At 56.3% G+C, this 62,997-nt stretch overlaps 3 protein-coding genes, 1 long non-coding RNA gene and 1 pseudogene across 10 annotated transcripts; 2 read left to right on the forward strand and 3 right to left on the reverse strand.

Annotated features, from left to right (window-relative positions):
- The first annotated feature begins 379 nt into the window (after window positions 1–379).
- Window positions 380–5,205, forward strand: SNRPD2 (small nuclear ribonucleoprotein D2 polypeptide). 2 transcript variants are annotated; one of them, XM_067556807.1, is made up of 3 exons: window positions 380–489; window positions 1,472–1,651; window positions 2,173–5,205. In XM_067556807.1, exons 2-3 carry the CDS (start codon window positions 1,500–1,502, stop codon window positions 2,345–2,347), a joined length of 327 nt encoding a protein of 108 aa, XP_067412908.1. In that variant the 5' UTR covers window positions 380–489; window positions 1,472–1,499; the 3' UTR covers window positions 2,348–5,205. The 2 variants fall into 2 exon arrangements, with proteins under 2 accessions (XP_067412908.1, XP_067412907.1); XM_067556806.1 differs by having other exon boundaries at window positions 402–519.
- Window positions 5,206–8,872: 3,667 nt separating this feature from the next.
- Window positions 8,873–10,483, reverse strand: LOC137159075 (adenosine receptor A1 pseudogene; annotated as a pseudogene).
- A 6,811-nt stretch (window positions 10,484–17,294) lies between these two features.
- Window positions 17,295–21,255, reverse strand: LOC137159131 (uncharacterized). Of its 2 annotated transcripts, none has more exons than XR_010921539.1 (4): window positions 21,036–21,255; window positions 19,694–19,760; window positions 18,955–19,186; window positions 17,295–17,463 (listed from the first exon to the last, which is right to left on the reverse strand). It is a non-coding gene; the product is annotated as an uncharacterized lncRNA (long non-coding RNA). The 2 variants fall into 2 exon arrangements; XR_010921540.1 differs by lacking the exon at window positions 17,295–17,463 and adding an exon at window positions 18,252–18,542.
- Window positions 21,256–23,343: 2,088 nt separating this feature from the next.
- On the forward strand, window positions 23,344–46,197 carry MEIOSIN (meiosis initiator). Of its 5 annotated transcripts, none has more exons than XM_067556808.1 (14): window positions 23,344–23,921; window positions 24,511–24,593; window positions 29,603–29,693; window positions 30,841–30,940; window positions 32,459–32,611; window positions 34,838–35,077; window positions 35,446–35,569; window positions 36,413–36,522; window positions 37,249–37,401; window positions 39,354–39,430; window positions 40,347–40,520; window positions 40,920–41,155; window positions 42,573–42,662; window positions 44,638–46,197. In XM_067556808.1, the coding sequence occupies exons 1-14, from the start codon at window positions 23,610–23,612 to the stop codon at window positions 44,891–44,893; spliced, it is 2,199 nt and encodes a 732-aa protein (XP_067412909.1). In that variant the 5' UTR covers window positions 23,344–23,609; the 3' UTR covers window positions 44,894–46,197. The 5 variants fall into 5 exon arrangements, with proteins under 5 accessions (XP_067412909.1, XP_067412913.1, XP_067412911.1 ...); XM_067556812.1 differs by having other exon boundaries at window positions 23,344–23,498; XM_067556811.1 differs by having other exon boundaries at window positions 23,382–23,440.
- Window positions 46,198–52,094: 5,897 nt separating this feature from the next.
- On the reverse strand, window positions 52,095–60,884 carry SIX5 (SIX homeobox 5). Its single transcript, XM_067557259.1, has 3 exons — window positions 60,115–60,884; window positions 56,464–57,734; window positions 52,095–55,674 (listed from the first exon to the last, which is right to left on the reverse strand). Exons 1-3 carry the CDS (start codon window positions 60,882–60,884, stop codon window positions 55,088–55,090), a joined length of 2,628 nt encoding a protein of 875 aa, XP_067413360.1. The 3' UTR covers window positions 52,095–55,087.
- Between the last annotated feature and the right edge of the window lie 2,113 nt (window positions 60,885–62,997).

A 62,997-nucleotide genomic window follows, 5' to 3' on the forward strand; every position in this document is an offset into this window, starting at 1 on the left:
GCATGGGATGAACCTGCCAATCGGCACATGTTGCATGCCGAGAAACTGCTGCAAACCTTAGCACTGAATGCTGACCAGAAATCATCAAATCTACGGCTCCTTCCCCGGACTCTCCCCTTAAACTGTCTTCTTTCTTAAAGGATCTGGTGGCCACGAAGATGACACACACACACACTCTCTCTCTCTCTCTCTCCCTCTCGTGTGTGTGTGTGTGTGTGTGTCCCCTTCAGCCGGCGCCACTCGCCCTCAGCAGCGATCAGCTGCAAACTCCTCCCCTTCGCTGGCTGAGCCCCGCCCCCTGGTCTCCGGCCCCGCCCTACAGGCCCTGGCCCTGCCTCGGCCCCTTCGCGCTCCGCGCTTTCTAGTCCCTCCGGCGGCCCCGTAGCGGGAGGCGGCGGAAGCCCGGGTCTGCGCACGCGCGCTGGTCTCCTCCCAGTGACCCGGAAGCGGAAAGTCCCTCGGCGGCGTGAGGGTTTTTGCGACGTGTGTGTGAGTCGAGAGCGGGAGCGACGGTGCCATGTGAGGAGGGGGCAGGGGCGAGGGGGGCATGGCCTGGGGGCGTCTCTGTTGTCCCCCCCCCCCCCCACAGCTAGCCAGTCCAGCCCCGAGGGGCGAGCGAGTTGGGGCCGGGCCGGGCCGCTGAGCCCCAACCCTCCCCTCCCGATGAGGGGGCTGCTCCCTCCACCCTGTGCTGAGGGTCGGGGGGGGGGCAGGGAAGGTTCTTGGCCCGAGGCCCGGTCCTGGGTGGGAGGCAGGAGGCAGAAGGGCCGGGCCCGGGGTGGGAGGCGGGAGGCAGAAGGGCCGGCCTAGGCCCGGGCCAGCCGCTCAAGCCAGGTTCTGCGGGGATCCCGGCCCGACTGAACTGCCGACCTGTCCAGTGAAAGGAATCGAGGTGTTTTATTAGGACTTCGGCTGTTCTTTTTTATCCTTCTGTAAGGCAGGTTCTGCCCCCTGCTCCGCTCCGGTGGAAGTAGAGCCGTGGGGTGTCTCTGATTGAAACTCTTTTGCAAATTTTGCTCTCACTGAAATGGACACATTCCCGCCGGGCAGCTTTGCAGAATAGAGAGAGCCTGAGCCTATGTCTGCACTGCAGCTGGGAGGAGGTGTGATTCCCAGCTCTGCTCGAAATGGGGTGGGGGCCTAGCTGCCCCAAGAGTGAGCCAGTCAGAGACGTAGGCACATACTGAGACAGCTAGCCCCATCCACCTCAGATACACTCGCTCAAGCAGACACTAGCACATGTACGTCTCGGCAAGCTAGGAATCATCCCATCCAGGTGTGTGTAGATGTACCTAGAGGAGAGGAAGCAAGGACTGACCAACCCAGCTGATAGTGCTGTGGGGTGTCAGGGGCAAGGCAGCCTGAGAATTGGGCCCTTTGCTCTGCTGGGACACCCCAGATGGGGTAGCAGGAGGAAGAGGGAAGGGCAGAGGCTCCATGAATGATGTTTCTTTCCCCTCTGCACCTGCAGGAGCCTCTTAAACAAGCCTAAGAGCGAGATGACCCCAGAGGAGCTGCAGAAGCGGGAGGAGGAGGAGTTCAACACGGGACCCCTGTCCGTCCTCACCCAGTCTGTTAAGAACAACACACAGGTGCTGATCAACTGTCGCAACAACAAGAAGCTGCTGGGACGCGTCAAGGCCTTTGACAGGTGGAGTTTCACCCCCAGGTGGCCTCTCTCCCTGCATGCACTTAAAATACCATTGAGGCTCTTCCCTCCCAGTCTGACCCCAGGGTGCTGCCATTTGTGCCTGCCCCTTTTCCTAGCAGCAGGAGCAAAACAGCCCCCTCCAAATGATTTTGCAGTATGAAGCAGGTGGGATGTTGTCCAGTGGTTAGGGCTGGGAGCCAGGATTCCTAGGTTCCATTCCTTGCTGTGGATTAGGGGTTAGTGGTTTGGTGGGAGCACTGGGTGGCAAGACTGCTGGGGTATCTTTCCAGGTCTGGGAGGGAGTGTGGAAGGACCTCCAGAGTTTCCACCACCTCCTTGGTAGACCCCAACGGCTGCACTAAGTGAGCTCAGAGCCCCAGGCTCAGATGCGGTAGGCCTAGCAGAGGGGATGCCAGGTCAGAGACTGGAATGAACAGCTTCTTCTCCAGCCTGTCAGTCATTCCCCCCAGCTCCGGTGCTGTGTCCCCGAGTCACTGATTCCCCCCGCTCTCTCCATCCAGACACTGTAACATGGTGCTGGAGAACGTCAAGGAGATGTGGACGGAGGTGCCCAAGAGCGGCAAGGGCAAGAAGAAATCGAAGCCCGTCAACAAGGATCGCTACATCTCCAAGATGTTTCTGCGGGGGGACTCGGTCATTGTGGTCCTGAGGAACCCCCTCATTGCTGGCAAATGAAGGACTGTCCCAAGGCCCAGCCTCGCCCTGGCATGACCCAGCCGCGGGGGTGGAGTCTGGGAGCCAGGCTGAGTGGGGAACCTGCCTCCAGCCCCTTGGGTTGAATCCTGCTGTCTGCATCATTTCTGGTCTCCTGGAAGCTGTCCTGTTCAGAAACAACTCCGCTGAGCTCTCCCCGTGTGGCTGTGCCGCCCTTATTAGCCCTTAGAGCGCTGAGTACAGCTCCCCCCCCCCCCACTGCACCAGTCTGCTGCTCTCCCTGTTGCTGCCTCCAGTTCCCACCTCCCGTGGAGTTGGAAGGGGGTTTCTGGGAGCACAACGGGTTAGGAGACCCCGGCTGCTGGAAGCCCATCCCAGATGGTGTCCCCTATGCCCTTCACCCTCTTGCCCAAAGCTGAAAGGAGTCAGTGTCCATGTGCCGCTTCTTTGGATTTATACAGAATTTCTGCCCACGGAGCCCATCTGCTCATAGTCTTGCCACTGGGTGCTGCAGACTCCGCTGGCCCTCAGGGAGGTTACGTAGAGCTGAGAGGCTCTGTAGCTCTGAGGGCTCCCGATGGGTTTGCTCTGAGGCAGAGTTGTTAGGAATGGGAAGTACTGAGGGTCCTAAGGGAGCTAGGTACAAAGAGAAGCACTGGGAATCAGCCTAACAGAAGGGGGGAGTCTCTCGGCAGATTTGTCTCTGAACATCTCTTTCAGTTGAAGTAGTTATCTGATTTGAGTGGGGGCCGATTGCCCTGGGGATTTCCACACCACATAGCTACCCTACTGCAAGCTCCCCACAGAGAGGCTCTGGGCACTTCAGGCTTGGACCAGGTTCTGCTGACACCATTTGAGCCTCCTGTTTCGCAGAGCCAGCCAAACCAGCATTAGCTGTGCATGAGTTCACGTCCCGTTTCCAGCTGAGTGATGCATGGGGGTGGCTGAGCGAGTGATTTGCAACACCGCTCGGCTCCTAGTGTAAATAGCTTCACGTTTATGTTAGGCTTGGCCTGCTTCCAGTGTAACAAGCTGCAGAGATTCAGCTGTGTCCGCACTGGGAGCGAAGGGTTGTTCCTTTCTGCTCTGCTCAGTCATAAGTGGGACAGGGTCCAGGTAGCCCCTCCCCTCACTTTGAATTGCCATACACTGCGTGAGCTGAGGGTAGGTGGGGCTTGGTGCAGAAATCCCTGGTGTGGACAGCTCCCCTGGCCCTGATCCTCCAGCTGCATCTGTGCCAGTAAATCCTGGTGTCCTGGGTTTTCTGCATCCATGGGGCAGTTTCCGGAGTGGGGCCTTAGCTTGTATGTTCTAGCCCCAGCCTCTAGGGCAGCAGCGCCTCTCCTTGCAGAAAGGGATGACACCAGAGTCTTTTGTAATAAACCCACTTGATTTTTCCAGCTCTCTTGCCTGATTTGGGGTGGGGAGGTAGTGTGGCTGGTGACATGGGGTTTGATCTTGCTGGCACTTGATGGGGGTGGGGGCAGATTGCTGGCAGGCACTGTGAACCAGGCTGGGGCGAGGGAGGAGAGGTAGGACCACTTCTTGCTGTGAATAGAGCCTGGGAGGCCAAAGGACCGTGCCAGGGTTAGACCCCCACTCCTCTGCTGGATGTGTAGGGTTGGGACCCATCTGCTTTAAACTTGGGTACACATCTTTCCCCCAGGAGTAACAGGCTCTGTGGCTTCTTCCATGGGCCAAATTCTTCCCGTGGCTCTGGCTCTTCCCATCCCTGAAGTGGGGGGGACCCAGATGCCACAAGGATGGGCAGGGCAGGCTGCATGGGACTGCAGAGTCCTAACAGAGCTGCGCTCCGGCTGGATGCACTGCAGGGCAGGGCAGGGGCCAGATGCTGCCTCTGCAGCCTGATGGCCTCCGCCTGTCAACCAAGCAGCAGCAGGCTGGGCCGATTCGCCCTGTACTGTCAACATCCCCGGCTAGGGATGGGAACAGCTGTGCCTCTAAGGGGGCAGGGAGACCTCCCAACTCGGGGGGCGGGCACCGTGTGGCAGCTGGGGGAACAGCTGATGGGCCCTGCTGGCCTGGGGAGCTTTGAATGGGAGAATAGAAAAGACCCCATTTTCTGCACCCGCCCCTCCCCCCCCCGAGCCAGCCAGACCTCCAATCCCAGGGCCAGATCAGAATCAGCACTCTTAGGAAAGGCTTCGTGTCCCATCCTCCACTCTGGGGCTTGTTCAGAGCTGGCATCCCCGTGAGCCATGGTTCTCAACTAGGGTCTGTGGCCCACTGGGGGACCACCAAAATAAACTGGGCTTCACCGCGACCTTCCCCCGCCTCACCTCAGCAGCCAGCACCCTGTGAGTCGGCACCAAGCTTCACACACACTAATATATTCCGGGTTTGAGTTTTGTACCTATCTCCTTGTCTTTCATAGGTTGATGGCATGTGTCCCTGTGTAGCTAGCCGTTCTGTACAGCTTTTCACCGGCTGCATGCCTAGAAATCCAGTTGTTGAGGCACAGGTGGGATGGGGAATTTTTATAGGAGGAGGAGGAGGAGGGGGCTCAGAAAGAAAAAGGTTGAGACCCCTGGGCTAGAGGGGAGAGGCCCCCGGTTCCCATTCCCCGCCCCCGAGCCGGCCAGCCCCATACTATTCCTTTGTGCATGTAGCCCCGTAGGTCGGTGTTGGCAGTGCTGCCGGGTCTGCGGGCATCTCTGCTTGGGCACTGCCTGCATGAGCTCAGTCCTGGGCCCAGCTGCTCCTCCGCCAGTGAAAGTCGAGCCCCCGCTGGCCCTCTGGGCCCCCTCCCCCCATGCTGCGCTCTCAAAGTGACTTTGTGCTGCTCTCCCAGAGCAGCCCCTTTCCTGCCATGTAGTCGCTGGGCCGGGCTGGATCGGTTACTGCTGGGGGCCAGAGGGGACGAGGCCCCGCGGCGGCAGGGCGATGAATTATTGATCAGGGAACAGATGGGCTGTTTGCCAGGACATCTGCTCAGCCAGGGAAGGGGGCTGAGCCCCACTGGGCAGCGCTTGGGGAGGAGAGATGGCACCATAGGGATGGGGCGATAAGGGCTGGGGGGAACAGCTGTCTCCAGGAGACCTGCCATGCCCTACCCGATGCTGGCTCTGCCGTGGTCTGACCCTGCCAGAGCAGCTCTGGCCCGAGAAGGTCAAGGGAGCAGTGAGAGTCTGAGGTGGGGATGGGAAACAGCCAGGCCCACTCTTCTGCCAGCAGCCGCAGGGTTTGTCCGGCACTAGCTGGGCACCAGCACCTTCCTGGGAGCAGGGCTGGAGCCGGAGCTTCTAGCAGGAGCTGTAGGGAGGGCACTTCCCAGCCTGCTGAAAGATCCTGGGCTCAATTAGCTCCTTGCCCCCCGGCCTGCCTCTCCCTGGATCCTGGGTCCACTGGCAGCTGGGGGGAATCCAGAGCAGGGAAGGGGTGTGGAGCTGCAGCGGCAAGACTGGTGGAGGGGGGTCACTGGCCCCTGTTGCAGGGTCATCGGGCTCTGGCTGCATCTCCACATGGCCAGGGTCCCAGCTGCTGAGGGATCGATCCCCCGAGCTCCTGCCTGGCTTGGGTGTCAGGTTCACGTTGCGATAAGGCCGTGTTGGCTCAGCCGCCCTGGCCCTTCGCTGCCACGGCCTCCTCCCCACCAAATCACCAGCCACCCACCGCCGCCAGGCGAGGTGAAGGAAAAGCACCTGACAGGGCGAAATCCAAGCTGTGGCCTGCACCAAACCTGAGCTGCCACATCGACCCGGTTCTTCTTGCCTGGGCGTGTGGTGGAGACGCTCAAGCAGAGCAAGGTCCTAGGAACCGCAGCACTGACAGGATTGTCCCAGATGTGCTGAGATGCAGCCACCTTGGGGGGGGGTGGGGTTCAGAGCTGTTTATACAGGAGTCCCTCACCCAAGCAGGGCTGATGAGGAGATGAAAGGGGGGGCTTATTGTCCTGGCCTCCCTGACTGGGGGGGGGGGGCTCCCAAAATGCCAGTAACTGGGGTGACATGGGGTGAAATGGGAGGAGGTGGGGTTCCAACAAACATGATTGACCAGGGCCCTAAATTTCTCTTGATGGACCTGAACCCAGCGCCACAATGCAGCCATCTCTACGGTGGGGTGTGGCAGTTATTGACACAGGAACACCGCAGCTAGCACTGACCCGCAGCCATCCACAGGAGCTGTATATATAGGGCTCCCTCACCCAGCACTGACATGCTCTGGAGCAGGGGTGTGGCAGTGATTTATTATTTTTTAATATTTCCATCGTAGGACTGCTATGGGTCCCATGTGCCAGGTGCTGTACAAACATAGGGATGCCTCGCCTAGTGGTGAAATGCTGCCATTCAAGGGCAGGATGGCTCAGCCAGGCTGCACAACTGCATGGCACGTTGGGGTGGGGAATCAAGCTGCTGCCTGCTCCAGGAGCTGCTGGGACAGTGGGGATGAGCCAAGATGGGATGGGGCCAGAAGAACGCAGCAGCCTGATACATCCTCGGGCATTGCCCGTAACCCCGTTTGTCACAGCCTCAGCAGTGAGAGAAGCCACTTGCGCCACGCTAGGGCATTGGGGCCAGAACTGACTGTCCAGGGAGAGCGGTCCCCCCACAGCCCTCCGCTTCCTGCAGCACAGCCCCCCTGCACGGCACTGGGGTCAGGCCTGACTGCTGGGCGAGAGCGCCCCCTGCTGATCTGCATATGGTGATGCCCAACCTGCACCAGCATGGCTTTGCTCACAGGCACCAACTTGCTGGTCACTGCCTATGGCATAGCCAGGGGTGGGGCTCTGCGAGGGCTTCCAAGAGAGAGGGCCAGGTGTTCCAGTCACCCTGCTGTCTGCCAGCTGGGCTGAGTCCTGTTAAACTCATTACCCAGACCGCTCCCTCACCCAGTGCAATCCCGGAATTCGAGCTGCATGGTTTGTCTGAGGGGCTGGGTTCCCTGCTGCCCCCCGCCCCCCCCCCCCCCCCACACATGCAGTGAGCTGCACACCTGGCTGGGGGTGTGCTATGCCCCGTGGGTGCCCTTTGCCCAGCCCCGTTGGGAGCCGAGGAGACTGGCTGAGCGGGCAGCCCTGGATGTGATCTGAGCACCATCTCCTGCCTGGTGCTGGCGCCCAACAGCCCCTCTGACCTGGGCCTCTGCATGACCCAGGAAACACCCTATCATGGTGCACAGCATGGGGGTGGGTGAATGTGCCCCCACCCCCAACTGCAACTCTACTCCCGTCTTGTTTCCCCTCGCCCCCCCCCACTTCCCCATCTCTTCCTCCCCCCAGCCCCATTTCCTCCCCCCGCCCGTTTATCTCAGTCCATTCCCCCATAATCCAGCCCCTCCCACCGCCACAGGAGGGGGCTGGGATACCTCATGAAGCCCCCTCGCCAGGGGAGGGTGCAGAGCAGGGCCTGGCATGGGTGGATGCAGGGACCCTATGCATGTCTGCAGGCCTCCAGGCTTCCCCGCAGGATCCAGCCCAGAGCCTTGGGGGATCCCACCACAGAGGGGCTGGTGGCACGGCGCTGGCACGGATGGGCGGGGGCTGCTGATGGGCCATCGGGGCGCACGGTTCATCAGAGACATCAGGCCAGGCTCGCTCCATCCCCTTCCTGGGCACCCAGAACCAGGGCACGAGGCGACTGGGTCCCCACAGCCTGGCCCCCTGGAGCTGTGGGACTGGGAGTCTCTGTACCCACGGGGCTTTGGCTAGAGCCAAGGGTCTCTGCAGATGGGTCGGCAGTGCCTAATACAGCTGTGGTGTTGCAGCACCCCCTGGTGGGAGACAGCAGCATTGCAGGTATGCCACGGGCAGGGGGTTCCCTTGTGCCCAGCCTGGCACTGCCCCTTCATGCGGGCGCACTGCCTACACACATTCACACACACACTGCTCTGATCTGGTCCCCGCGTGCCCGCCTATCCCAGTACCAGTACCCCCCGAAGGACAGAGCAACACTGAATTCAGCAGGGAGGCGCCTTTAATGAGACGATCCGGGAACGGCTGGGCTTGGAGATGGCCCCAACCCCCTGGCCGAGGGTCCCGTGGGGCTGATTTAAAGGAGAGCTGCGAGTCTGAACCAATATAGCCACAGATGGCTGCTTGCCGGAGCCCTGAGAGGAGAAATTCCACCCCCGGCACCTGGGCCTCGCCTGCATCACCCATAAACCCAGCGGGTCTCTTGCTGCTGCTTCCCTCACTGCTTTTCTCCCGCCCAGGACACAGGCTGGGCTAGTTCCCTCTCAGGTTCTCCTGTACCGGCCCCAGGGTGTGGCGGGGGGGTGGCCAGTGCCTGGAGATGGCTTTTCAACCCAGCCCCTCCCAACCCAGAGTGAAAGAAGCCTGTGGAGACATCGCTGCTGGATGTGAGCTTTGCAAAACGTACGTGACTGTCTCTGGGAGAGTGGCTCAGTGGTTAGAGCAGAGAGGCTGGGAGCCAGGACTCCTGGGTTCTATTCCCAACTCTACCAGTGAGTGACTTTCACCGGTGAAGCCATGTGTTCTCCCATCTGCCCAGTCCCTAGACTGCAGGCGGGAGGGGGGGGATCATACTCCCTCCAGGCAGCAGGATAGTCTTGTTAGCTGTAGCCAGCTCAGAGGCAGCCTTCTAGGTATGAAAGAAACTGCGTCACTTCCCGGGCAGGGAGCTGTTCCTGCTGGCCAGCTCCAGCCTGTTGGACGGTGTGAGGCCAGAAGCAGAGAACCTGCCCGGGGTGGAGGCAGGCAACGGGTGCCAGGCGCAGGAGAAGGCGGCCATGAAGGCCTGGCGGAAGGAGCGCAGGCGGAAGACATACACCACGGGGTTGATGACAGAGTTGGCATGGGAGAGGATGATGGTGGCCAGCAGCAGTGGGCTGGGGATGGGGCAGGTGGGGCAGAAGAGCTTGAGGCAGTTGATGACATGGAGGGGCAGCCAGCAGAGGGCAAAGCCAAAGAGGACGATGAAAAGCGAGGTGGCGAGCCGCAGCTCCTTGTGCATGACGAGGCGGCGCCGGGCCTGCCGGCTCACGTCCACCTCCCGCTCGGCCACCTTGCGGATCTGCCGCTTGGCCTCCAGGAAGATGCGGCTATAGAGGACCAGCATGGTGGCCAGTGGCAGCAGCATGCAGGCCAGGAAGTTGAAGTAGACCAGGTAGGTGTCGTCGATGACGGCGTCGAAGCTGCATGTGCCATCGGCTGGGAAGGGTTTGTGCCAGCCCATGAGGGGCAGCAGCCCGGTGATGGTGGCCAACGCCCAGCTGCTCACGATGACCAGGACCGAGTTCTGGGGGCTCATGAGGGACAGGTACTGGAAGGGCTTGAGGATGGAGATGTACCGCTCCACCGCAATGGCCAACAAGCCGAAGACCGAGGCCTGCGTGAATATCAGCAGGGTGCAGAGCATCAGCAGGCACAGGCTCGGCCGGCCCCGCGGCAGCCCCACATCCGTCATCTGCGCGCAGGGGATGGCCACGGCCCCCACCAAGACGTCGGCCACGGCCAGCGAGAGCAGGAAGTAGTTGGTAACCACAGCTCGCAGCTTCCTGTCACGCAGGATGATGGTGCAGATGAAGAGGTTGCCCAGGATGGACAGCAAGGCTGTGGTGCTCTCCATCAGGAAGTAGGGCACGTCCAGGCCGGATGAGCTACCGTTTGATGCCCGCAGGCAGGGCTGGGGGAGGGCAGGAGGGAAGGAGGAGTTGGGGAAGGCATCCATGATGGGTGGGACTCTGGCGACGTTAGTCCAGGCTTCTCACTGGGCCGTCAGTGCCCCGGCGTCTCCATGCTCTCTCTGTGCAGCTGCATGAAGGAAAAGTGGAGCTCAGCATACAGCCAACCCGCTCCCACCCCAGCGCGCTTGAGAGCGAAGCGTTCGCAGAGCCGCATGACAGTGTGGTCTCCGGAGGGCTGGGATGCTGGGGTCGAATTCTGTTCAGTGGGGGGGACGTGGCCGGAGGGGGAGGGGGTGTCAGTGGCCTGCGATCTGCAGTCAGACCAGAGGACCTGGTGGGCTCCTATGTTCTGGGGGAGAGATGCCAAGAATGCCCCGTTCTCCTGCTCCTGATGGCTGCGACACTGGGACGTGGCCCTGCTCTGCCGGAATCAGAGGGACGTGGGAGGAACCCCTGTGTTCAGTGACGATCGAAGGGCCGCGTGCGCACATTAGGTCTCTCCATGTTCAGGAGAGGGGCCAGGGTCACAGCTGGTAAGGCCACTGTGTCCATCGCCACAGATGGGAATTAATGCTGGAGCAACCCCTGAGGGCTGGGGTGGATTCGCTGTCTCTGGCAGTTTTCTGAAACTAGATGGGCTGTTTCTCTGCTCTAGCTCAACCGGAAATTAATCTGGAGCCACCCTATGGCCTGGGGGTGAGTCTAGATGGTCACAATGGCCTCCCCTGGCCTTGGAATCTCTGACCCAGGTGAGATGTTGGACCCAGGTGAAACCTGGTGGCAGTCTGGGGGTGGGGGTGGGGGTAAGTTAGCAGGATCAAACCGCTGCCCAGCTCATTGCAGTGGGGTAACCACTTTGACGCCAGAAGGCCCAGTCCTGGGTTCCTCAGCTGTTCACTGGGGCCAGCCCGCCAGGCAGCACATGGATGTTGCACCAGAGGGGTTGTTGATGTGCAATGAGCTGGGCGAGTTTGTGTTACCCTGTGACGCTGGCAGGCTCTGGGTGACCGTGGCTAAGTCTCATCCCTTCTCTGTGCCTCAGTTTCCCTATCTGCAGGAGGGGGGTAGCAATGCCCACCAAAGCACTTTGAAACTGACAGATGCTGACAGCTAGAAAAGAAGGAAACGTGGCAGGCCTGAACCTAGCGGAATTAGCAAGAAGAGACCTAGGCCCCCTCCTGTCCAACCAGCTCTTCTAGCCAATAGTATTTCAATGGGTCTGAGAAGCTGCTTCTCCCCCCACGTCCCTCTTCGCAGCCTCCCGCTGGCGGCAGGCTCGGAATGAGAATGGAGCCGGGGGAGGACACAATTGCAACTAAGCAGAGCAAGGACTGGCACTGCTTTGGTGGGGAAGGCGGGCCCAGTGGGCAGCTGTGTTATCGTGGATGTGGGAATCCTGGGTTCTAATTCCCAGCTTTACCACAGGCTCCGGTTCACCTTGGCCAGAGAGGAACTCACTCTGCTCCACTTCCCCCCTGTATAATGGGGCAGCCAGCACTGCCCTGCCCCCCAGGGGGGTCGTGACAATTAATAGCTACATAGGTTCAGGTGCTCAGATACCACGGCAATGGACAAACAGAGAAAGGCCATAAAAACATCCACACTGGGTCAGACCAATGGTCCATCCAGCCCAGTGTCCTGTCCCTGGCAGTGGCCGATGCCATGTGCTTCAAACGGAATGAACAGAACGGGGCAATTATTGAGTGGTCCCTCTGTCACCCATCCCAGCTTCTGGCAGGCGGAGGTTTAGTGACACCCAGAGCATGGGGCTGTGTCCCCAACCATCTTGGCTAACAGCTCTTGATGAACCTAACCTCTAGGAACCTATCAAATTCTTTTTTGAACCCTATTATACTTTTGGCCTTTGCAACATCCTCTGGCAAGGAGTTCCACAGGTTGACTGTGCGTTGGGTGAAAAAGTACTTTCTTGTGTTGTAAATTTGCTGCCTATTAATTTCATTGGGTGACCCCTAGTTCTTGTGTTACGAGGAGTAAATAACACTTCCTTATTCACTTTCTCCACACCAGTCATGATTTTATAGACCTCTATCACGTTCCCACTTAGCCATCTCTTTTCCAAGCTGAAAACTCCCAGTCTTATTAATCTCTCCTCATAGTAAGCTGTTCCATCCCCCTAATCATTTTTGTTGCCCTTCTGTGCACCTTTTCCAATTCTAATGTATCTTTTTTGAGATGGGCGACCAGAACTGCACATAGTATTCAAGGTGTGGGTGTACCATGGATTTATGTAATGGCATTATGATATTTACTGTCTTATTATCTATCCCTTTCTTAATGGTTCCTAACAGTCTGTTAGCTTTTTTGACTGCTGCTGCACATTGAGCAAATGTTCTGAACGTACTTCCACAATGACTCTAAGATCTCTTTCTGGAGTGGTAACAGCTAATTCAGACCCCATCTTTTATATGTTTGGTTGGGATTATGTTTTCTAATGTGCATTACTTTGCATTTATCAACACTGAATTTGCCATTTTGCTGCCCAATCACCGAGTTTTGTGAGATCCCTTTATAACTCTTCGCAGTCTGCTCTGGACTTAACTATCTTGGGTAGTTTTGTATCTGCAAATTTTGTCGCCTCACTGTTTACCCCTTTCTCCAGATCATTTATGAATGTGTTGAACAGCACTGGGCCCGGTATAGATCCCTGGAGGACCCTGCTATTTCCCTCTCTCCAATGTGAAAACTGACCATTTATTCCTGCCCTTTGTTTCCTGTCTTTTAACCAGTTACTGATCCATGAGAGGACCTTCCCTCTTATCCCAGGACAGCTTACTTTGCTTAAGAGGTTTTGGTGAGGAAACTTTCTGAAAGTCCAAGTACACTATATCTGCAGGATGTCCAAATGTTTGTTGACTCCATCAAAGAATTCTAATAGATTGGTGAGGCATGATTTCCCTTTACAAAATCTGTGTTGACTCTTCCCCAGCATATTGTGTTCATCTCCATGTCTTGTAATTCTGATCTTTACTATAGTTTCAACCTATTTGCCTGGTACTGAAGTTTGGTTTACCAGCCTGTCATTGCCAGGATTGCCTCTCGAGCCTTTTTTTGAAATTGACATCACATTAGCTATCCTCCAGTCATCTGATTCAGAGGTTGATTGAAGCCATAGGTTACATACCACAGTTAGTAGTTCTGCAAGTTCATATTTCAGTCTCTTCTGAACTCTTGGGTGGATACTGTCTGGATCTGGGGACTTACATTTGCGCACTCCCCCCAGGCCTCACGCCCCGCCCTGCACAGGGCAGAAGGGGTCCAGGCGCTGCCCCCCAGCTGCCCCAGGGAGAGAGGGTCTGTACCTGTGTGGGGTGGGGGTGCAAATGCAGACTTGGCTCTCCTGCCCTTCCCCCCTGCACTTACCCGGCACGCGGCACCCGCCTCTCCCGCTGCAGCCCCGCAGCCCGGTGCTGGTTTAGATGGGGTGGCCTCCCCCTCTCCCGGCCCCAGGAGGGGGGCTGGGCTGGCCCTTCATGACACGCGGGGGCGAGGCGCTAAGGGGCACCCCACAGAGCCTTCTGCGCTCCCCACCCGTCACGAAGGACTGGCCCAGCACCTCACCCCCCCTGCACTTACCCGCTACTCTTGCTTCCACTCCTGCACCCCCCGCGCGTCATGAAGGACCGGCCTGGTGCCCCCTGCAGGCTGGTGCCCGGGGGCCTGGCTCCCCCGTCCCACCTCTCAGTATGCCACTGCATGTTCCCAGTCAACATGGGGGGTAGTTGAAATCCCCCGTTCTTATTGGGTTTTCTGACTTGGTATCCTCTCTAATGCCCCGGAGCATTTCACAGTCACCGTCCCCTCCTGCTCAGGGGGTCGGTAGGATATTCCCATGGCTGTACTCCTACTATGCAAGCACGGAATTTCTATCCAGTGGCACAGATTGATTCGTTTAAGATTTTTCCTCTACTTGACTATGCTCTTTCACAGACAGTGCCCCTCCCCCCCAGCGTGACCTACTCTGTCATCCCTATGTATTTTGTACCCCTGTTGACTATCCTCATTCCACCACGTTCCTATTCCATCGTTAGCCTCATTCAATGCCAGGGTCTCTAGTCCACCCATCCTTAGACTCCCTGTGTTTGCATACAGGCACTTGTACAGTTTGCCAAGATGCAGATGCTTGCTTTCGCGTGTTCTATTTAAATGGGGCTCTTCTTCTTTTGGCTGCTCCTCACTAACTCCTACCTATACTTTACCAGCTTCTACCCCCTCCTCTTTACTACAGAGTAGCCCTTTAATAAATCCTCCCCTAGTGGAAGTCTCTGTCCAAACTCCGTGCTCCTCCGCACCTGTCGGCCTTCCCCCAGCCCTCTCCTCTACAACATTTCTAGTTGTACACGCCAGCAATCTGGTTTAGGTAGAGCTCATCCTTCCTGAATAGACGCCTCCTTTCCCAAAAGGTTCCTCAGTTTCTAATAAATCTAAACCCCTCCTCCCTACTCCATTGTCTCAGCCATGCACTGAGACCCTGCAGTACTGCCTGTCTAACTGGCCCTGCATGTGGAACTGGAAGCATTTCAGAGAACGCTACCAGGGAGGTCCTGGACTTCAACCTCTTACCTAGCAGCCTAAATTTGGCCTCCAGGACCTCTCGCCTACCTTTCCCTATGTCACTGGTACCTACATGTACCATGACCTCCCCACATAACTACATATAAATTTGTCTAGATGTCTCCAAAGATCAGCAAACTTTACACCCAGCAGGCAAGTCACCATGTAGTTCTCCCGGTCATCGCAAACCCAGCTATCGATGTTTCTAATGTTCGAGTCCCCCATTACTATTACCTGGCTCTTCTTGATAACTGGGGTCCCAAGCTCCTTGCACCGAACACCCTCATGTGCCCCCTGCCCACACGGCAGGTAATCAGACCTGCTGCATTCAGTACAATCCCCACTCTGCTCTGGGCATCTGCCTGCAATGGTTTTGCATCTGTAGGGTTTTCTGGGGGGAGTCTTTTTGCAGGGAGAGAGGGAGCAAGCTATTGGCCTAAGTTTGAAGTATGTTTGTTAGGTGTATTTGCCTTTCAGACGCCTCTGTAAACTCCTCCGCCAAACTCCCTTGGTCGGAGCTCCTCTGGTCACTTAGGAGCTGGCCTGTTAGCCCCCCCTGTTCTCCCTGTGGCAGAATGTACCCCTGTGTCCACCCCCCTACAAACGCTTGTAATCGTCTTTGTACAAAGTACACCCTGTGGGGTATCATTTGAAAACTCATAATTTGCTGGTTATTATTGTCCGGATAAAATGTGTGTGGCAACATTGTGTGTGAAGTTGTAAGATTCTCCTGTGTGGCATTATTAACACATATTCCAAACTGAGGTTGGGAAACAGGCCTGTCTCAAAGAAAGGAATGTGTGCTCTGCTTAATTTGCATTTAAGCAGGAAACAGAGTCATCAAGCAAGAAGGGAAGGAAAGGATGCCCAAACAGTGAGGAAAAAGCAGCAGGGAACATCCTTCCTTATAGACTCTGTCTCCTGAATCTCAGCAGGAAATGTTTTTTAAGCAAGGGGATGGACTCTAAAAAAGGAGGTACAAACACCCCAAGACACCTCCTGCCCAACTGACTCTGCCCATCGCATTCATGGCACCTGAAGCGACAAGCCAAAGGAAGCATTCTTTGGATTCTGGGGAGAAGGGGTCCTGACCTAAGAAGTTTGGTCAGGAAAACTACTGAAAGCATGTGGTGAGAAACGTTTGCTTTGAACTGAACCTAGTTTGTTAAGTTAGGCATTATTTGCATTTTATTTTTATTTTTCTTGTAACCATTTCTGACCTTTATGGCTCATTATTTATTCTCACTTAAAATCTCTCCCTTTGTGGTTAATAAATGTGTTTTCCTGTTTTATCTGCTCCCATGTGTTTGAACGGGAGTATCTGGGCAGCTGCATTTGGGTGGCAAGTTGTGTGCATGTTATTTCTGTTAAAGCACTAACGGACTTTGAATAATTTGCATTGTCCAGGAGAGGGCTGGGCAGTATAGGGCACACGTTTCTGGAGGGAAAGCTAAGACTAGGGATGTGTTGGGGTCACCCTGCAGTAGAAGCCAGGCTGGTAGGAGCCCAGGGGTGGCTGGCTGGCTGGCTCCAGCACACACGCAGATGTGGCTGGGAGTGACTTGCCTGCTGCAGGCAGTTTGTGAGCTGTCCAGGTTGGAGGCTAAAGCAGCAAAGCATTATAAAGGGCACCCAAGTCCGGGGCCGGGAGACACAGCTACTCATTAGTCTGCATTGTACCCTGGTGTGTCACAGCCCCCTTGCCAAGGGACCCTGAAGGGGGATAAGGACGGCAGGCCAGAGCTTCAGTCAGCAGCTCTCCATCTAGCCTAGCAGGCCGCTTGACTCGGCCCCTACCCCCCCAAACAGAGCTAATCTTTCAGCAAGCAGCAAACAAGCAAGACCAGAACGTTTGTGTGCAAACAGGACCTTGGAATCTCCCCTCCAAGCTCTGTTCTGGCTCAGCCGCCAGCTCTGGGCAGGGCAGCATTTCTGGCCTAGGATATGCAGGGCCCTGCTGGCTTTAGAATCTAGCACCCAGGCCCAGATCCTCACAGCTAGTTAGACATCCAACCCTCCTTGAAATCCAGGCCCTCTGGGGTCTAGGCCTCTGTTCTGAACATGTCCCAGGGCCACACATGGCCCAAGGAGGCTGGGATTGTACTGGGCAGAGGCAAACACGTCTTTTACATTGGAGGGTGAATTTATGCCTGGTGAAGGGGACTGGCAGCCCCTCCAGTTTGCAACCCTCTAGTTATCAACAGCACAGGTACAGCGTGGAGCCCAAGGTGTCCCTCCCCATTGGGTAAATTTCAACACCACTATATGCTTTCCCCCTTTTAATTCATCTGTGTGATGAGGTTATCTAGGCCTAATGGAGAGAGCACTGGGCTGGGACTCAGGAGATGTGGGTTTTATTCCTGGCTCTGCTGCTGGCCTGCAGGGTGACCTTGGTCTTCCCTGCTCTGGGCCTCAGTTTCCCCATTTGTTAAGCACTTTGAGATTCAGTGGGGATAAGAGCTGGGGTTACTACTGCTATGAGCTGGGTGAAACCTCTTCATGGGTTAAGTGCAAACTGATATGTGAATGAGTCTTCCTTGTCAGAGGCATGTAAGGGGCCACACCCAAAACAAAGCCCCATAGAAACTAACCCCAGGTGTTCAGCCAGGTATCCTGACCAGGTGAGGGTGTGTGAGTGAAGTGAGATCACACAGAAATGAAGAACAGAGAGAGGAAAGGCAAGAAAGCCGAGCAGAAGACTAAGTGCAGTGTGGTCCTGGAAAAAGGTAGAGAGAGAGCTCTAGGGTCTGGACTTGGCTAAAAAGGCTTGGGGGGCGGCAGGATGGAGGGCCTGTAAGCGTAGAAACTGGTCCTTTTGGTCCTGGTTCTGTCTGTGTTCAGAGACACAGGATTTCGTACATTCCTGGTCAACGAACAAGGCTGCATCAAAGAACATACCAGACTCCATCAATGTCTGCTTCTCTCTGGAACGTCCCCAGGGCCCGACCTTTGATGAGCCGCTTGGGTCAAAAAGGGACAACGATGTTTATTAGGCACAGCAGGCCCAGTCCTCTGCTGTCTTGCCCTTTCTATGGTCACTGTCACCTGTGCAAAGCACTGCTAGGTCCTGTACAGAGGTGTAAACGACAACTCAAGGTGGGGGCCATCTGGTGGACAACCAGAGCCTTTGGCGGGAGGGAGGCGTTGTTTGGTTTTGAATCAGTAAGATAAAAGATCTAGAGAGAGCCAGATTCTGCTCCCAGTCTCGGTGTGAACCAGAGGGATTCCACTGACTGCGCTGCCGGCTGTGACAAAGTCAGCGCGAGTTTGGCAATATCAAAGGCTCATCTGAAAGCCCCGGCTGCTGGGACCCAGAGGCTGCCTGAGGATCTCAGCTTCAATCTTAAAAATACGGGCGGCTTCCAGCCACCCTGTTTGTGGAGTGAAGCCTGGAAATGTGACTCCAGCGGAGCCCAGAAGGGCCAGAAAAAGAAGCCCAAAAATGCATTGAAAAATAATAACCAGGATTTTTAAGACGACATCACGATTTTGAGGACCTGACTCATGTTTTTGTGCCACTTGAGGAGGCGGTGGTGTTGTTACTCCCTGGAAACCGCAATCAGAATACACCCCGGCAGCTCAGAGACTCATCTAATAACGTGGCAGCTCTTGGGGGATTTTTTTAGTGGCAGTTTGAATAGCTCTAGCATGGTATAAAATCCCTTTAAAAGAGGGGCTGGCACACTAGTGGTTAGGCACTGTGTGGAGACTCAGGCTGCCTGGGCTCTGCTCCTGATCTCCCGTGTGAACTCGGCCTGGCCCCTCCCTGCTCTGTAACTCCACTGGACACAGACTGTGGTGCCGGGGGCTCAGAATCTGGCTCTGCGGCTGGAGTGCTCCAGGGAAAAGACATGCAGCCCCAGGGAAGGGGCTGTTTCCAGGGTGGCATGGACAGGAAATTCACAAGCAGGTTATCGATCACAGCCAGGGAGGGGGAAGATTGTTTTGCTTTCTTCTGCAGCGTGGGGCATCTGGGCAGATCTCTCCTGGTCAATCCCCTCCCATGGCATCGGGGACACCGTGGTCTCCCACTCTCCGCCTGTGGTGCACAACGGTTTAGCAACCTGGAATGCTTCTGTCTAATCAGAGGTGGCCAAACTGTGGCTCGTGAGTTGCATGCGGCTGTTTTACAGTTAAAGTGCAGCTCGTTGAGCCCCTTGTGCCCCCCCGTTCTCCACCTACCAGACTGGGGTGGGGAGCTTGAACTTCTGCCCTGCGGCAGAGTCGGCAGAGTCGTGAGGCTAGAGGATGCTGTACAGAGGGGAGGGGTGTCTTGGGGTGTCAGTAAGTTTGGCCACCCTTTCTAGGGCTCAATACAGGGGTACCTGGGTGAATTAATGGCCTGGGATATACAGGAGATCAAGCTGGGTATGGGCTGGTCCCCTCTAGCTGCAAACTCTCTGAATCCATGTTACAGCAACGAGCCACTGTTGCAAAAGCGAAGGACTCACCCATCGAGGCTGCGTGACAATCTCTGCTCCTACAGGGGCTCGGCAAAGGGGGTCAGCTGGTGGCTGGCGTGTCCCAAACCTCCGTCTCGCCAGCAGCTAGCATCCCTGGCCCATCAGAGCCCCGCACAGCTCCGTCCGCAGCCTGCCAGCCCTGGCGTTTTGTGTTTGCCGGGGTTGGATCTGATAAGCTGCAGGGCCTAGAAAGGCAGGTGCCGTTCCCAGCAGGAGAGAACTGGGTGGACAAAGGGGGAGGGGATGTTTGTCTGGTGCACTGAAGGAGGGAGAGCCCCTGCAATAAAGGTGTGACGCACTGGAAGGTTGGGAGGCTGCTATAACAGCCCACCCAGCCATGAATGTTAGGGGCAGGGGCCACCATCGCTTCCTCCCCATCTCCCAGGGCCACTGTCCTCCATGAGGTGTGGGGCCTGGAGGAGAGCTGGCTGCAATTTGGGGAGAGAGCAGAACACTCCTCCGGGGGGGAGGAGGCTGTGCTTGCAGCTGAACTAGGACTCAGGAGCAGGGGCTCAATTCCCAGCCATGCCAGGACTGTTTTCATCAGCTAGATTCAAAAGTAGGTGTGGACGGATGCAAGAGAAGGAAAGTTTGGCTGGTAAATCTTGTGTAGACTGGGCCTGGTACTGAAATAAGGGCCCCTGCATTGCCTTGTGCTCTGGTTTAGCTATATCACACCTTAAATTATACCGGGACAATTTTCCTGCGTAGCCTCAGCCTCACTTACCAGGCAGAATGGATGAAAACCAGGTTAAAACCAGCGGAGCGCTTCCACACACAAAGGGTGTTTCCACCTAGGAGAAAAAGTAGGGATCTTACCGCAGAAGAAACTAACCTGGGGTTGTTTCCTAAGGCGATCCAGCACTTTGTGGGGTTTGTGACCATTCTGGCAATTTCCCAGGCATACCACATCGACCCAAGTGAAATCTCCTTGAGTTACGCATTTTATGGGCTCGTTGTATTAACAATGCAAACGTGTGCGGTTGGGATTGCACGGACCATCTTTAGGAGGAATGCCAGATTCCTGCAATCGCTGGGAAGTCTGGGGGAGCTTCAAGAGATGATGTGGCAGAGAGGGAGAATACGTGTGACATGGAAATCCTAGGCGGGAGGGGATTGGAAGCCCCCTCTAAGCACTCAGCCTTTGAAGCATCCCCCTGAGATGGGGGACACCTTTTGTCTGCTGATCCCGTTACATGAGGACAGTTCAAAGACCAACCGTGGAAAGGAGTCACTCACGAGGGGGCTTGTTTGTAGCTGTGATCACTCTTGCTGGAGTCAGGGGGTTGGAGGATCTCTGGTAAGTCTATTAGCATGTGGACAGTTCTATTGATTGGTTTGCACGTGCTTTCTCTGTAAAGCTTTTATCCTATGAATCAATGTGCTTGCTCAGAAAGACCTGGGCAGTAACATCACTGAGGAGAACAGCATGGCAGGCTGGGTTAGGCAGTCCTGGGGAAAACACAGTGTAGGGAGCTATGCAACTGGGAAATACCCTGGTCAGGAGGGAAAGGAACACGAGTCTCTACCCAGGAGAGGCGATAGCTGGGGAGCTTGGAGCTAGAGTGGGGGAATGCGCTTGCTGGACCATAGAGGGGGAGTACAGATGCAGTTGCCCTGAACTGTGACAGTTTACACACGTGTTAGCAGGGCAGGGTAAGGAGGAGAACGCACTTTATCTGGACCTGCTAACTCGTGTTAAAACTACAAGGTGCCTTGTCCACATTAGGGAATTACTTCATGTTAGCCACCATGCAGTCGCCAACATGTGGGGAGAACACACCTTTCTGATGAGCAAAGCCACGTGTTTAGCTAACCTGACGCAACCACTCATCGTTAGCTAAACTGGCCTAGCCAGAGCAGGAGGATGGTGGTGGTGGGGTGCTAGACTGGGCCTGGGAGCCAATTTCCTGTTCTGCCACAGATTTCTTGCATGAGTCACTTAGCCTGTCTGTACCTCAGTTTCCCCACTTGGGCCAGGGGATAATAGCATGGCCCTACCTCACAAGTGTATCGGTGAGGAGAAATACATCATAGATTGTGAGGTGCTAAGATATTCAGGCTCTTACCTGGTTCTTGTTACCAAAGGTATCCAGGCGGCTAGAGCTTCTGTCCCCTCAGCTGATATAAGAGTTTGCACCCGTTAACTAGCCTGGTTTTAAAATACCAGTTAAACTGGTGCCTATTCCTTGAGCGGAGAGGGTGGAGAAAGGAGGGCGTTAAAGGGCACGCATCCCCTGTTGATCCACAGAAAGGAAAACTCAGCAAATAGCTTTTTTTTTAAAGACAGAGCCAACTGTTTACCGTGCAGGCACAGCAGCCTATAGCCCTCTTATCTGGGTGCACGGCTGGTGAGCAATTTTCCAATCTCTCTGATCAAGGCCATTGTTAACAGCTTTTATCACAGAGATGCCTCATTAAACCTCATAAGCTCTAAAATGTTTAAGCGGAGTCAACTGAAAACTCCAGCCCTGATTACGCAGAGGCTAAATAAATGGCTTGGGAGCAGAACAGGAGTATAGCACGTGTCTGGGGGTGAACCGGAGATCCTCATGCTGCTTGTAGTGCCCCTGCCCCGCTTCAGTGGGGTTACTCCAGACTTTACACCAGCCTGGATGAGCTCAGCTTCAGGGCGGGTTGTTCCTTTTCTCCTGCCTCCTCTCCTCAGTTCTAAGAAATCTCCAATGATTAAGTTCTTAATGCGCCCAGCACTAAATAAATATGTACTAAATAAGTGATATTATACATGGGGGGGAGTTCCAAAAGGTGTTTAAATAGAACTGTTGCCATTTCAGTATTGCCCCTGGAGGCTTTGTATTGCGCTAGCCCCTTGGGGTGCTAGATTGGGGGTCAAGACCTCATTGAGCTAAGCCCTGCACAAACACATAATGAAAAGATGATCCAGTTTTGATGGACCAATGCTTGTTTACACCCACTGGGGATCTGGGCTCACTGAGGATCTGGCTTGTAATGTAACATGCCCAGAAAGGAGGTCTAGGACATTCCCAAATGCTGGTGGCTGTTCAGGCGATTGGCTGAAGTGCTCCATATCCCACTGTCAGGACCTATCCCTGCAAGTATTTTTCTCCCCATGAAAAACAATCGTAAGGTTGCAAACCAGATAAGCCGTGGCTCCCACAGCTGGGTGCTTTCCCACAACCCCATCTACAGAGATGAATAAAAGAAAGAATCTGCACTCTCTTCCCCCGCCTCCCTCTTTTAAATATATCCGTACTACAGAGGCAATGGTCCCAACTCCATAGTTCAGGTTGAGTTTTCAGAAGTTTGTAATTTCAGGAGCTTTAAACCTTTATTTTGTACTAATCGCACTGAAACAGTAAAAAAAACCAACCAAACACAGACTGCAAAAGGCAGAGAATCAGAGAAATGTCAGGCTGGAAGGGACCTCAATAGGTTATCTAATCCAGGCACCCACACTGAGCAGGACTAAGTTGAGTGCGGTTTGAATGTGCAAGGGGGGTTGATGAAAAACGAACTGATAGAGAAAGAATAATAAAGGTTTGTTTTGACCGTTTTGAAATGAAATGGAAACCTTTCTGTTTTGGAAGTGTTTCATTTAGAAATTTTAGCTAACTTACAAAAAACCACCCGAAATGAAAAACTGAAAACATTTGTTTCAAGTTGAACAAAAATAGGCTGTTTTGTTTGTTTCAGTGACAAAAATGGGGGGAGGGGAGGAATCAGTTTTAGGCAAAATGAACCGATTCCCCCCCCCCGATGTTTTGGTTTGGCCTTTACCTTACTCAGCCCCAAAACCAGGAGCCAGACACCAAAAATCACCAGATTTTTTTCAAACACTAGACAGTGGTGCTTCAGCCTGGTTTCCATTGTTGGCCCCTCTCCCCCCGCTGACAGTCAGTATGCGGACACCCCTAAATGCAATGGGTGATGCCATCCTGGCCCCATTGCAGGTGCTCCAGCAGCTGCCTGACAGCTGGCAGAGTCACACTCCCGCCCCAATTCCAATGAACAACTTTTGTGTTATCCACAGCCCACTTCTGCCCTGCCCTCAGCCCAGCCCAGCCCAGCCCAGCGATGAATGACATCCTCCCAAACCCGGCATCAGTTCTCCTCCCACCCCACACATCTGCTCTTCCAGGGGTCGGTCACCCGCAAGCCGCACCTGACATTGCAGGGAAGGAGCAGGGAGCAGAACTGCCCTGAGCAGCTGGACTCTTGTTGCTCCCCCCACCCCAAAACCCCTTGACTCCTAAGCAGGGGGGGAGGAGGAGGAGGAGGAGGAGGAGCTCTGCCTGCCTCATGCAGCAGCTCTGATTGGCTGCTCTGCCCCAGGAGCCATGGTTGCTGGGTGAGAGGTAGCCAGTGGGGCCAGATCCCAGCTGGCATCAATGGGGCTAGGCTGATTGACACCCGGGTGGCGTGTGGCCTGCTGGCTGGAATATCACGGGGTTCCCACCTCCCAGGGGATGCCAGAGAAGGGAGCGTCGCTGGGGTGAGAAGGGGCGAATCCTGAGCTCCCGCAACGCCACTGGTCTCTGTGGAGACTGGGGGTGAGGCCCCCACAAGTCAGGGCCACGGGCCCAGCCCCCACAGTCTGCACAGAGCCCGGCTCCCGCGCACACCCAGCTCTGGGCCGGTTCCAGGGCGCGGCAACACACGGGATGGGGCGTGCTGGGGGGCAGGACGCTGGGGCTGGGGTGGAGCCAGCGCGCACCCAGTGCGCTGCACAGGCGCCACCCGATCCGCAGGCCAGCAGAGCTCCTCCCGCCCCAGCTTGTTCTAAGCCTCTGCCCCGCCCCCCGACCCCCCCCCCCCCCGCCCCTGCACTAGCCCCGCCCCTGCTGTCTGTCCGCGCTTCTCGCCGGGCCGGGCCGGCCCCTCCCTCGCTGTGGAACTCGAGCCCGGCTTGTCCTCGCGCCCCCCCCCCGCCGCCCCCTCTGCCGGTCCCGGGAGCTCGCGGCCTGCTGGGCAAGGTGCTGGGGGGGGGCAGAGAGCCCATCCCTCCTCCCCACTGCTTCCCCCCCGGCTCCCCACCGACCCCCGCCCCTTCCCCCCACTGCCCCTAGGCTCCCCCTTCCCTTTCACCCTCCACCCTTCCCCCACTGCCCCTAGGCTCCCCCTTCCCTTTCACCCTCCACCCTTCCCCCACTGTCCCTAGACTCCCCCTCCCCTTTCACCCCCCCACCCCTCTCCCCACTGCCCCTAGGCTCCCCCTTCCCTTTCACCCCCCACCCTTCCCCCACTGCCCCTAGGCTCCCCCTTCCCTTTCACCCCCACCCTTCCCCCACTGTCCCTAGGCTCCCCCTCCCCTTTCACCCCCCACCCCTCTCCCCACTGCCCCTAGGCTCCCCCACCCTCACCCCTCTCCCCACTGCCCCTAGGCTCCCCCACCCTCACCCCTCTCCCCACTGCCCCTAGACTCCCCCTCCCCTTTCAGCCCCTCTCCACTGCCCCTAGGCTCCCCCTTCCCTTTCACCCCCCACTCTCCCCTGGGCTTCCCACTCCCCCACTGCAGGGAGCCATCGGATTGTCCCTTCTTTTTTCCTTTGTTCTCCATGACAGATGTGGGGCCAGGTCGGCTGTGCTGGCCCTTGGGAGCCACATCCTGGGCACAGCAGTTGCCAGCCGCGCTCCGGTGGAGACAGGTGAGGATGTGGGGCTGGGCAGTTAGGGCCCATCCCTTCCACGCCAGAGACCAGATTTCCCCTAGCTTTGTTCCCTGCCCCAGTTCAAAACCCCTCCTTGGCACAGCAAGTCACTTATGCCAATGCAGAGCAGTCCCAGCATAGAATGTTTTGTACCCACTTTGCCCTTGGCAACTGGGAGTGAAGCTCAGAGGTTTTGTCTTCATTTCCTGTCCTAAAGTGCTGTGTCATTGTGCTGTGTGCAGCTGAGGATGTGTATTGTATTGTATTGTAGGTGTATTGCATGGCTGAGGATGTGAGGGAGATTCCCAAACCTGAGCCATTCTTTTTAGGTGACAAATCAGAGGAACTGTCCCAGATTGAGTTGTCATTAGAGAAGGCTTTGGAAGAAACTGATAATGTAAACAATAATAAGTCACCAGGACCAGATGGTATCACCCAAGAGTTCTGAAGGAACTCAAATGTGAAATTGCAGAACTACTAACTGGTATGCAACCCATCATTTAAAGCAGGTTCTGTACCAGATGACTTGAGGATAGCTAATGTGATACCAGCTTTTAAAAAAGGCCCCGGAGGCGATCCTGGAAATTACAGACCAGTGAGCCTGACTTCAGTGCCAGGCAGATTGGTTGAAACTGAGAACAGAATTATCAGACACATGGATGAACATGGTTTGTTAGGGAAGAGTTAACATAGTTTTTGTAAAGGGAAATCATGCCTCACCAATCTACTAGAATTTTTTGATGGAGTCAACAATCATGTGCACAAGGGTGATCCAGCGGATATAGTGTACTTGGACTTTCAGAAAGGTTCCTCAGCAAAAACTCTTAAGCAAAGTAAGCAATCATGGGATAAGAGGGAAGGTCCTCTCTGGGATCAGTAATTGATTAAAAGACAGGAAACAAAGGGTATGAATAAATGGTCAGTTTTCAGAATGGAGAGAGGTAAAGAGTGGTGTCCCCCAGGGTTCTGTACTGGGACCTGTGCTGTTCAACATATTCATAAATGGTCTGGAAAAAGGGGTAAACAGTGAGGTGGCAAAATTTGCAGATGATACAAAATTATTCAAGATAATTAAGTCCAAAGCAGACTGGGAAGAACTACAAAGGGATCTCACAAAACTGGGTGATTAGGCAACAAAATGGTAGGTGAAATTCCATGTTGATAAATGCAAAGTAATGCACATTGCAAAACATAGTCCCAACTATACATATAAAACAATGGGGTTTAAATTAGTCGTTACTACTCAAGAAAGAGATCTTGGAGTCACTGTGGATAGTTCTCTGAAAACATCCATTCAATGTGCAGCAGCAGTCAAAAAAGCTAATAGGATGTTGGGAATCATTAGGAAAGGGATAGATAATAAGACAGAAAATATCATATTGCCTCTTTATAAATCCATGGTATGCCCACATCTTGAATACTGCATGCAGATCTGGTTACCACATCTCAAAAAAGATATACTGGAATTGGAAAACGTACAGAAAAGGGCAACAAGAATGATTAGTGGGATGGAACAGCTCCCATATGAAGAAAAATTAATAAGACTGGGATTTTACAGCTTGGAAAAGAGACAACTAAGGGGGGCTATGATAGAGGTCTATAAAATCATGATTGGTGTGGAGAAAGTAAATAAGGACGTGTTATTTACTCCTTCTCATAACACAAGAATTAGGGGTCACAAAATGAAATTAATAGGCAGCAGGTTTAAAATGAACAACAGGAAGTATTTCTTCACACTACGCACAGTAAACCTGTGGAACTCCTTGCCAGAGGATGTTGTGAAGGCCAAGACTATAGTTCAAAAAAGAACTATGTCTGTTCATGGAAGATAGGTCCATCAATGGCTATTAGCCAGGATGGGCAGGGGCAAAACCGTGCTCTGAAATGTCCCTAGCCTCTGTTTGCCGGAAGCTAGGAATGGTTGACAGGGGATGGATCACTTGGTGATTGCCTGTTCTGTTCATTCCCTCTGATGCACCTGGTGTTGGCCACTGTCGGAAGACAGGACAGTGGGCTAGATGGACCATTGGTCTGACACAGTGCAGCCATTCTTATGTTCTTATGTGTCTCGTTAAATAGCTTTCGCACTCCCCATGGGATATGGTGCAGCATGATTTCTCTGAGCGGCTTTGTACTTCCTAGAGGAAAAGCTTTGTTAGCATGGAGTCGAGATTGTTGATAAGGATCAGTAGAGCCAAGTGCAGGGAAAGGGACTAGCTTAAGAAAAGGCACCTTCACACTTCAGATCCCCTGCTCCTCATCAGCTGGCTGGAGTACAGCGATGGCCGTTCGTGCATGCCTTCGCCTTCCATGCCCTTCCTGGCCCATCCCCACCCGACCTAACATCTCTTCTTTGCTCTTGAGTTGATGACTCCCGCCTCCAGTTCCATGGCACCAGCTCTGCCACCCATTGGGGAAACTTTCCAACAGGCACCTTCGTGCTTCCTCCTTTGGTGCCCTTCACGCTTGGGAGGAGCTCCCTGTAAGCATTTGCAAAGCCGCCTTCTTCGCCCCCTTCAAAATTCTCCTCAGAACGCTCCTCTGTGATTCCTACCTGAAACTGGGCAACAGGTGGGCGGCTGGTGTGCTGTGATCACTGCCTGTCATGCTGACCAACATTGTCTCGTTTCCTTGTACTTCCCCGTCGGTCTGGCTGTTGACCCTGGGCTTGGAGCAGGGGCTGTCTCTTGGTTCTGTGTTTGTACACCTCCTGGGTGTGATGGTACTACAAATAAATAATAATAATATATTCATAGTTGCACCGACTTCTCTTTTAGTTGCTTTAAAAAACTACTTCAACCACTGTTGCACCCTGTATGGATGCTCTACATTCAGTTATAACCAGGCTTATATCAATTTAGCTTTTGTTGGTAAGGAACCAAACTAAATCTAAATCCAATTTAGAGTGTCCACCCAGGGTTTAGAATTGATTTAATAAAATTTGTTTGAACTCACACTTTTTGTTAAGCAAGTGGAACTTGGAATATAGACAAGGCAAGGCAGATTTAGTGGCTGAAATAGGTTTTTATTACCACTAGCCCTGCTGTGTTTTCACTGCAAAAAGAAGTGTGTTCTTCCATCAAGTGAGCTGTCTAACTGGAACAAAGAATGCAGCCCATATTTACATGATGGGGGGGCTCTATCCTGGTAAGTGTTTGGGGCCCCCAAAAGTCACTGGAAAGCAGTGACTCTGAAAAAGATGTGGGGGTCATGGAGGATAATCAGCTGAACGTGAGCTCTCAGTGCGACGCTGTGGCCAAAAGGGCTAATGTGATTCTGGGATGTGTAAACGGGAATCTTGAGTAAGAGCAAAGAGGTTATTTTTACTTCTATATTTGGCACTGGTGCAACGGCTGCTGGAATGTATTATGTCCTGTTCTGGTGTCCATAGTTCAAGAAGGATGTTGATAAAGAGGATGTTGATAAACTGCAAGAATGAAGAAAGGTTGGAAACCATGCCTTATAGTGATAGACTCAAGGAGATCAGTCTATTTAGCTTAACAACGAGACGGTTAAGGGATGACTTGATTAGAATCTATAAATACCTACATGGAGAACAAATATTTAATAATTGGCTTTTCAGGCTAGCAGACAAAGATCTACCATGATCCAATGGCTGGAAGTTGAAACTAGACAAATTCAGCCTGGAAATAAGGGGTAAATATTTAACAGTGGGCGTAATTAACCACTGGAACAACTTCACAAGGGTTGTAGTGGATTCTCCATCACTGACAATTTTTGAATCATGATTGGATGTGTTTTTAAAAGATCTGCTCTAGGAATTATTTTGGAGACAGTCTCTGGCCTGTGTTATCTAGGAGGTCAGACTAGATTACCACACTGTTCCCTTCTGGGCTTGGAATCTATGAATCTCTCTATAAACTCCTCGTGGAGATTCACAGATTCAGGGATTCCAAGGCTAGAAGGGACCACTGTGACCATCTAGTCTGACCTCTTGTAGCTTTTAACCTGCAGGTAGCTAGTTGAGGTCAACTTCAGGTGGGGGATATGGGGTTGATCTCAGCTAGCTACATCAAGATAAGACTACCTGTGCCTTGTCTCCACTGGGAGTTTGCAAAGATAGGTATCTCCATGAGAAAACACACCTCTTTTCGCATTAAGGCAGAGCCGAGGAGGAAGCTAAATAAATACAATTCTGTCTTGTGCACCACCACCAGAACTGTTGTGTTCCAGGGAGAGGGCTAGTCAGTTAGGCCTTGTCTACACACACACGTTGTGCTGCTTTGACTACACTGGTATAGCTAAATCGGGACAATCCTGGTGTGGATACAATTATTTCAGTATAAATGTACTTCTACTGGTACTTCCTGAAAGGGAAGGGGAATAAGTGTATGGGTGTACGGCACGCCTATTCTGGTATAATGGCGTCTATACTAGGAGTTGCGCTAGTGTAACTACACCAGCAAATTAAATCAGTCCTAACCAACATGATTATATCAGGACAAAATCTGTGCAAGGCAGACCTAAATAACGGGCTCTTACCTAGCTCTTTCCATCAGTAGATCTGAAAGCGCTTTAAGATTTCAGTATCCTTATCCCCATTGCACAGAGGGGGAAACTGAACACAGGGAGTTTGACGGGACTTGCCCAAGTTCACGCAGCATGTCCATAGCCAAGCCAGGAATAGAACCCAGGTCTTCTGTGTGCCAGGCCAGTGCTCTAACCACTAAGAAACACTGCCTGTGCGAACTCTATTGACAGCTACGCGATTCATGTGAAGCCTGAATGCCTAACTCCCAGTGGTATCTCTGTACCTTTGAGGCTGAGGCAACTGTTACTGCAGAGAGAGAGAATGAAAATGTGCTGGTGTGTGCAGGCCACCTTAGTTGGCAGTTTCCTGCCTCATCCTTGAGCTATGCCCCCGCCACTCGTCTGTGTAGCTAAGTGAGCTTTGCAGTTAGTCAGAACAGAAGGGATCATTAGCAGAGGATTTTTTGCCAGTGGACTTGGAAGCAACAGTTTGACATTCTTTTATCTCTGAACAGAAAGAGGCGCGGTAACTACACCAACACGCTCCGAGAGCTGGCTCAGATGCTGCCTGTTCCTCTGCATACCAGCTACAAAAAGCTTACCAAGGTACTGCCGGCCAGAGCAGGTGCCTGCAGTGACAACTGCTTCACCTCGTCTCATGTTCCAGAGGGAAGCATGGGAGTATGTTAAAGACATGCTGGGACACAGGGAAAGCAAAGATGTGGGGGGATGGAACCCAGCCTACTCCAATCTGTTGGAGGAGGAAGAGCGGTTTTGAGGCTTGCTGCTGCTAAACCTTGAGACTTGTTGAGGGGAACAAACAGCTGGTCACTCTTCCGCAATCTTATTCCAGAATAATGACTTCATTTCGGAAGCATGCTAATTATTCTGGAATAGAGTATCTACACAGCGAGCTATTCTAGAATCACTATTCTGTTCAATTTCCCGTGTAGACAAGCCTTTAGAGACTCTGGGTCTCATATGCAGTCTGCCACCTCCATCCCAGAATAAATCAAGGAGAAGAATTTCCCCACTGGAGTTGTCCTTGTGGTTTTTTTTAACAAGCAAACATTTTGTGGAAGTTTCTGTTGGATTTGCAGCCTTGGAGGCCAATGCTCTATATCTGCCCGACAGCTACTGCCCAGACATTGTCAAGTCACGCTTTTCCCCCGCTCACCCCTTCCTAACCTGCCTTGGCTCTGTTCTGGGGGGACCCACCATGAAGGATGAAAAGGGAGCTTGGTGTCTGTGGCCCGGTCAGTCCTTGGTTTCTTTGCTGAGCCTTCCAACACGTGCCAGCTCTGGCCGATGTGGATACTTGCCCACAGAAAACTGGGCAGAAGAGCAACTTAATTCACATAACAGCCGTCCCATGGCGGCTTGTTTGGGTCACCAGGGAATTGAGTTGGGTGGGAGCTGGGCAGTCTAGAGTTAAATGGCTCCACGTCCCATCCTGTGAGCCAACCAGCCCCTAATGGTCTTGTTTTGCAGATGTGTGTGTTTTACACAGGTGCACACTAGCAGGTGTAACTCATTATTACTGAGTAAGCATCAGAGAAGGTTTCCAGCCACTCTCCAGTTGTGGAGGGCAAAGGATATTGGTGGTTGTGTCCAGGGCCCATGCACCCCATGGCTATGGATTTTGTTGGTAGCATTCATACATTGACACAGAATTGTGCTGCAGGTGCTATGTCTACCAACACTCCTTGTGAGTGCAAAACCTTTCCCTGAGTGTGTGTTCCTTTTGAAACAGAAGGAAATCCTGTTGCACATCCTCCGCTACATTGAGCACCTGCAGGCGAGTATCAGCACGACCACGGCTCTGCTCCAGCTCCAGTGTGGGGAGAAAGAAGGTAAGGGACTGCAGTGGTGAAGGGAGATGGGGGGCGGGAGGAGCAAGGGACATGAGCTGCTGCGTGGAGGGAAGCTAAGGGGCGGCGTAAGAACATGGTGGCCAGCAGGGATGTGGGATAAGCCACAGAGGAGATCTGCCGTACGTACATTGCTGAACCAGAGAAGCAATGGGGGGCTTCAGACTCGGAGATACAGTATTTTCTATGTTTGTTTAAGCAAATCAGCTGGAGTTTTGAGAAGCCCATTGGATGCTGATAAGAAATCCCCAGGACGGGGAGCCAGTCCTTCCAAATTCCTTGTCCCAGCAGTCATTTCAATCCTCAGTCCTGGCTGCTTGGGGCTATCTGCTGAGTTCTGGAGCATTTACGTAGGTGCTTCCCTTAGGGCTGCATGAAGAATTCAACAAACCACCCTCCCCGCCCCACGCCTTGGCCCTAGAATGTAAAGATTGGGAAAAGGCCAATCCTCTGTAGGGTCCTCGCCTGGCCCAGTCCTGCACTGGACTGGCTATCTGTTTCCTAGCTCTTGGGTTAGAGGCATTCTTATTTTTGGAGCCCTCTTATTTGGTCGCTGGGTGGCCTCCCCAGTCCCTAGTTCCACCAGGCTGTGCAAACAGAGCCGCTCCGGCCCTGCGGCAATCACTCTAGCTGTGGGGCTCGTTGTTCGGCTTGTTGAAGGCGCTGTGGGACGGTGCATGTCCGTGCCGGCTGCGGAAGGCTGCTCTAGAGTGTTTTTCTCAGACACGCAGGGTTAAATCGTTGCTGGCTGTTAGATTGTGGCCTGTGGGTTTGACCCTCCAAATTTATTATTTGTATTATCATAGCCCCTAGGCTTCCCAGGGAACAGGGCCTCATTGCACTAGGCCCTGTACAAACACAGAACAAAGCCAGCCCCTGCCCAAAGAGCGGATGGTTTTGTCCTGTATTTTCATTAGACCAAAGGCTGCAGAGAAGGCTATGGCCCTGTTCGAGCCCCCCGGCACCTGCGAATGGCTCTTGACCTTGCCCTGGGGGGGTGAGGCGCTGTCTGACCCAGTCAGTCCTTGGCCTTTCCACTGAAGCTATGATCCAGGGGCTGTTTGGGTGGCAGGCCTGTGAGCAAACCGCTGCTGTATTGGCATTGCGTTCATGCAGCTGCCCAGCAGGGCTCAGTTCTGGTCTCAGAGCTCTGTGGCTGTGACAGTCTCTTCTGACTTCGGGTCTCTCTGTGCTGCGGCTGGGAGGGGTAATTCCAGCTCAGGTAGATGTACCTGCTAGCGCCGCTCGAGCTAGCGGACCAAAAATAGCAGTGTGGCCGCAGCGCCACGGGTGGTGGGATGGGCCAAAAACAGCTGTTTTTGGGGCAGTAGTTTGCACAGCGCTAACATGCACGTCTAGGTTAGCTGGTGTGTAGCTGAAACCTGCATGATCATCACAAGCTGCCTCTTTTCCTCTCTCCCTTTTCGCCCCTGGGATCCATGTGAGCGGATGCTGTTGCTGAGGGGTTCTGACCTGCTCTGCTTTCCCCTCCTCCTGCAGAGTTTGGAGTGGGCGCCTCCAGGCATGTGGAGATGTCTGCTTGTCAGAGAGGGCGCAGAGACAGCAACCCTCATGGCACACCACGCAGGAGGAGAGCCAGGCTCCTAAACGTTGGCAAGAAACCCCGCAAAGGAAAGCGATCCCGCAGATCAGGTCAGGACGGAAGCGGTTGTCGCCATCCCCCCAGCTTTACTCTGCTGAGCGATTTCTCCTCCCCCTCCTGTTGGACAGGCCCATTTCTGCTGCCTCGTGACAACCAATGGGAAGAAGGGGAGGTTTCTTAGGAGGGGCAGCTCTTCTCCAGTGGCCAGGCTTTCTCTTCCCCCCCCTTCCCTCCCTTTGCTCTCCACATTTCGCTTTGGCCGACCCTGGCCACATGCGCTTTACTTCATTTTGGACATCGCAACCCCTTGCCTCTGGCAGGGCGAAGTGCTGGACCCTCAGCAGGAAAGTCACTGGCCCTTTTCCCTTAGGAAGGCCCTGCAACACTGGGGTGCAGCCGCACTGTGGCTGGGAGGTACCCTTCACAGCCTGGGTAGATGTACACGGTCTGGTACCAGTCAGGATCTTCACTACTGACTTGGGTAATGGAGTGGAGAGGATGCTTATAAAATTTGCAGATGACACCAACCTGGGAGGGGTTGCAAGCACTTGGGGGGACAGGATTAGAATTCAAAACAAATTAGAGAAGATGAACAAGATGAAATTCACTAAAGACAAGTGCGAAGTACTTCACTTAGGAAGGAAAAATCAAATGCACAGCTACAAAATGGGGGCTACCGGTCATAGTGGATCAGAAATAGAATTTGAGTCAGCGATGTGATGCAGCCGCTAACCAGGCAAATATCATTCTGGGTGTATTAACAGGAGTGTTGTAGTCACAGGAGGTAATTGTCCCACTTTGTTGGGCATCGGTGAGACCCCAGCTGGAGTTTTGTGTCCAGTTCTGGGTGCCACACTGGAGGAAAGATGTGAACAAACTGGAGAGAATCCAGAGGAGAGAGACTAAAATGATCAAAGGTTTAGAAAACCTGACCTACGAGGAAAGGTTAAAAAAACTGGGCACATTTAGTCGTGAGAAAAGCCTGAGGGGGCCCTGAGAACTGTGTTAGGTAACTTCTGTTAGGGGCCATTATGAAGAGGACAGGGATCATTGTTCCCCATGCCCACTGAAGTCAGAACAAGAAGCAATGGGATTAATCTGCTGCAAGGGAGACTCAGGTTAGATATGAGGGAAAACTCTAGCTCCCAGGGAGGGGGTGGAACCCCCATCACTGGAGCTGTTTAAGACCAGGCTGGACAGACCCTGTGAGGGCTGCTCTGGGTTTCCTTGGTCTGACCTCAGTGCAGGGGGCTTGGCTTGCTGCCCTCTTGAGGTCCTTCCAGCTGGACATTTCCCTGATTCCAGGATACGTGCTAGCTTTGCTCTAGCCAGCCTGCTCCCATAGGGGCTTGGACTAGGTTGTCCTCAGGCAGAGAGCCCAAGCCTGTGCCACGGTAGCCACACGGCTGTTCCTGGCGCGCTGACTCGAGCGGAGCTAGCATGTGTGCGTCCGTGTGAGGTGGGAGGACACAGCCTCAGTGTTGCAGATCTGAGGTTACCTCCAGGGGGTCACACTCCAGGTGAGTGTGGCTGGCAGAGCTGCTACAGCTGCACAAAACTCTCCTCCTTCCCTGACCACGCCCCCTCCCGATGCATGTGTCACCCCTGTAACGCCTGCCATGCCCCAATAGCTGGGGAGATGGGAAATGAGAGTCAGGGTCCCAGCTGGCCTCCTGTGCTTCTTGCCATGGAATGGTGCAGCTGGGCCTTTGGGCTGCTCTGCAGGACACAGGCCTCTTAAAGCAAAAGACCCAGGGAAGGGCAGGTGTAAGGAAATGATTAGTGTGGTTTACAGTGGGGAGATGGCTAGGAGCCAGGACTCCTGGGTTCCCTCCCCTGCTCTGGGCGGGGAGTGGGATCTAGTGGTTGGAGCAGGGTAATGGAAGGTAGTAGGTACATCTTGGGGTCTGGTCCTAGCTCTGCCACTAACTTGCTCTGTGACCTTGGGCAAGTCCCTTAATCTCTGCGTGTGTCATTTTCTCCAGCTGGCCTGTGTGTTTCCCTCCCTCCCGGGAAGCGGTGAAGCTTGCTAAGGCAGTGCCTATGACACCCATGGCAGCATGCAGCACAGTGGTGTTACCTTGGAGCTCTCAGGGAACTGGGCACTAACAAGCTGAGCTGGGAGCTGATGGATGCCCAAGGCAGCTGTGATTTCCCTGGAGCCTGAGCCGCATGGCAGTGTTGCTCTGGGCTCCCCTAGCCCTGTGTTGTGGGCGGGTGGCTGGGAAAGCGGCGACATGGCCCTGCCTGGAGTCCTGTGCCCTTTGCCTTTGCAGAGCGGAGGGGGGTGAACAAGGAGGCGCGTCGGAGCCTGAGCCTGGGCCAGTCGCCCTCGCAGCCTGGGCAGCTCGCCGAGGCGGATCTGCGTGTGGCAGGCAAAGGGGCCCTGCTCTCTCCGGGCACGAAGCAGCTTCTGTTCCAGTTCAGCCGCAGGGACCCGGCACTGGGGTCTCGCTGGCCCACAGGCAGCACCTTCTTGGACAGGGCTGAAGGCAGTGTTCCCGGCCGCGCAGCAGGTGCAGTCCCTGTCTGCCCTTCGCGGGGCGCCTCCTGTGGGAATGGGAGCTGATGGGAGCTCGCCCATCGCTCGGGTCTCGGGGGACTGTCTCACCCCTGCCGCGCTTGCTGTGCACGGGGTCCATGGCAACACAGGGTGCTGGAGAAATCCAGGCCCTTGTGCTGCACCAGATCCCCAGCTGGTGTGAACTGATGTCACCCCACTGATGCCCGTTTCCCCCCCACTGAGCTCCTGGCCTTGTGCCTATAGGAAGCTGCGGCCGTAGCATCCGTAACCAAGGATGGAGCCATTGTAACACTGAGTCTCCTCTGCGGGGGAACGTGGCGTCCAGTGGAATTGGACAAAAGCGTGTCCGTGCGTTTGCAGACTGGTGCGTGGGGTGTGACCGAGAGGAGATCCAGGAGGACGATGACATGTGCTCTGCCTGCGAAGCAAGGCTGATTTACCGGGAGCAGCGGTGGTACGACAGGTCGGACCAGGCTCTGCTGGGGTAAGAGCTGGCAGGGGTGCTTGGCACACAGTTAGAGAGCAAGCGGGTCCAGGCTGAGCCCACGGAAACCTGTGGCTCTGGTGACTTCAGTGTGGCTCTGCCCATTTCCACTTGTTAGCGATCTGGCCTGGGACCACAATCCAGCCAGCGTGCCGCATTTTCAAACCCTGGCTCCGGATTTCTGCCGGGAGCGCCCCCCATAGCCAGCACTCCTGCCCCGCTCCCAACTGCGTCCCCGGCTGGGACAGGCCAGGGCTGGAGTAGCCGGCAGCTCCCTCCACAGCCAGCGCCCTGCCCTACTCCTGCCAGCGCCCCCTACAGGGAGAAGCTTAGACTGGAATAGCCTGGGGCTTTCTACAGCCCCTCCTGCGGGATGGTCCCCATAGTTTTCGCCCCTGCAGCATGCTTGGCACAGACGGTTCCCACCGCTGTAGCTGGCAGAAGGCGTGGTTGGGTCTCACATACAGCTGGGTTCTCTGCCGCATGTCTGCTGACTCAGCTATCGCCCACAGACAGCTGGAAAGAGAGGCCTGCTTCCAGCCGGCATTTCTTGAAGAGGATTGGCATTGCTGCATCCAGAAGGGCAGTTCCAACCCTCCCTGGGTGGGAGGCTGCAGCTGAAAATCTGCAGGAAGCTGGGGAGGGGGCGGGGGGAGAGAGGGCGTACGTACATCCCGCCCCACGGCACAGCTGTGTCTGTAGCACGCCCAAGAACGCTAGGAACTGCTCTCAATGCAGCATGTGTTTCGTCAGCTGCACGGGGCTGTGAGCTGCTCTGCCGAGGAGTCTGGGAGAGGGGAGGCAGGGCTGCCATTCAAGGCCATTTCCAATCTGCTCTTCCAGGCAGGAGCGGCAGGAGCTGGTGCAGTATCATTCCTGCGGGGAGGAAGAGGACGATGGGCCAGATGCTGGTCCCTGGCTCTCAACCCAGTCCCCTGGGTGTGGTTCCCGTGGTGAGTACTGCCATAGACTAGGACCAGAGTGTGCTGAGATGGCCATGCCAGGTTGCTGCTGTTCATGTAGCTATGGTCGCACCCATCAAGTTGGTTGTGTTGGGTAATAAGCATCTGCGTGTCCAGGCTCTGGAGACGGCCCCCATCAGCATCTTCAGACCTGAGAGACACCCCCAACAGCACAGTGTGTTCATCACAGACAGCTGGGGGAGGGATAGGCACAGAGCAGCTGCCTGCCTCTTTTTTAAACTTTGTTGTTTGTGTATAAAATGCAAACACATAGGAAAACAAAACGCACTGAAACACGCATTGATGGAAGTCGCATATAAATGAAATTCCATGTTCTTCATTTGCAAAACCTGGGAAAAAACCAAACCAAACCAACCCAGCCCAACCTGAACCTGCAGAGGTCATGCAGGGCATCCATTATGAAAGGGGCTGAATAGCTAAATGAGTGAGAACATAACCCCTGGTTATCGGGGCGCTGCGTGTGTCTGTGGGGGTGGAGAAGAGACCATGCGTCCCAGCTGACAGTGGTAGGGGACATTAACAAACGCTCTGTAAATAATAAGTTCAGCAGCATCCTGGTGGTCCAGGTTCGCCTGTTTCCTGGAAGTCAGCAGCTTTGCCGCTGTGGAACAGCCCAGGTTCTCTGGGCAGATCGTGCGGAGAGGGGTGGCAGGAATGTAGCCACCGAGATCCTGCAACTGAGGTTTTGGTTTGCAGAGAGCTCGCTGCTGTGTTCTCCTGGGAGCGGAGGCCGAATCGGGGCTTGCTGGGCCAGCAAGGATCTGGGCCTGAGCCCCTCGCTGTTCTCGTCTCCTGGACGGCTGCTTCCCAGGCATGTTCTGCAGGGGGGGCCGGAGGAGCTGTCCCAAGGTAAAGAGATGCCCGCGTTCCTCCTTGCATCCAGAGTCGCTTGCCAGGACCGGTTGTGGTGCCGTGGTGATTTCCACTCGAACCATGGCACCGAGCGAGTGCTGTACAGCGTGCCTTAGAAGGGACAGTGCATATTGCTGTCCCTATGTAGGGTGGGGTGTCGCTGGGGTGGGGGGCTGGATTTCCTTACCCCAGTCACACTCCCTGATCGCAAGGGAGCCTTTTACATCCACACCACACAGCGCAAGGCAATCGAGAGTTAACTGCCCCTCCCCTCTTTTTGTTTGATCTGTGCCTAACGCACTGGGGCGCACAGCCATCGTTGCTGTGTGGCGTGTGCTGGGTATCGGAGCCATTCAACAACGGCACGTTACTGGCTCCGTTAACCAGACCTTTCCTTCTGTGTACCGTATCTTGGGTGTCTGTCTGGCCCTGATCACTGTATAGTCTGAGGGCCTCCCGGCCTTTAATGTACTCACCCTCGCACACCCCTGTGTGGCTGAGCAGAGCTATTATCTCTATTATTCAGATGGGGAAACTGAGGTACTAACCCTCAAAGGTATTTAAGTGCCTACTCCCATTGATTTAAATTACCTTTGAGGAGCCAGGGGCTGACATGACTTGCCCAGAGTCCCACAGGCAGGCTGGAGCAGAGCAGGGAATCCAATCAGGCCTCCCAAGTCCCAGGCTAGCAGCCCTAACTACTGGTCCGTCCTTCCTCTCCAGCCATCCAGGCGCAGTTCAGTCTAGAAGCAGGAGGAGGGCCCCCTGGTGTCAGATGCCGCATGCAGTCCCTCCAGCTGCCACGGCTTCAGCGGAGGTTGGGCTGCAGGGATTGGCCCTGTATGATTTCAGCAGAAGAACTGGGTGCCTGTGTTAGACCACGTCTACATGGCGAGTTACTGCACAGCAAGTTAGGTGTGAATCTGCAGCACAGGTGCCTCCTGCACAGTTACGCCCCATGTGGGCAGCGCTGTAGTGTGAGGGAAGCCCCAGACTGCGCTGTCCAGCCAGAACACACCCCTAGCGAGATCCTGGCGCCTTCCCCTCCGGCCCCTGAGCCCGGGAACACCACACCGGTCACCCGGCTGTTCTGGGCAGTGGGCTCTGCTGCTGGAGCTGGTGTGGGTTTAGCGTGGACAGGCTGAGATTCTTCTCCACAAACGGAACTGGCCTCCAGTTGTCTCCGGGGCACTGCAGCCTAGCAGATAGAGCACTGGCTGGGCTCTATTCCTGGGATGCTGGAAATCAGGTGCCAGACTCCAGACTGCTCAGCTGGTTGGCTTGGATTTTGGCTCCTGGCTCCTTGCCTGCTTTGGTTCTGGTTGCCCCCTGGGCTGGATCCAGAGAGCTGCACAGATACAGCCCCTGCAGGTCGTGGCAGTTTCCATGCCCAGAACATCTGCTCCTTTCTGCGGTGGGTGGAGGGGGTCCTGAGGCAACGGAAGAAACGGCAATCATCCAGTCTGAGCTCCTGGGCCGACATGTCCCCCTCAGCATTGTCCCATCCATGGCCAGGGTTTGAACTCTGGCCTCACGTACCCCAAACGTTTCGTCCCTAGGCTGGCAAGCTGCAGAGAGTCTGTCTGCGGCGCAGTGCTGGGCCGTGGCTGCTGCCTGCCCAGACTTCCCTGCGCTAGCTGGCTCAGATGGCAATAGCCATGAAAGCCGGGGCAGCGCAGGCTAGCCACATAAGTACACGCCCAGCGTCCTGGGCTGCCACAGCGTCACTGCTGTCTTTAGTCAAGCTGCGTCTCTACGTGCTGCAGGCCCACCTCTCCTTGCAGTGTAGATGTGCTCTTGGTGACTGGCTGGTATGTGGGCTGTGGAAATCATTAAACCCCTGCCTCCCTGCGGCAGCCTAGGGCTCAGCCAGGGCCCTCGCCAGGGGAAGGCTGTGGGAGGTCTCTCTGAGGTGACTTGTTTTGAAGGCGTCTCTCGTTCTCCGGCAGGTTTGTTTGAAGACGTGTGTCTGAGCCCACAGTCGCCTGGTTCCTGTGACAGCCTGGCTGGGGCCCTGCAGAGAAAGGTAGGCAGATCCAGGGGCCCTTCCTGAGCCCCGTTGGCCCCTCTCCCTCAAGGAGTGAAGTGGCCACAGTGGAAGCCCCTGTTCACAGGCAGGCCCCACGCCATGCAGCCTCCTGTGGCATTACGTCAGGTTCCAGTCGGGTGCTAATCACACCCTTAGCTCTTAGCATCAGTAAGTCTCAAAGTGCTGCCCGAGGGAGGGCAGGACCATTATCCCCGTGTGACATATGGGGAAACCGAGGCACAGGGCCAGGAAATGACTTGCCCCGGGTCATCCAGCAGTGCCAGGGACAGAGCCCAGCCAGTGCTCTATCTGCTAGGCTGCCGTGCAAAGTTGCTGTTACCTGTTGGCTGTGGGTGGCCTGTGTGAAATATAGCTAGCCCCATAGCCACCATTGCAGCTGGCATTATTCGGGCCTCCTTGGGGGCACCCTAGAAAGAGAGGACAAGGGTGGAATGGGCTGTGGAGACCGCCCGCCTGCCCGTCTGGGGCTTGCGTGTGACCCCCTTGGGGCGTGCTGGTGGAGGTTAATGCTGGGGAGCTTCGCCGTGCTGCTAGGGTCCAGAGTTGCAGGGTTTGTTGTTTGCACTACAGTAGCAGCTAGAGACCCCACCCAGGGCCCCACGGCGCTGGGCACTCCTGTACTCAAGCCAGACGTGCTGCCCCAAGGAGGGTTACAATTCAAGCCCGTAAGCAGAGGCTGCAGGAAAGCGTTGGAGAAGGGCTTGCCCGTAGAATTGGATGAGTCCGACTGGAGAGAGATTCGTGCTGCTCATGTGAAGCCAGTCAAGGCTTCTAGACTGAGGCCTGTGGACGCCCGGTTCCTTCCAGTGTGATGGGAATCCAGCCACTTTGGACATTTCAGCCTTAACTTTTCATTTGCCGTGTTCCTCTCCCCTCCTCGCCTCCTTCACAGAGCGGCGCTCATCAGACCCTTCCAGACGCTCCTCTGAACTCCCTCAATGTCTTCCAGTCTGCGTTCTCGCTGGACCATTGCTACCTCTCCTTCAGCGAGGCGAGTAAAACGGACTCCAGCCCCGGGTCGGGAGTGACGGAGTTAATGGCTGCCTGTGGGCAGCTCCTCCAGGAGGTGAGAGGACAGGGTGGAGGTGGGTTGTGGTGCTGCCCTCTAGACTGTAGAACGAGGGGGAAGATGGGTTTTTGAGGGTAGGGGGTGAAAGTCTTGTCCTGTTAGGGTAGCAGTATGGGAAAGGGATGATGTACACAGTGGCTGTATAGGGACTGGAAGAGACACTGAGCCTCTGATCTGGTTTAGGAAGGATTCAGGCTGGAAATGGATCAGCCATGCCTGCGCAGAGCCCGCTTGGGTGTTCTCTCCATTGCTCTTCAAAGCTGAGACTTCCAAAGTTGCTTAGAAGATTTAGACACGCAGCTCCCACTGGCGCTCGTGCCACTTCCTTTTCCCGGTGCCCAAATCTCCGGGGCCTGGCTGGGTGTTTCCCCAGCACTGCCACTCTCTGTCCGCCAGGGTTCCAGCCCCAGACCGGATCGCTCGGTGTCCTCCAGCGACGAGAACAGCGACAGCACCTGGATGCCTTACAAGCGGACAAAGCCGCTGCCTGCTGCCCCCCGGAAGAGGAAGAAAGGGGAAGGCGGGCGACAGCCGGAGGCCTCCAACAAATCCCGGTCCCCCTCGCAGCTGAAGAAGAAATGTGTCAATGGCTTCATCATGTTCTGCCGGCTGAACCGCAAGCAGTACATCCGGTAAACAGGAGGGGGCGCTGTGTCACCTACTGGAGAGGAGCTACACCTGCTCATACCCCCCTTCCCTCGCAAAGGGGCTAGAGATGCCATCTCTGGGGGCCCCGGCTGGCCGTGTGTCCGGCACTATGGCCCTAACTCAGCAAAGAGATCCAGCACGGGCTTTCATTTTAAATGTGTGCTCCCGGTTCTTACTGTTGTTTATTATTTGTATTATGGTAACACCTAGGAGCTCAGTCATGGATCAAGGCCCTGTTGTGCTAGGTGCTGCATGTTATTTATTAGGTGTATTATGGTATTGTCTAGGGGCCCTGTCATGGATCAGAGCCCCATGGTGCCTGGCGCTGTACATTATTTATTGTACATTTTTAGCCCCCTGGTGCCTGGCGCTGCACATTTTTATCGCTGTTAGGTGTTTTATCATAGCATCTCAGTGCCCTAGTCCCGGTGCGGCCTCCTGGTGCCAGGGGCTGTACAGACACAGAGCACAAAGAGTCCCTGCTGCACGGACGGAGCTGACACTCCAGGTATAAGACAAGAGACACCAGATGGAGACAGATAGACGGCAGAGTGCAAACGTGGTGCTGTGGCTAAGGCAGTCCTTGGCTGTACAGGCCAGGGATGTAGCACAGATGCGGGGCAGGGGCGGTCACCTCTGTGTATGGCAGTAATGAGACCATTACAGGGATGCTGGGTCCTCTTCTGGCATTCCCACTTCTACGGGATGCGGACAAATTGGAGAGTGTTGAGCAAAGAACTGTGGGAACGATCTGCGATCTGGGAAAGCTGCCTCAGAGCAGGAGGAGCTGGATCTGTTTAGTTTACCCTGCTGACCTTGGTCCCTGGACTGTCCTCCCCTCCGCAGGGGGGAGATTTCTCAGAGCAGGGGGCTCCTTAACCCAGGGGACAAAGGCAGAGTGAGATCGGAGCCAGAGAAAGAGAAACTGAGCCATTGGGCCAGCCCACCCAAGGACAGGGGAGGTTCACGTTTGCATCTGCTCAGCAGGTCGGCTGCCTTTCTAAAAGATCTTTTCTAGCTTGCATCATTGATGGGGTATCTAGAGAGCGGATGCTCATAATGGTTTCTTCTGATCTTCCCATCTGTGACTGACGCCCCAGGCTGACGCCGTGTCGCCAGCACCTTTCAGCCACTCGCTTTCCCTTGGCGCGATGCCAGGCTGAATATTTTTAGTGGTGGGACTGACGCCAGATCTCGGCACGCAGCCCTGGTCTGCAGCAGCCGGCTGGAGAGAACAGGAGTTTTGGGTGTCACTCCTCTAGATGTTTATCATCATCTGTCTCCCTGGAAGCGGCAAGGCAGGGGGAATGTGTGCCCACTTGCTCTGGGAGGCCCGTGGACGTGTGCTGCTTCACGCCTCTTCTGGGAGGACTCGTGAGTGTCTGGTGCTTTCTCCCACAGTGCTTGCCCGGGGATGGCATCCACCGCAGCCACCAGGGAGCTGGCGCAGCTGTGGCGCAACATGACGAAGCAGGAGCGGAGGCCGTATTGGTAAGGCTGGCGTTTGGAGAGCCTCATCAGAGCTGTGGGAGTCAGGCTGATGCTGGGGGGAGATCTGTTGGCGAAGGTGCCAACTTCCACCACGTGCTCTCCCTGCTTAATGTTGCAGCTGCTCTCTGAATTACACTAGCAGGTTCAGGCCGCAACCCAGCAGGCCAGTGGCAGAGCTGAGATTTGAACCCAGGTTTCTCGAGTTCCAGTCCCCAGACCTTCCAATGCCCCAAGTCTGCCTTAGTGCTGCCACGCAGCTCCAGCGGGGGTGGAGGTTGTTGCCAGGTGAAGAGTTGTACACTAGAAGTTGAGACCCCCTGTGACAGGACCCCCTGGGTGTACCACTGAGCCCTCTGTCTGGCTAACCTGGGCTCCCTCTCTTACTGTGATGCTGCGACAAGCCACAAACCTCTGGCAGGCACTGCACTTTCACACCCCTCTGCAGGCAGAGACCCCGCCCAGCTTAGCGCAGTGAACGCTTTCCCCAGCCACTCACGAACCAACAACAGAGATGCTTCAGCCAGGACCCCAGGGCTGGACCGTTTTGCCCTGGCAAAAGCCCAACCATGAAGTTTATTGCCCAGTCCGCCCCTCCTTCAACGCGGAGGAGACACACACCAGCCTTTGTGAACTAGAGCTAAGAGCTTCCAAATGCTTCAAGCAAAACACATGGTTTTAGGTACAATAGAAAACAGATTTATTAACTACAGAAAGCTAGACTGTAAGTGATTAGAAGTGATCAGTGCAGAGATCAAAGTAGATTACCTAAGAATTAAAGGTAAAACTGCAGTCTGAGTGCTATTAAACTAGACTGGATTTGAATCCAGCAGCATCTCACCCTGTTACACAGCTCAAGCAGGCTGTAGATCTTCCCTACACCAGCTGGGATTTGCCCCCCCTCACCCCCATCCAAGTCTGTCTTCTAGGTTCCAGGTGTTGAGTGGGAGGGAGGGAGAACCTGTCAGTATGTCTCTCCCCTTCTTCTATTGGCCTTTCCAGCTTGCTGGGCCAGTGGTGCGTGTGACCTGGGGGGTCATCCTCATTGGTCAGCCAGTCTTTCATTGTGTAGGTGCTTTCCTGGTGACCTCTCTATGGTAACAACCCGTTAGTGGAATCTATCCTTGAATGGGGAAGAGGGGGAGAGCCCTCAGCGCTGGCTGGCTGTGCCTGAAAGGCTGTTTGTGGGAGTTTCCCGCCTTGCAACATGTTCCAATCTGATATCCAGCAATGTTTCATAACTTTCCATGCTATGGCAGCACATACAATCTGACAGGATAGTAACGTTCAGCAGACCAAGACTTAAAATAACACTACACAAGACGCAGCTTGCCCAGCCCATCTCGGAATGCCATGACCCTGGTGAATGTGGAGTTCTGGGGTGATGTTCTCAGACACAGAGTGTCAGGCCCCCAACACACTACATCTAGGAGCTGACAGTAGGATCCAGCCACTGCTGGCCTGGTGGGACCTAGAAACAAGAAGCTTCTGATTGTCAAGATCAGACAAATGGTTAGAATTGCACAGGATTGGATTCCATAGCACCACTTACGCCTAAGAAGGATGTAGGTAAATACTGTAATCCCCCCTCAACAAATGGGGACTTCCAGCCCCCTTGGTCTAACCCACCAGTCCCCACTCTCCTCTCAGAACTGGGGATAGAACCCAGGAGTCCTGACTCCCAGTCTCCCTTACTGCCTGCATTAAACCCCACTGCCCTCCCAGGGCTGGGAAAAGAACCCAGGACTCCTGGTTCCCAGTCCCAGGGCTCTAAGCACTGTCATGTATGGTCTGGCAGAGACAAGCTGTCCCATACTGGGCTAGCTGGGAAGAGTTTCATCAACCTTTAGGCTCAAGGCAGTTGGTCACACTGGGCGGTCATGACCCCAGCTGGACGGAAGACAATGCCCCAAGAGAAAACAGGTGCAGAGAGGCACCCAGTTGGACTTCACCCCCTTGCTGTGTCTCTTTCTTCCAGCATCAGGGCTCGGAGGTTCAGCAGGCTGGACAACCGCATTGTGAAACAGGACTTCTCCAGCGGGGCAGAGGAGGAGGAGGAGATGGAGGCTCCCAAGCCGTTCCATCTGCTGCTGGCCGAGAAATCCCTCGGCTCCGGGGATCTGGGGCTGCCAGCCCCGCCCCACTCCCTCCAACACCCAGCCCCAGATGGTAACGCAGGGCCCCTCCCTCCTGGGGCCATCCTGCCCTGCCACACTGGGGTCTCCGTCCTCTGACGAGGCATCTGTCCCTTCTTTTGGAGGCGTCTGCTGCTCCGTTGAAATGAACAAGGGTGCTTGGGAACGGGCAGGGCTACAGCACGGCACGTTGTTGGAGGATGAGGCATTGGGGTTTATAGACTGGCCTCTTGTTTAACTGTGCCCTCGGTAGAGAGAAAGCAGGGGTGGGTATGGAGGGGCAGCTCGTATTTTTAATTAAAACCCTATTTATTCTGGTAGTTTTCCGCTCTTCCAGCGCAGCTATTATCCCAGTGGGCTGGCTGTGGTTTGGGGACATCCCCCAGAGTTGTGGGGCAGAGCTGGGCCATAACTTCACACCTCTCTGCTGAGCCCACACCAGCTGGAGCGTTCCAAACTGCCCTGTCCACCCAGCTGTCCCCAGCTAAGGGACACAAGGACAGCTGTGGTTAAGTGGGGATTGGAGGGACCCCCCTGAAAGAAACACAAACCATCCTCCACCGGTTCAGGCCAGACTTGTATTGGACTCTGTTAGTTGCTTGAATAGTTGACAACTGTTGTATTTATTTATTTATTGGTTTTAGAATAAAGCTCATTTCTGGGTTTCCTGGCTCCGGTCCAAGTTCGCAGCCCCCAGGGGCAGCCCCAATCACCTCTCCTCATGGTTTATTCAAAGCAGGAACAGCAGCAGGTGGTGTGGTTGGGCTGCTCAGCAGTAGGTCTCTGCCTCCTGAAGGCTCTTCGCTCATTCAGCCACTGAGCTATCGGGAGGGGATATTTGAGATCAGAGCTTCCCAAACCTCTGGGGACACATGACGAGCTGGTGGGAGGGGGGCACGCACGCTGCTCGGTTGTCTTCTAGATTCTCCAACAAGTGTCTAGCTATTATGGCTGTGAAGGAAACCTGGAAAACACAGCCCCAGTGTAACTGCCTGCTTGAGTTTGCAGAGAGCCTGAGACTGTAGCTTTGAGGTGGAACCTGCCTCTTGTATCTTCCTGGAGCTGTCTGCACCAGGAGGCACGGGTTCCAATCCTGGCTGGGATACCCATTGGGCCTGGTTTTGCTCCTTCACCGTGCTAAATCCCGTTGTCTCTGATGGTGTTACTCCTATATTACACCCTGCCTCATGGGTCTGTGGGGTTTGCTGGGCATGGCGCTTTTGGGTAAGACTTAAAATCCAAGGATGAAACATCCAGCACGGGTGGGAGGTGGTTGTCAGTACTGAACAGTCAGCACTCCTGTGGATGTTGACAGGTTCTGAGAGCCTCTCCAAAGCAGGCGTCTCACGCTGAGTGCTGCAGCCCCAGCCCTGCGTTCTGCGCGGATGTTAAAGATCCCAGGATGCTTTATGGGAGGCGCTGCCTTGGCACGTTTTCTGCTGCATGTGCGCAGTGTGCTGTGCTTTGGTTGATTTCCATGCTCCTCCCCAGAGGTGGCTGGGCAGGCAGGAGCACCCTTGGTAAAAGGGCGGTGGCACAGGACAGATCCTGTCCTTAAAAAGCGGAGCGTTGGGACTACCTGAGCTGGCTGCTAGGGGGCCCTGCAGGGCTGGTGGGAAGGGAAAGCGATGTTCTCAATAAAAGGAGAGGTAGGGGGCTGGTCAGTTAACCTTGGAAGGGGGGCAGGGAAGATTGTGCCATGGGGGGTGCTCCTGGGGAGTAGGTATTAGGTGGGGGTGAATCCTCGGGGGTCAGGACAGTTACCCAGCAAATGTGGCCACTAAAAGATGCACATTTGCATATCTTCCTGTGTCCCTGCCGGCAGCCAGTCGAACATAAAGCAGCATATGCCCAAGGGGCGGCAGCAGAACCAGGACGGTCCCCTCTACTGCTGGGATCCCAGGACAGTCACACCCCTGCTTCCCAATGGAGAGCAACAGCCATACGTTCGGTCCAATGGCTCGATGCACTGCGCAGGGCGCCCTGGTAGGTGGCCCAGAGGCCACAATGGGGGTCTCAAACAGGCACAAGAAAGGGACCTTTGTTACGTGTGGCGACTAACCTCCCCTAGGCGCAGGTATCCTGGTGCAGGGTTGGAAACTGGGCCTTGGGCCCGCTTTGGGGCTGGCTCTGCCACTGCTGAAATGCAGCCAGTTCTGATGTGGAACGAAGCAGCTCTCATGCAGTGCACTGCCTTTTGTAAGGGAGGCATGCACCTGTTGTTGGTGTATCCAAGTGTGACGTGAATAGCTTGCTCAGCAGAATTCCTTGAGGGTGATTTGGGTCCAGATCCTCAAAGATATTTAGGTGCCTGACTGCAAGAGCCCAGGTGACTGACACTTCCACACCACCACCCGATAGCCGTGGCAGAGCCTGATCAATGTGCGGTAAATCAGGCTGGGAGAGCAAGCTAGGCATTCCAGGAAGTGCTGCCCACAGAGACCTGATTGGCAGCCCCCTGTGACCTCTGATTGGTCCAGGTGCACTATTTAAGCACGGTGGGAGTTCCACTGTCAGTGCAACAAGGTAGCCCCAGACTTGCTGCAGAGACCGGCCCTGCATCCTTGCCCTGTCCCAGCCCCACTGTTGTGTTGGACCCAGCTCTGCTCCTGCCTTCCTTGGCTCTGGGGACCCCGCTTCTGGTTTCTGACTCCTGGGCTCTGGCCTCCTGCTTCTGGCTCTAGGTTTGAGCCTCAGTCCCATTTCCCAGCTCCTGCTGTGACTGCTAAGCCTGGCTGCCTGCGCCCCAGTTCCTGGAACCTGACTCCCATTGAATTCAGTCCCTTGAGCATGGAGGCCTTGGCCACTGGAACAGAGCTAACACCTCCACCGGCAGTGGAATGGGAGATATCCAGATATCATCTTTAACATATGCTATGGGGAAGGAGGCAGAATGTGTCTTTCAATCATTTGACTTTACTTAAGCCAATCACAAAGCTGATGATGAAAGGGTGCTGGGTGTGTCTGCTGCATACTTTACACCTCAGAGAAAAGTGGTGTATGAAAGAGCACGTTTCCAATGGAAAATTCAAGGATCGGGGAAAAGGCTGAATGTTTTATAAGAACTCTGTATGCATTGGCTGAAAACCAATTTTGGGAATACAAAACATGAAAGTATCAGAGACTGGTTGGTTACTGGATTAACAAATAAAAACCTTTCACAGCCACTGCAACTGAAGAGAGATTTAACCCTAGCCACAGCTATCCAGAGAGCAGCACAGACTGGGCTGGGGAAACAGCAAAACCTAGAGCAACTTGACAAACCTGAAACTAATTTAGAAACTGTGTAAACAGACACAAGTGTTAAAAGTCATTATCACAAACCTTCTGAGGCAAGGAGAGAGAATTCCCAAGCTAAGAGGGAGAAATTCTAGCTGACATGCACAAGGTATGGAAAAAGGCATTTCCCAAGAGATGATGCATGGCTAGCCAGAGGTGCAAGGTGTAATAAATGCATGAAATATGGACATTTTGCAGCTGTTTGCCACATCAAAGCAGTCAGGGAGTTGACTGGTATTGCAGACAATCAAGAGACATTGTTTCTAGGATCTATCACTTGTGATGAGATAGAGCCTTCCTACAGAGTGAAACTGAATATTCATGGCAAGACTATTGACTTTAAAATGGACTCAGGAGCTGACGTCACAATCATCTCAGAAGGGACTTACAATCCCCTTCAGCCCCCACCTTCTCTCCCCCCCCAAGCTAAAGTCACCTGATGCAGCCCTGACCAGCCCTAGAGGGATCTGAACTGCATGGACCAGTTCACCACAGAAACAACTTCCAGAGACAAAAGCTTTGCATTCAGAGCACATGTGATCAAAGGATCAACAGCCAACAACCTTCTCAGCTGCAGCATGGCAGCCGTGATGGGCCTAGTGAAGAGAATGGAAGAACTCAATGGAGGATTTGATGATGTTGGGCTTTTGAAAGGAAATCCGGTATAAGTCAACTTGAGAGACAACACTGCACCCTACAGTGTACAAACACCTCTATCAGACGGACCATGGAAGAGACTAGCTGCAGATTTATGCAAATTCAGAGGACATCATTTCATGGTCACTGTGGGCTATTTTTCCAGGTGTATACAGATAACATACTTGAAAGACATGACATGTTGCAGTGTTATCGAGAAACTGATGTGCACATTTCCTCCCTTCAGGATTCAGAACAGCTAGTGATGGACAACGAACCACAATTTGCCACAGCAGAATTTAAGTCATTCTGAACGAAATATAATTTTGATCCTAATCCTAGCAGCCCACATTACCCACATTTGAATGGAGAGGCTGAGAGAGCTGTACAGACAGCCAAGGAAATCCTACTGCAGAAAAATCCTCTTTGTTCTTCTGCGTTACAGAGCAACACCAACAGCAGCTGCTGGATACAGTCCAGCACAACTCCTGATGGGAAGACAACTCAGAGCAACTGTTCTGATTTAGCTTCTTTTCCAGTCTCCAAAGTGGCCAGTCATGAGGAGAGTAGCCAAAGCCGATAAAAAAGCTAACGAACCCTTTTATAATAGACGTCACTCATTTAGAGAACTGCCGGCTCTAGAACCTGGTGACCTTGTTCATGTCAAACTGGATGGAGAAAAAGGATGGACAACTCCAGCTGTCACAAAGAAAAAGAATCCAGCGCCTAGATCATACGGGATGGAGACCGACAGTGGAGATGTCAGCAGAAACCGTCGACATTGACAGCTCGTTCCTCAGCAAGAACAATCAACAGCACAAATGCTACCGATGGCGGCTGCAGAACAAGGAGACGATGGCTCAAGGATTTCAAACCAACCGCAGCAACTGCCGGTGGCCAGATGGCCCCGTCGTTACACACTGAGTTATGTAATTAGAAAACCAGCACGGTTCAGAGACCCGTGACAGACTGAGCCGTACTGAACGTCGCAGTGTCACTGGTGGGTAGGGAGAACGCGAAGGGGGCGATGGGATGGGACGTTAAACTGTACTGCACAGGACAGCCGCTAGGAGGCGCCGTGTGTAACGCACCTGGGCCGCAGCTGGCAGAGCTTTGAGGGATCCAAGGACAGGCACAGCCGGGTGTGGGTGTGAAGGACACAACAGGCAGCTCCCAGCCCTGTCCACCTCTGCCAGGCGCCCACCCTGCTGCAGCCCCGGACGCTGTGGGAGCTGCCAGGCGTGGGGGGGAGTGGGGCTTATACATCGCACGTGCGTCTGCACACACGCGACACCCTTGGCACCACCCATATATACCGCACATGCATATACACACACACACACACACACACACAACACCCCGGGCACCATCCCAGTCAATGCACACCCCCTCTAACCCACACACGCTGCACACCCCCATGTATACAATGTGCATCCCCACATGTACACAACACACACATTTCCACAGTATCCCCCCATGCACACAATGCCCCCTACCCCCTAAACACTCTCCCACATGCACTGAATGCACACACCCCACAATTTCTGCCACACCCACAACACCCACCCCTGCATGCATACCACACACACCCTGACATACACAGCCCCACACAACAGGCACACATCCAGAGTGCACACCCAAAACAGCCTCTACGCAACTCTCACACACAGTGCAAATACCACCACAGAAAACATACCCACAATATCCCCATACACAATTCTCGCCCCCCTACACACAACTCACAGAGCCCTTACACAATGCGGTGTCTCACAATGGCAACACAAGCACTTTTGCATCCACAGCATACACACAACACAGCACAATATACCCGCACATTTACACAACTCACACAGCCCCTCCAAATATAGGCACCTGCAAACCCACAGAGCCTCCCCCCCACACACACACAACTTGCACAACACAGGCCCCCAAGGACCACAACTGCCCCCCCACACACACACACAACACATTCACAGTCACACAGCATGACATCCAGTGCCAGATGGACCCCAAAAACCCCACGCTCTGGTGTTGGATAACACACAATCCCATGACAACCATGCACCACAAACTCTGGTACTCACAACATGTGCACCTCCACAAGACCCCCACCAGGCACCCACTGCCCTTCACTTAAGGAAACCCTCCGGGCACCACACTGCCCCAGCGCAGAACCATGGGATTGCCACGTGGCCCAGGGCATCCCTGGGAATCCAGACCTGGGGGCTCCCCCCGCCTTGCTGCCGGAAGGGTGCAGTGCATGGATCTCAGCGCTCTGCACCCTCTGTGCCCACTTCCTGGCACCCCGCAGCCCTGGTCTGCTGTGCTAGCCAGGGAGCCGGCAGTTCCATCCCCCGGGGGTGACCACTAGCTGGGGGCAGAGAACCAGCATTTGGCCAGCAAATACTGAGGTCACAAAACCAGCCCATTTCCATTGCCTCAGGGCACTGCTAGGCTAGATGGTGTCTTGCAAGGCCCCCGCATCCAGACCCCGCCCCCCATACTGGGATCGTGTCGACTGTAGCGACGTTGGCGTGGGACATCACAGCACAGCCCCTTTGGACCTTAGGGCAGCCGTTTTCCTATTACAGTCAATGGAATAAAGCCAAACTGGCCCCACTTCCAGCCCATTTCATCCACCAATGCTCCAGTGCCAGCTTCGCACCACAGGCAGGAGGAACCAAATGTGAGGATTTCCCCAGGGCAGGAAAGGTCCATCCGTCAAGCCAGGCTAACAAACGGCATCGGGGGAGAACCGGGAGCAAGGGACGGAGGGTTTTAGCCTGGAAGCCCGGGACTGAGCTGATCACAGTGGTGGGTAAAACCTCTGGCTGCTGCAGTAGCAGTGGGGATACTGCCCATGAGCATTAGGCACCTGAATACCTGGGAGGAGCTGGGTCCTATGTCACACTGGGCATCTAGGGCAGAGCAGGACCTTGGCCCCAGGTCTCCCTTGGATGCTGCCCACACAGCCAGCCAGGCTGTATCCAAGGGAGGAGAGCAACACGGGTAGAAGTGAGGGTGTCCGAGAACCATGCATGCCCTGGGATTTACCATCAGCGCCCTGGGGCGAGAAGCAGCCTCTCTGCTGCTTGTCCAGCTCCTAGCACACCAGGGTCCAGCTCCACTGCGAGGCGCTGTCATCACACACCCAGACACGCTGGGCAGGCTGCGTGCACATCCTAGCTGCTCAGAGGCCGTGAGGTCATCTCGGCCCTGCCCATCTGGACCTGGGGTACCGTAGAGCAGGGTGACTTACCTGGAGGGGATGGTGTCCAGCTGGCTCCTGACTTGGGCGAGGGAGGGGAGGGCTGACTCTCAGCCTCGCTTCCCGTGCCCCCTCGCCCCCCACCCCAGGAGAGTCTGAGCAGAAGTGATCTGTGCATGAACAAAGCCGGCCCAGGCACCCAGTGAGCTGCCAGCTGTGCTGCCCACAGGGTGGGGCAAGCCAGCTGTGCCCCCCAATGCTGGGCTTGGGAGCCTCCCAGCCCTGGAGGCTACATGCAGGTTTAGGCTCCAGTGGCAGCCTCTCAATCACTTTCCCCACTTGAGCCCCCCCAAACTCCCAACCAGCTCCACAAAGGGGTGAAGCAGGGGCAGCGTGGCCTGAGGGCAGAGGTCTGAGGGGCAGAGAAAGGCGGTGATGTAGGACCAAGGCATGATGGTGCAGCTCACAGCTGGGGAAGGCAAGAGACCAGACCTATTGGTGCCACTGAAGCGGGGAGGCTAGTGGTCGGGATGGGCTGGTGGCAGTCACGACGCGGCTGTGGGGCAGGCTGGGAGCAATGGCTGGGGTAGGCTGGTGCCATACACGAGGGAGCCAATGCTCCCCCCAGCTGCCATTGAGCCAGTGGCCTGCTGGGAGGGTGAGCGAGGAGACTGCCTTGGCCATGGAAGGGGCAGCGGCTGCTGGTGGACCTGGCACCCACCCTGTGCCCCCCACACTCCCAGCCTCAGGCAGCAGCAGGCCTTGGTGTATAGAATATGGATATATTTATGGGTACACAAATGTCATACAGTACCAGGATGGACGGACAGACAGACACACGCAGAGCGCTACATTAAAAAACCCCCATAATGTACAGGGATGACAAAGATGACAGAAGCTTCTTAAAACAAATATTGGGTAGAAACGATTGTTCCTCACAAAAAAAATGGTAGCAAAACAGTGAAAAAATAATAAAAATCGTGAGATGCACGAGTACCTGGTGAGAGGGTGGGACGGGGGCAGCACCCCAAGATTCAAGTGTCCAGTCCGGGTTCCCCGCAGATGAACATGGTGCATGTGTGGAAGGGACGTAACCATTCGTGCTACACATGGCCCCCCCGTGCCGCCACACTGCTGGTTCGCTGGAGCGGAACCCCCCTGGTTTGCTCGTCTCGGACAGCCAGAGAACCCCATGAGCTTTGTGGGAGGCCAGCTGTGCACGGGCACCACTGTGGGGACAGCTTTGAGGAGTCACAACGAAGCCCAGATTTGATTCGGAGGATGAGGAACCGAGGACGAGGGGGGAGCCAGGCCCAGCAGATGATGAAGACTTAAAAACTACTAAGAGCGGCTTGTTCTGAAGTGTGTCCAAGAGAAGCCGGCTGCTCCGGGTGGGTGGGAACCCATCCCAATGTGGATCTAGACCCTGGAAGCTCCATGGGGTGGGACCCCATTCTGACGTGGACCAAGCAAAACCCAGTTGCTCTGTTGAAGATCCAGTTCCATTGTGGATCTAGAATCTGGTGGCTTCCATGGGGATAAAAGAAGCTGGTTACTCCATGAGGCAAGGTTCTCATCTAGACGTGGATCTAGAACTCAGTAGCTCCATGGGAGGGGAGAGACCCTGTCCCACTATAGATCTAGAAACTGGGCATTCCATGGGGCGGGGATCGTATTCAGATGCGTATCTAGGACCCAACAGCTCCATGGTGGAAGCCATATCCCATTCCAATGTGGATCTAGAACCATTACTCCATGAAGCAGAAATCCCCGTCTGGCAGATCTAGAACCTGATTACTCCATAAGACATGGATCTGGAAGATGATGGTCCTATTCTGCTGTGGCTCTAGAACCTGGTTGTTCCAGAGGGGCGGGATCCTGTTGCGCTGTAGATCTGGAAGCCAGCTATCCCCCTACCCACATGGCTTTTTAACAGCCTGGTAGCTCCGTGGTGAGATTGGGGGAGTCCAAGGCCTTTGATCAGTCCAACATACACCCTCTAGCACGGGCTCCAGGATGGCAGGCGCAGCCGCCGCTTGGACGTAGTGAAGGTTTAGAAAAGTTAAATGCACTTTATTCTTAATATAAAAGATTCAGCTTGGGGGATGTTTATCCTCCTGCTGGAAGAATGATTCGAAAACCAGTGAGACCCTTAAATACAGGCAGGGCGAGGCGCCCTGGGGTGACTGGGTCCCGGGTCAGCTGGAATCACGCAGCAGGATTTGCTCCTTCCAAAAATAGATATTTATATATATATATATATAAAAAAAATTCTTTCCAGTAAAAAATAAGTCAGGTCAGCTGGTTTGTAGTGTCTAGGAGTGGAGGGAGGGGACCGTGGATACAGGGGGAGTAATTGGGGATCACTTTGGATTTCATTCTTCACGTTCACACTTAGCCTCTCTGTGCCACTCTGGCAGCACTGGGGCAGAAGTGCCCCTGCTAATCCCCTCCCCATGCACATGGGGAGCTGGCACAAGGGTTCCTATCCCCACTCCCAGAGGGCCAATTGGAGTGTGGCTGGAGCCCGCTGTGCCATGGCTATTCCCTGCTCCCCAGGGCCCATAGGGGTCACAGGTGGGGCAGATTACAGGGAACACAAAGGGGCCTTTGGAGCCACCTTGACCCCCAACCCCAGGACAGCACAAGGGAGCAGGGCCCCAGGCCCCAAACGTTACCTCCGCCCAGAAAACAAAGTCAGCGGGTCCCACAGCAATTGACAGGGCCTGGGCCTGATCGGCAGCTGCCCTGGAAACACCCCTGGGTGGGATGACACTTAGTGTTTCTAGGAAAGGGGGGGCGGGAGTGGGGGGAGCAGCTTGTTACCCCAAAGCCTGTTAATGCCTCCTTCTGACCTGCCCCCTCCATGCCACAAGAGCAGCCACCCCCCTTAGGGGGCTAGGAGCCTGCCTAGTCAGAGCCGTGGGGGGAGGGATTCTTCCCCCCAAACTTTGCATTGTAGTGTTTGGTCATGGGCGCTCCCCGAGGCAGGCCTGGGTCCAGCGCTGGCCAACTGCCCAGAGCCCCCGGCTCTCAGCCCCCAGGGTAGCAGGATCTGGGCCGAGTGCTACAGACAGCTGAGTTTGGATCTGCTGCGCCAAGGGCAGCGAAGGCAAGAAGATCCCCAGGAGGCAGCACCCCGGTCCTGTCTCGTGCCCCCCCGAAGCCTCTTACAAGTCCAGGGGCTCCTCCACTGGCACCGACTGCAGCTGGGTCAGCACCTTCTCGTCCGAGTCGAGGCCCTCGGGATCCAGGGGGTCACTGACCGAGCCGCTGAGCAGCAGGAGCCCACTCGGCTCTGTGCCATCCAGCACCTCCACCGCCCCCTTCTCCAGCTCAAAGAGCCCTTCCGTGCTGGCCACTTGCATCTCCATGCCTGCTGAGCCGGGCCAGCCCCCCGGCTGGGGCAGCGGGGACGGCACCAGGCCCTCCTGGGGGAAGTTCGAGAGGAGGCCAGGCTGGCGGCCGGCCGCACAGTCCGTCCCAAAAGCCACGGCTGGCTGGCCCACCCTGGCACCCTGGGAGTTCACGGGCACCGGGGAGATGCCGGCGGCCAGGATGGGGGCGCTGGTGCCCGCCGGAGGTGCCGCTTCTTGCTTGATGGGCAGGGCCAGGCTGCCGGTGGGGGCGGAGAGCACCGGGGACATCAGCATGGTGGCCGGGAAAGTGGCAGTCAGGATGAGCTTGCCCTGCTGCAGCGTCATGCCGGTGAGGATGGTGCTGCCGCCAGGCACTGGGTTTGTTAGCAGGATGTTCCCTGCAGAGGGGAGAACGGGGCGGGGGAGAGGGAGAAAAACCCCACAGGTGGGTCAGCGCAGGCACCCGCATTGCACAGCCGGGGGGACCGAGGGGCACAGAACAGAAGGGACTGGCCCATGGTTACCCAGCGAGTCATCGGCAGAGGTGGGGATAGAACCCAGGAGTCCTGGTGTCCACCCTCCTGCTCTAACCACTAGACCTCACTCCCTTCCCCTAGCTGGGGACAGAACCCAGGAGTCCTGCCTAGAGCAAGGGGGTTGGGAACCAGGACTGCTACCAACCTGCTGAGGGCTTTGGGACACCCCCTACCCATCTCAGGACAGAGGGGCCAGCTGAACCATTCCCACTGAGCCCTGGCCAGAGACACCCCGCCCCCAGCCAGTCCTGCCCCCAGACTCTGGCTGAAGCAGAGCTTAGAGAGACGTGGGGTCTTGGTGGAAAGACTCAAGGATACTCCCGCCTGGCCCTCGCCTTGTCCCAGGTTCAGTGCCCTTCCCCCAAACAGCCCCAGCCCTTGGCCCTCCCTCTGCTTTGTCGAGGTGCCGAAATCACCTCCCCAGGGGCCGGGGGCCACATAGAACGGATTTACCCCCCACCCCCGCCTCTAGGCCGTTCCTCTGGAGCTTCACTGGACTCCCCCCTCCTGTGGGGCAGGGTCCCCCCGACGCACACAGCCCCATAATCAACGTGGCCAGGGCACATGCCCCCAACCTGCCCCGTTGTCGTTTCAGCCAAGCCAGGCCCCCGCCCATGTTCCCACCTCCAGCGCCATGCCCGTGGCTGGTACCTGACGTGCCAGAGGACAGCTGCAGCGTGGTCACGCCCATGTTGGTATTGATGAGATGCACGTTGCTCTGCCCCACGGTCCCGCCGGCCACCTGCGGAGCCCCCACCTTGAGCGGGGCGGCGCTGGCCAGGATCTGGATCGGCCCCACCCCCTGCTGCAGCGTCACCATCTGTGAGGTGGGCACCACTTGGGGGAGCGAGATGAGCTGGGAACCCTGGGGCACCTGGGGGATGGACACCAGCTGGGGGGCAGGGGTCCCCTGGGACACCGAGTAGACCTGCGTGGGTGAGAGCGGCACCATCTGGGGAGGGGACAGAACCGGAGCCCCTGGGGCCGGCTGGGACAGGGGCACCACCTGGGAGGGCGGCGAGACCTGGGAGATGGGGATGAGGGGCGGGGCGGGGACGTGGACCACGGTGGGCACCGGGGCGGCCTGGGCCTGAGCCGGCCCTGGGCCGGGCGAGGCGAGGGAGGTGACGGGGGGGAAGGACAGCACAGGAGGGCCCTGCAGGAGCGGGGCTGCGGCGGGGGGAGGCGATGCCACAGTCAGCTGGGGGCTTGGCAGGGCTTGGCTGGGCTGAGAACTGGGCACCGCTTGGGAGAGGGGGACAATCTGGGAGCCTGAGGCCACTGGTTGAGGGAGCCCCGGGGCCGGGCCGGGGTCCTCCTCACCCAACGGCACTACCTGGGGCACTGAGCCAGCCGGTGCAGGGAACAGCACCCCCTTGGGGTCGGGTGCGGCCGGGGGCAGGGGAAGGAGCGCGGGCACCTCAGACAGGGCCCCGACAGTCTGGCTCTCCTCCGTCTTCACCTCCACGGCGCCCGGGCTGAACGCCAGGGAGGGCAGCGCCTCGCCGGCTTCCGCCTTGACGTCAGGCCTGGCCGAGGGGGACGGCGACTCCAGGCTGGTGCCGGGTGGGGTCTTGGTGCCCCCCAGGACGGCGCCGTTGAGCAGCAGCGGGGGGGTGGGCGCCACGGGGCTGAGGGTGATGGTCTGGCTGTCGCCCAGCGCCAGCCCGTTGATGAGCACCCCGCCCGGCGCCTGCAGCATGGAGCTGCCGTTCAGCAGCATGGCCTGCGGGCCGGCCGTGATGAAGTTGCCGTTGAGCAGGATGGACGAGGCTCCGGAGCAGGCCCCAGCGGGCGCCGGCAGGAACAGGTTGCCGGAGGCGATGGCCCCATCCGGCATGGCGGGCGTTCCTGCGGCCAGCTCCGTCTCCTCTGGCCCCCGGCTCGACTCGTCCTCCGTGCTGGGGTTCCCGTCTGACTCGCTGCGGGGAGAGAGGGACCGTCAGGGCTGGGCTGGGCAGGGGACTAGCCAGGGCTGTTCCCAGACGGGGCGCTCGCACCCACCCTCTGGCTGCTACCTGCCTCTGCCCCATCTGGACGGGGGCTGATATTCAGAGCAAAGAGAGGCAGCAAGGCCCAGTGGGCAAAGCAGTGGATTGGGACTCTGGACACCTGGGTTCTAATCCCAGCTACGGCTTGCTAGGCGAGTCCCTGTCTCACCCTATGCCTCAGTTTCCCCTCTGCCTAGTCAGACTGCAAGCTCCTTGGGGCAGGGCCTGTCTCTCACTCTGGGGCTGGGCACCACCCCCCACTGCACAGTCACCTTGGGACACAAGCCTTCCCGGGGTCCCCACGCCAATGCCGCTCCGTCTGCATTGCTGCACAACACAGAGGAGGCTCCTTCCCCGGCTGATGTCACTCAGCGTCGCTCTACTGGTGTCTAGGGCTCTGCCAATTTCCCCAGCCGAGGCCCTGGCCCCTCGGATCAGACCCATTTAGCACCTCCTCCTGCCACTCCTACAGCAAGGGAGGGTCCCCTTCTTGGCAGGGTCTCAGCGTAACCCTGGTCGCGTGTGGGCCTCCCCACACCACAGGGCTGGGACACAAGGAGCCAGGGCTCAGGCCACGTCTCCAGCAGGCCCTGCCTGGGCCACACAGCCTGCTCCCCGCGGGACCCACTCCCCTAGGGCCCCAGCAGCAGCTGGAAGGTGAAATCACCAGGGGGGCTCACCTTTCACAACAAAGGGAGAGAGTTGGGAACAGCCCCCTCCCCCCCAATGGAGCTCCCGCCCCCTTCTCCACCTGGCCTCATGGGGGGGAGGAGGAAGGTCACCAAGCCAAGATACCCTCAATATAACAAGGCGGGGGGAGGAGTGTTGGAGGGAGGGACTGCAATTCCTGTTCCCTACCCCCACTTGTGCCCCAGGAACTGTGTGGGGAGGGGGTGCTTCTCCTGCAGCGGGGTGAGGTCGGGGTGCATATGATTTTGGGGTGCACTTAGCTCTCACTGAGCGGTCCCACCACTGCGGGGGGATGGATTAAGGGGCATATTGTTTGGGGGTGCACCTAGCTCTTGTTGGGGGGGTCTCAGCATTATGGGGGACGGGTTGGGATGCATAGGACTCGGGGGTGCCTCTAGCTACCTCTGGGCGCTCCGAGCATTGGCTCCTGACCCTGCAGAGGCATACATTGGGGAGTCCATATACGGATATGTGGGGGCTGCCAACACCTCTTATTGGGGTTGCTGGTGCTCCCCCAGCTGGTGCTCCCAGCTCCTCTCCCGTCCACAGGTGAGATCTGGGGCTGTACCTCTTGCTGAGTGGCCTCAGTCCAGTGCACCCCACAAACGGAGAGGCCTGGACGACTGGGGGGAGTCGTTACAGGGCTCTTCCTATGCCTATGGCTGCCCACCTGCAGGGGTTGTTATCTTTGGGGGTCCCTCTAGAATTCTGGGGTTCCCCATCCCCTCTCTCCAAAAAGGGAGTCTTCCTTTCCCTGGGGAATAGCGTAGGACTTCCAGTAGGTTCTTGGGGCCCCCCTTTCTCTCTGGCTCAGCGGCCCCCCGAGTAGAATGAGATATGGGGGTGTCTCCTCACATCTAGCACTGGGGATTCCTCTGGCTGGGATCCCCTTCACCTATAAGGGCCCACCTCGCATGATGCCTATGGGATCCAAAGTGGGGGTGAATAGGATTGAGGGGGGATCCTTGACAGGGAGGCTATACCAGATCTTTGGGACGTGTAGGAGCAGGTGGGGGTGCCTGCAGAGGACTGGCTATAGAATCGAGGGTGTATAATTTCCCACAGGTCTCTGCAGGGGTACACTGTACAGAATCTGGGGGCATAGAGGAGATGTATAGGAGCTAGGCATTGCAAGCTCTGCAGGGGACAGGATCTGGAGGCAGTCCCTGCAGAGGTAATACCAGATCCGGGAGCACAGGCTCTGGGGTACCTATGCGATCTGAAGAGATCCCTGAGGAGGGAAGGTGTACAGGATCAAAGGGGTATGGGTTCTAGGGGGGAGGGGAGGGCTGTACAAGCTCTCCAGAGAGAGCTGCAAAGGCTGGGGGGGGGGGGATTCCTCCCGCAGGGGGGCTCTGCAGCTCTCTCAGGGTGTTCCCTGCAGAGTGGAGCCCTACCGGGCTCTCGGGGAGGGGGGGTTGCGGGGCTCTCGGGGGAGGGGGTTACCCGGGGGAGGGGTGTCCCCTGGGTGGAGGAGGCGGTTGTCCAGGCTCAGGGGAGGGATCCCCGCACAGGGGGGGTTGCCCGGGTTTGGGGGGATGCCCGCGGGGAGATGCCCGGGCTCCGGGGAGCCCCGCTGAGGGGGAAAGCGCCCGGGTCCCCGCGGGGCCCCCCCACTCACCTCTTGCTGGGGGTGCCGGCGCCGCCCCCGCCGCGGTCCCGCTGGCGCCGGTTCTTGAACCAGTTGCTGACCTGGGTGAGCGAGAGGCCGGTGTCGCGCGCCAGGCGCCGCTTCTGCTCGGGGCTGGGGTAGCGGCTGCGGCCGTAGGAGGCGCGCAGCGCGGCCCGGGAGCGGCGCGGGAAGCAGTACACCGTCTCCTCGCCGTCCCAGATGGTGCTGGGCAGCGGGAACTTCTTGCGCAGCCGGTACTTGTCCACGGCGCCCAGCGCCCGGCCCCGCGCCGCCTCGGCCTCGCGGTAGCGGGCGCGCAGGTAGAGGTCCTGCAGGAAGGGGTGGTGGGGCGCGGCGAAGGGCCGGCTCCGCACCAGCCGGTACAGCTCGGCGAAGTCCCCGCGCTGGAAGGCCAGCAGCGCCCGCGCCTTGGCCAGGCTCTCCCCGGCCGCGCCCGCCGCCTCCTCGGCCCCGGCCCCGGCCCCGGCCCCGGGCGGCAGCGAGCCCAGGAAGCGGCCCAGCCGGCCCGGGTCGCCGGCCTGCAGCAGCGCCTCGCACACGCACGACACTTGCTCGGCCGAGAAGCGCGGGGCGGCGGCCGGCGGCGAGGCCGGGGCCGGGGCTGGGGCCGGAGCCGGCCCGGGGGCGGCCGCCAAAGTTGGCAGAAGTTGGCGGGACTCGTCCGGGGGGGCGGCCGGTGGCGGGGGCGGGGACGGGCACGGGGAGCCCCCCCCCGGGCCGCGGCCGGGCGCGGCGGGATCCGCAGGGAAGGAAGCCATGTTCGGGGCTCGGGTGCCTCCTCCCCCCCCCCCGGCCGCCCTGCCCCCCCGTCCCCTCCCCTTCCCCTCCCCCGCTCGCCTGGCCCCCGCTCGCCTCCCCGGGCCCCCTGCCCCAATCCGCGACCCCCTCGCCCCCTAACCTCTCTTCCCCCTCCCCCTGCACCCCCTTTCCCCCCTCCCCGCCCCCCCGTCCCTTCCCCAGCCGCCCCCCTCTCCGGGCTCCTCCCCCCCCGACTCCTCCCCCTCCACTTCCAAGTTCCTCCAAAGCGCCAGCCTGGCGTGTTTGTCCCGTTCACACACAAAGGAGCGTCGCCAAAAAGCAGCTTCACCCTCCCCCACCCCGCCAGCTCTGCCCCCCCCCCCCCCCCCGCGCGATCCCCCCCCTACACACACACACACTTTCCAAAACTTTCCAAGCGCGTTGCCGGGGGGGCCGCGAGCCGCTTGGCCAAAGTTTGCAAGTGTCTGCGGGAGCCTGCAAAGGGGGGTTGGGGGGACCCGGCCGCTCCCCTCCCGGGCGCAGGAAGACGCGGTTCCTCTGCGGGAGGCCAAGCCGGGGCAGGCGACTGGCCGCAGCGAGTGGCGGGAGGGGGGCAGAGCAGAGTCCAGCAGCCCTGGAGTCGCGCTCGCGGGGCCCAGGGGGCCGTACGTCCCCCCCTTGCCCGCCAGGGGGGCTGGGTGCAGAGCGGGGGGCCGGGTGCAGGGGGAGAGATGGGTGCAGAGCGGGGGGATGGGTGTGGGGGGAGATGGGTGCAGAGCGGGGGCTGGCAGAAGAGCAGGGGGCCAAGCACGGGGGGAGAGGCTGGGTGCAGAGCGGGGAGCTGTGTTCAGGGGGGGCTGGGTGTGGGGGGCTGACAGCAGACCTGGGGGCTGGGTGCAGGGGGGGAGATGGGTGCAGAGCGGGGGGCTGAGTACAGGGGGGCTGGCGACAGAGCGGGGGGCTGGGTACGGGGGTCTGGCAGCAGAGTGGGGGGCTGGGTGTGGGGGAGGAGCTGGCAGCACAGCAGGGGGTATGGGTCCATGGCGAGCAGAGCCTGACGTAGGGAACTCTCGGGCTATCCTGAGCCTGGTGACTGCTCGGGCCAGAATCTGGGGGGCCCCAAAGGGACTGAAAGCATCTCCCCAAGCAGAGGTGGCTTTGAATTGTTGCCCCAGAACTGCCCCCTACTTCACTCCCCACCCAATATCTTGCCCATTGCCATTGTAGTAGCATCAGTCGGGATAAGCGCTCCCGCGGGGCCTGCCCCAGGCATGGGTGTCCTGGCGCGGAGGGGGTGGCTCAGGACAAGCGAACGCTCAGTGAGCCGAGTCGGGTTGTTATGGGTCAGTGGACGAGCCGGTGACTCGGCACAGTCTGGGTTCAGCATGGCCGGAAGCTCCCCCTTCCAGACAGCGCCCCCCCACGCTATGGTTGATGTGTGCGTCGTGGTTGTTGGCATGTGAATGTGGGTCTGTCACTGTCCATGCGGCTGTCTGTGCTGGTGAAAGTCTGGGCTTTGGTGTATCTGATCATGAATGTGGCTTTCTCGGTTGGTGTGGGGTTGTCATTGTGTTTGGGTGTCACTGCAGGTGGTCAGTGTGTGTCAGTGAGCATAGCCGTGGCACGTGTGTTGTGCTTGTCACTTGTGCATGGTCATGTCCGGAGGTTTGTGTGTATGTGTCACTTTGATTTGTAGTTGTGTGTTGCTGTGGTGGATGGCTGTAGCTGGGCAGTGTGTGGGTGCGTGTGACTGTGGTGGGCAATTGTGGGATTGTGTGTGTGTTTCGCTGTGGTGGATGATTGTGGGTAGGCGGTATGTGGGGGTGGTTGTGATGGGTGATTGTGGGTTTGTATGTGTGTCACTGTGGTGGGCGGTGTGTCAGTGGTGGGTAGTTTTGGGTAGGCCATATGTATGTGACACTAGTGGGTGGTTGTGTATGGGCTTTGTGTGTGTGTCACTGCTTTGGGCGGTTGTGGGTGGTCGGTGTATGGGTGTGCATGTCTCTCTGTGGTGGGCGATTGTGGATTTGTGTCTGTGTTTGTCTGGTGGGAGGTCGAGGTGTGTGTATGTCACTGGTGGGTAGTTGTGGGTGATCAGTGTGGTTGGTGGTTGTGAGTGGTCAATGTGTGGGT

Source organism: Emydura macquarii, unplaced genomic scaffold (assembly GCF_026122565.2).
Source record: "Emydura macquarii macquarii isolate MOO-44397 ecotype Brisbane River unplaced genomic scaffold, CSIRO-AGI_Emac_v2 contig_1790, whole genome shotgun sequence".
NCBI classification, from domain to species: domain Eukaryota; kingdom Metazoa; phylum Chordata; order Testudines; family Chelidae; genus Emydura; species Emydura macquarii.

What these genes read in the sequence shown, in the direction of transcription:
- MEIOSIN (XM_067556808.1), top strand. Translation starts at nt 23,610, where the DNA reads ATGGGGCGTGCTGGGGGGCAGGACGCTGGGGCTGGGGTGGAGCCAGCG. An exon ending in CTGGGGCCCTGCAGAGAAAG is followed by an intron (nt 39,431 to 40,346) that starts GTAGGCAGATCC and finishes CCTCCTTCACAG; the next exon opens with AGCGGCGCTCATCAGACCCT. An exon ending in AACCGCAAGCAGTACATCCG is followed by an intron (nt 41,156 to 42,572) that starts GTAAACAGGAGG and finishes TTTCTCCCACAG; the next exon opens with TGCTTGCCCGGGGATGGCAT.
- SNRPD2 (XM_067556806.1), top strand. An exon ending in CGCGTCAAGGCCTTTGACAG is followed by an intron (nt 1,652 to 2,172) that starts GTGGAGTTTCAC and finishes CTCTCCATCCAG; the next exon opens with ACACTGTAACATGGTGCTGG.
- SIX5 (XM_067557259.1), bottom strand. Translation starts at nt 60,884, where the DNA reads ATGGCTTCCTTCCCTGCGGATCCCGCCGCGCCCGGCCGCGGCCCGGGG. An exon ending in GCCGGCACCCCCAGCAAGAG is followed by an intron (nt 57,735 to 60,114) that starts GTGAGTGGGGGG and finishes CTCTCCCCGCAG; the next exon opens with CGAGTCAGACGGGAACCCCA. An exon ending in GCTGTCCTCTGGCACGTCAG is followed by an intron (nt 55,675 to 56,463) that starts GTACCAGCCACG and finishes TCCCCTCTGCAG; the next exon opens with GGAACATCCTGCTAACAAAC.